Below are 72,089 nucleotides of genomic sequence, written 5' to 3' on the forward strand. Positions count from 1 at the left end.
ACTTGACTATTTTCTTAAGACAAAAGCTAAATGGGATAGATTCCTTTGCCTTAAACCTAAATAAAAAAAGTTAAATAATCATTCAGTCAAAATAAAACGAAATAAAGTGTAGTTTTTGTTGTTTTTGCGGATTTTAGCCACAAAATACAGATTGGATTGATTTGCCGAAAAGGTATGTAAAAACTATTGTGTTTTCAAGCTTAATGAATTGTTGATGTGATAAGTACCTATATAAGATCGTAAATTTTCGTGTAGATTATAATAATTTAGAGTCGGTTATATGTTTCTATTAATATGTCCCTTATTTACGAGCTTACTTACTTACCTTCTCCAACAAAAAAAATGACTCGTATGTATTCAATATTAAAATAGAAACAATTATAGTGATAAAAGGCTTGTAAAATGGTTTGTTTCTGCACATAAATTAAAAAATAATTATTTGGATATATATCAGATATATATCTGATTTATACAAAAAAAACGATTTTTGATTTTTATAGTAAGAATCGGATTTTTTTCGCACCCTGGGGTCAGTGCAAAAAGATGTATTCAAACTTATTCGACACGGTATGTTATTCCATTGTCACTAAGTGTGTTAATATGAACAGAACCACAAAAACATACTACACTGTTATACTGTTGTATGTCACTAAAGAAGGTGCCGGACATGTATATTTATTAACCCAGTTGGCTAAACAAACCTTAGTCAACTTCAACTTCAACTTTTTGTTTAATGGCAACTGGTCGCTTTAGGTTAGCAACCTTAGTCATATTATTGTAATGCAGGACTTTAAAGAAAAGTTTGTCTATGTTAGCTGATATTGTATTCACTTTTCTTATCCACACCCTGTAAAATTTAATAAACTTTATTTTATATCAATCTTAACTTGTCAGAAAGAAATGTTTGTAACTGTGATGTTGAAACATTAATTAGTTTGGTGGTTCAACAATGTACAGTTACGTTTGAAGTTAATAATGTAGACAGGTATGGCAATGACCTGCATTTTATAGTATAGTTTAGAGTAGGTTCTGTGAAATAATTATTTTTCTAATATATATCTTTAGATTGGACAAGTAAAGGACCTGGTGTGTAAATGAGAATATTGTAACATTTTTGATGAAAGATTAAGTATGTACCCATGAAAAATATTTTTGCGAGAAAATTAAGACAAATTGGTTGCAGTACGTAAAATAAACAAAAACTAACCTTCAAGGATCTTTAGACAACAAAACAGTTGGTCACTTAATGTCATTAATTACCTACGTTACTTTTACCCTGACAATTTTCAATGTTATAAAAAGAATGAAGTCAGTGAAAAAACCGTCTGCATTCAATTCTATTCTGTCTGAAAATCGTGTTTCATGCTATTTCAATAGATTTCTCATCTTTTCAAAACGTCTTTTGTGACATTCTATTACGAATCAGAGAATTTGGCAATCAACAAGCATGACATTCATTTTCCAACACTAGATCGTTCACAGTTATATTATAATTACTGATGTCTACTGCCTAGGTACCAGAAAGTTAATAATAATTAGTGCAGGTGTCTGATTACAGACAGCGATACAATCAATGAAATGACAGCTGATTTTCATGATGTCATACAATAATTTTAACTCAACCATTCGTAATCATATGTTAAATTTAATTGAACTCATTCTTTATCAATAACCGAATACAAAACCAACAATTTTTTTCATAATCGTTCCCAATGAGAAAAACTTATCAACAAAAATGTTAACAGGTGAATTGCTGTGGGCGGCGTAAAAACACTAACCTTTGTATGACGGAATATTTCTGTGTTTGCTGAAGTCTCGTCAATTGTCTGCGAAACTTATTATGCCCAGTCACAGAATCTTTTCACTCCACGACACTAAACTTAAACATACATAGCACAAATTTAAAAATAGTTACTCTCACTGGGTACATTGTTCAGCCATTTTCAATAAACATATACACATACACAGTACAGTACTGGCAAAATAGAAAACTATGCTGTGACGTTTTATAGATGTGGCAACATTACGTCTGGTGACCGATTAATTCGAAAATACGTCTTGATAGATTACTTCTATTTAAAATATTACTTGCGTTAATTCTAAAAATTGTGCTAGTTGAAAGTTTATTTGAAGTATAGTTTTAGTAGCAGTAAGGTAGCAGTATAAAGATTTAATGCTACATTTACACCCTTACCGAAGCTTGCCAAGAGTCTACAAACTCCAAGCCTATACAAACGCTTGAATGCCATTTACACGCTTGCAAGCGCGTCAGTGTATTCCGGACGATTCTTATAATCTGTGTTCCGGACACCGGAACCGGACAGGCAAGCATGGCAGACAAATGGCAGAATTGGCAGACGTGGATCTCGAAGTTGCTTCGGCTCTTGTGTTGAGCTTGACATATTTTTATTTAAAGAAAAAGGATGAAATTTCTTCCATAGAGTACATTGTCTGTTGTGTTTCTTCGATAGTCCAAGCACTCATGATAGTCACTAAATATCAAAATATGGACATCTGTACGGCGTGAGCGTGAGCTCCCGACTGAGCGACACTAACTAAACACGAGCCAACGTGTATATAAACACGTCACGTCACAAGCGCTTGCCGCAAGTTCCTTTGATCTGTGTTGAAAAACCGACACCGGCCCGGGTCGGTGGCAAGTGCTGGCAAGGTCACGCAAGCCTATCCAAGTGGGCCGTTTACACACTTGTGCTTGTGAGAGCTTGCCAAAGCGTGGCAAGTGTAAGTGTAGCATAACAAGCTTCGACCATAGACAACGCAATACGTATGCCACCACCCACCACTCTTCGCTACTTTAAGCTTAAGCTACTGTTACACATGCAGTAGTACTAGCATGCTTATGAGCATGCCACTAATGAGCATGCTCATGGACTGTTTACATTTGGGTCATTTTCACATTGCTCGTTTTCACGTGCTCCCTAAGCTAAAATAAGTAATAGCAAGTATTTTACGAAACTTTTTATTTTAATGGTCAATAGTTTATCTCGAAACAAATACACAATGAAAAGGTCACCCTAACTGGGTGGAAGAAAAAGTTGCTAATTTCTCATCCGTATCACAGGTTCCACGCCCAATTTAAAGATTGTATTTTAAGTATGTTTAGTTGTGTTGAATGAAACACCCTAATTGATTGTATAGAAGTAGAAGAAATTTATTTACAGAAAAATTGTATATATAAAAAAACAAAGCGCAACTTTGAGAGCGTCTGCCGAGCACTTCCGGCAAGAAAAATACTGACATATTTCGCTTTCCTGTATCTACCAGTAAATTCCTAACTGATGCCATGACTATTATTTGAGTATCAGATGGTTAAATGACGCCCCTTTTTTCGCACCGGAAGTGACTATTTTTTTGGTACTTTCGGCAAGTTTCACCGTGGCAGACTATCAAATTCGGACTCAGCATCAGTTTTATGGGAAACCATTGTGCGCTTCATCGCGGTATCAAGTAGGTACGAAATTTTGCAGTCCGCTCTCCGTGTACAAATAAGTGGTCTATCAATTTTTAAACAAGTTCCTATCAAACGAACATATCGCTAAAGTCAAACTTTCAAGTTGACAGACACGTCTATTGGCTGGCATCTTTGATTGGCAAACGATTATCAACTTCAGGGTGGTAGGTAGACCACATATTTGGCTGATGGTACAAAGGCGAACTTATCCCTTTAAGGGAACTCTACCAGTCAACCTTTGAGTGGATGAGAGGAGCATTCAGTTAGGGACAGACAAATGTTAATTTATTAGGAAACAGTTCTCTTATTGTTTATTCAAGTTTTAAATGTATAAACACATTTTTTCAGTAAAATCTTGTTTTTTTTAACTGCAAAAGTAATCGAAACTTAAGAAACCCTAATCTAATAGAAGCTGTCAGATGGCATACAGTGACAAGGTACTAAAATGTAATGACCTACAACGGTCGAGCTTCAACCCAGACGTTAAAAAAAATACAAACATTGGAACATAGAACCTCCTCTTTTGAAGCCGGTTAAGTAGAGAATCTCTACAGAAATATACCTATTATTGTTATAGCTACGTGTCCTTAAATTCCTGTGAGAATTGCGCTCATTTTTTTCTCCAATAATAAAGAGGAATGTCTGGCGGTTACGTCTTTTTGTGTCAGCTGTTGCAGACTATTAACTCGTATGGCGTCGTAGGGTAGGTTGGGTGAGCTGTTGACGTCGTGCTATAGTAGGGTGAAATATTGAATGTGATACAAAATTAGTGTTTCAAGCTCAGTTAATGCTCGTCAGTATAATGTGTTAACTCATTTGTTAAAATGAGTCTGATAAAATTTGCGGTTTCTATGCCTACATTGAGTTCGTGATTTAGGTACTTTCAACAATTAATTAAAAATCACATATAATGCATCAAACATTTGTTATGTATCCGTTCACAGACTATCATGTGTCAATAAAACATAGTTTAGTTTTCATTACATTATATTTTTTTAATATGCACATAACTTCCGTGTGTCAGTTCTGTAACATAATCATTGAAAATTAATAAATAAGTAAGACAAAATCTGAAGATATAATTTATCAGAAACATGCCTACATAGTATAAATAAATAAATTTAAAAATAACAATATGTAAACCACCTTAAAAATGTAAAATTGATTTGCAAGGAAAAACTGTAAATTTATTATACGTTTCAGAATAAAGATCCAACTATATTCAATATGAAGTTCATTAAAATCGAAAATAGTGAAAATCTTAATACCTAATATAGCCTTTACCTTAATTAAATCTTCGCAACAATAAAAGAACAAACAAATTAACATTCAAGTTTCTGCTAGTTCCAATCCAATACTAGAACAAATATGAATTATACAAGATATTTAGGCAAAAACTTGGCAATATTTAGGATTAGAGATGGGCCGAACATGGGTTTCACCGAATACGAATGTTCGGCCGAATGTTCGGTAAGAGTTTTACCGAACCGAATATTCGGCATCATAAGTGGAAACTAGGAATGTGATTAATTTTTGTTGAAATGTATAAACATGCAACTCATGATTAAAACAAAAAACTTGCTTAATTTCTCACAATAAATACTTCATTGATTATGTTAACACGTTATTTTATTATAAAAATCACTGCAGCTTAATCTAAGAACAGCTACATACTTATATTTTGTTTTAAATTAATAACCCATCTTTTTTATCTGCTGTGATTGGAAATAAAGCTATAGTGTCAACAAAAACATAAAGCCTCACTGTACCTCATAAATAGTAGATTGATAAACAAGGGTGGAAAGTGACCCATTTCACCTGAGATATTTCTGGCGCTCGAACGAAGAGAGAGCGCCAATAGTTCCAGGGGAAATGGGTAATTTCACGCGAGTTAGACACTACTTTTCATTTCGACTGTGAGGAAAGTAAAATAGGTAGAACAAAAAAAATGAGAATAATAAGAAATTGAACTTCAGTATTCAGTAAATTGAATTTACTTATATCGAACCTCCAACGGTACCTTTTCGATCTGGCTACTTGCCACGGCCGACTATAAAAAAAAATCGAGTTGGTCACGACCAAGGAGCTTATATTTATATACCTACAAAACTGGAGGTTGAACGCCGAACGAAGAAATTTGACCTTTATTACTTATTTATATATTCCATCTCTTTCTTAACGGAACTAAAGAAAGAGATGGAATATTTTCGTGACGTAATAAAGATCAAATTTCTTGATTCAAACGGATGCGGCGGCGTTCAACCTCCAGTGTTGTATATAAGCTCCTTGGTCACGACGTGCATCTAGATGGCCATGCCGAAACGTGAAAAAAAAGTTTCATTGATGTAACTCAATTATCTTCGACCCCGTGGCTAATCGAAAAATTAAAAAAAAAAAAAAAAAAACTTTCCACCCTAGAGATGAAAACGCAATTTTCCACCCGGCTATTTACCAATGAAAATTAAACTTTTCGAACAGAAGAGATGAAAAAGAAATTTTTTAACAAAAAAGTCACACCGACTACAAAAAAAAATTAAAAAATAACAAAAAATGGAACCGCCCACAAAACTAGCGCTAGACCTACCTAGAAAAATATTTTAAGTTTTGTAGTCGGTTCCATTTTTTGTTATTTTTTTTGGAGTCAGTTTCACTTTGTTGTTAAAAAATTTCTTTATTTCTCACTTTTTAGTGATTTGTAGCCAAAGTACATCTCACAACGATTTCATTAAGCCCAAACACGGCTTAGTTACGTTACGTTACGTACAATGAGTAATCGGTGAACATACATTAAAAAAAAAAATACAAACATTGGAACATAGAACCTCCTCCTTTTTTGAAGTCGGTTAAAAATATCACATTTAACACACATCTCATACATGATTGAATACAGTAAGAAGAAGAATACCACTTTGCCGACCCATTCGGTGATTTAGCCGAATGATCGGCCGAATACGAATATTCGGTAAACCTGCCGAATATGCCGAATACCGAATATAAAACAAATATTCGGCCCATCCCTATTTAAGATTACTTTTAAAATTAAATATTTAGGCGGGCAAACACTGGAATTCGAAGTAGTAATTATAAATATTGTACAGTTAAGTATTGCTTTTAAAAATTAGTTCCAATTGAGGAATTACATTTTTACTAATAATAGTATACACATACGAATCAACTTTAAATTTTACCAAAACCAGAAGCTGTATATTCCAGGCTCCTAGCTTAAGTTTTCAGATTCGCAATTCAAGATCAATAAATGAAACAACGGACTAACGCTTCAAATTCTAAGTTTTGAGCGAGTGAGTGAGCACCCATGGCGCTCTGGCTCAAAAACATACGAGCATTGTTTACATAAAATCTTTATTCTAGTCTGAATTAAAAGTTTCGTCTTTCATATTTCACTACTTGAGACAGGTTGGGTATGTGACTGAAATTATCAATCAGGTTGTTAACTCCGTGCAGTACTTAAGCCCCATCCCAAAACTACAAATAACGATAAGTTTTAATAAGCGATGCTATTTGTCTAATAACCTTTAAGCAGAATACATTTGTTTAACGTTTAAAAAAAAGAACAAATTTAACGATCTCCTATGCGCTTAACAAATTATGGCTTTAAAAAGCCTTAGGCATTGCTAAAAACAAATTTGACAACTTTGGTTATTGTGGTTTTATTTGCACAAAAATTTGCAATTAAATAAAGTCATATTTTCTCTATATATCATAATATTTTTGGTAACAATGACTTGTCTGTGGATTGCTTTAGCTAGCGGGCTCTACGCACGTTCCATTTTGCTTGAGGTGTTCCTTCTGTATGGCTTTCATAACAGCGATCTCGTTCTGTTCTTTGCGCCTATTTCTCACTTCAAACTCGAGTCGATGACGTATAATTCGTTGCACAATGTCTTCGGTTGTCATGGTATTGCCAGAATCCAGGATCTGTATAAGAAATTTTGCGTTAAATAAATATGCGTATGTACACAACGTGAGAATATCTATATTATTTAGTTCGATAAGTAAATTAATATATTTTTATAATATATTTTATAAAAAATATCAAATAAACACTGTGTTTGTAATCCATTCACTCTCGTGGCACAATCTATACCACCACGCGTAAGCGTCGTCCAGTCGCTTGCCTTTTCATCATCAATATCATCATCGTCAGCCAGAAGACGTCCATTGCTGAACAAAGGTCATTGGAACGCCACTATGAACGAAAACTCGGCACTTGCATCTACCAGTTGCCGGTAAGTCTCATCTAGTGGGAGGCCAGCTAACGCTTCGTCTTCCAGTTCGTGGTCGCCACTCGAGAACGCGAGAACTGGTCGCTTGCCTTTAAGCCATCAACAAAGTTGAACATACCTTGAAACACCCCCGCTGCTTCGGCACCTGGTAAGGGTCGGAGCCGTCGGAGTCTCGCGAAATGGTCGTCGCGCCGTGACATACCACTTGCACCTTGAAATGGTCCATGAGCTCCGCCGTTACACTATATGGCGCACCGATCACTACTTCGTGCACGTACTGTAATAGAAATACAGATAAATCAGCGGATATCGAGCATTACGAGGCACCAGGCCAACCCCTACGGCTAGCTAGACTCATGGCTTTAGCAGACAGACCAACAAGGTTAGAGATGTATCTTAATTCTTATAGTTTATATTTTTTTAAAAGCCATAAACCTTCCGGTAATGGTTTTCATCTTTGTTAAAAAAAAAAACAATTTTAATCCCACTAATATTATAAATGCGAAAGCTTGTAAGTCTGTTTGTTTGTTTGTTACCTCTAAACCGCTAAACCGACTTAGATAGGATAGTTTTTATCCCGGAAGATTGCATAGTTCCCGCGGGATAGCGATAAATAAAACTCAATATCGGAATGACTCTGGCTAATTTTTTCTTTGATGTTTGTAATTATCAAGATTAGGTCAGTATAAAAAAATCAAAACAATAATGTCACTCACTCACATAACTCTCTTCGTACCTTGGCAGTAGAGTCGTATGTAGATCCATTTGAGCACTGTAACCGCTTATCCACTTCTGCTACTGTATCAACTAGTTTAAAAATTACACAAATCGACTCCAATTACCTTGCACGCGAGCACAGATAGCACGCGTTCGTGCAGATTCATGATGGGATAATTGGAGCCTTTATAGCGGTTGACTTCAAGGTCAGTGTGGAGGCCTACGATGAGGAAGTCCCCTTGCTTGTGTGCAGCCTCTAAGAAGTCCAGAAGTCCCACGTGGAACAGATCAAAGGCTCCTGCGACGTACACGACCTGTGAATAAACGTGATACTTATTTAATAGTGCTAAATAATATCTTGGAACAAATTACGCCAATTCACCTAGCCCCAAACTAAGCAAAGCTTGTACTATGGATGCTAGACAACGGATAGACATACATATACATATAGATAAATATATATTAAATACATACAAATATCCAAGCCTCATGTACAAACTTTCGTATTCACTATACAAACATTTGCCCGTCACGGGGACCGAACCCGCAACAACCGCTAGCGTCGTAGTAAGTTATTGGCTATTAGTAATGCTCAAATCATCGAATTTAGCCTACTTCCAGTGGTCGGATAAACTTGAAATTTGTTGTCATCTAGGTGGAACGATAATGCGAGTAGATCCAGCAAAAAGCTTGTATTATTAAATAAAAACTAGTTTTATAGGTAGCCGTAAACGCAAGCGCTACACAATCAACGAGTCAATGGGATATAATTTCTCTCGTGTCGTCCCAGCCTTAACGATTTTATGTACCTGCTTCTTATTTGTGAGAACAGTTACCTTATCAGTGGGTTTTGGTGAGAGACCACTGCTGAACTGTATGATCTTCTGTGTAGTAGGGAGGAACTGCGAGCAGCCAGTGTAAGGTGACCTCGCTGTGTGATCGGTGCCCAGGTTTGACGAGTGCTCCAGTGCCACTGAGTATTCTTTGTCACCTCTCCTGGAATTGAGAGCAGGCCTTAAGTGCAACATTTTACATACTAATGAAGTCACTATTAGAGGCGATAAAATTACATAGATAAAATGTGATAAGATAAATACAGTGAGATTATAGCAAATCTGTGGGTGGACCCTAGTTATGGAAATTGACTACGAGAGTCACGATCGGTTTCCCAATAAACAACCGTAAGGTGAGCTTTGCTATGAAACTATGTAGTTAGATGTTTATAATCTTAATATACCTACACCATACTTTTCTTGATTTTTGTAAACTTCGACCGACGGCTCAATTCATTAATAATAAATAATAAATATCACGGGACAATTCACACCAATTGACCTAGTCCCAAAGTAAGCTTAGCAAAGCTTGTGTTATGGGTACTAAGCAACGGATAAATATAATTATATAGATATAGATACATACTTAAATACATATTAAACACCCAAGACCCGAGAACAAACATTCGTATTTTTCATACAAATATCTGCCCCGACACGGGAATCGAACCCGGGACCTCAAGCTTCGTAGTCAGGTTCTCTAACCACTAGGCCATCTGGTCGTCTAAGTCATTGATAGAAACTACCTGGTAATTAACTTGTTTTCCAAAAAGAAATAAATACACATATAGGTACAAATCATGTATGTAATGTACCGATTTTATGATTACTTATATAAAACAGTTTGTGATGTTATATTATAATATAATATAACATCACAGTAACTAAGATTGGTTTTTTGGAATCTTTTTGTATTTTTTATTTCAATTCCAAATTGTTACTTTTACGGTCATCCCGTAAAACCTAAATTGAAAATACAAACTGAAATATAGATGCACAGAAAAACCAGAAAAATATGACCAGCACTGGGAATCGAACCCAGGTCCTCGGTATTCCGTACGTACCGCTACACCACTGCTGGTCAACGGTACAGACACGAATTTCCCCTATGCACCTCATATCTCAGCTTGTTTGTTTGTTATTTAGCCACTTAAGCAGTGACGCTAGCGACATCTATACCGTAGCCCTCATCGAGAAACTTTCGGCACTCCATTGGAACCAACCGCTCACCCGGACAAGAGATGTTGTTACTAAGCAATCAAATTAAGAAATTTTTTTTTTTTTTTTTGGGAAATTATTCTAGTTTGAAGCAAAATAATCATAAAAATTTAAAACTGTACATTAAAAATATATATAGCAATATCAGTGTCCATTAAATAGTCTCCATCGAATACGATAGAAAAATCTCTAAATGACGCAATGTGTGAAACGGAACAGAGTATTGACGTGACACAACATTATCGGCAAAACCGCCAATACGGTATTTGACTACTCCTGATTTTGCCATATCTTAATATTATTATGAAAATATAGATATACAGATAGTGTTTAGCGAAGAGAAAATTAAAATCGGTTGAAAATTGGATCTATAGTGATTTTTTGAAAAATCTATATACCTGTCTCTTTCTCAAGCGCTTTTCTCTATGCAGCAAGTATGGCGGTACTGGCGTGTGACGTCACATGCCAGTATGTCTTTCTCTGTCTAATCTTGAATTTCAAACCTTTATAACTTTGTTATTTGTAAAGGTAGCTAAAAAATTGTTTTTCTATTCGATAACAGGCATTGTGTAGTTTTAATTTATAAAACATATACAAAATAGTCAAATACCGTATTGCCGCGGTGCATTATTCAATAACAATGAACATTTATAGATATATTAAATTTTTAAACAAAACTTGCAAGATTTCTGCCACTGAGAGTCTGCCTTGTGTATACGAGTTGAGTCTCCATTGCATTTTCTTTGCATTGTATTTTGTTATTATTCATTTCTGTTATTATTGTTGTTGACTTTTGTTACTGTTTCTCGTTAGGTTTGTTGTTATTTTTTGGCAAAATGCCGAAACGGTCTAAAAAGACTGTTTTGAACTCCTAGAGTTGGGAGTTTGTAATTAGTTTGAGGGATTATTTTGAGCGAGAACGAGAAAACGGTGTCCCGGTGGGCATAAACTGTTTTTTTTTAAATATAATGCAATTTCTCCAAAAATAGGCACCAATAACTCGTAGAAAAATCGATAGGTCACTCGATAATTGGTAGGTACATCTCTAAAACTCTCAAACTCGAAACGTCACAGAACTCATCATAGGTGAAAAATATTATAGACTGCACATAATTTACGCATAGTTTTTTTTTATATTATAATGGATATGTCATTATAGTTGTAATACGTTTAATAATGGGTAATTACATTAATTACATGGTTACAACAAGCTACAATTACAACAGAAGCCATTTCGCTATTATGGAACTAGATAAAATGACAAAACCCTTTTTTCTACAGAAATGATTATAAAATCTCTATTCTTTTAGGAATTTAAAAGATAACAAACCAAATCATGCGATCAAATAAAGCAGCCATTTCAACAGACCTCTCTTCTCTCAATCTGAAAATATAGATGTGAAAGATCTACATGTAGTAGTGATACTGATATCCTTTGCCTTTCTGTTAAATTTATACCTACAAGAAAAAACTTTTGGACGTAATTGTTGCACGAGAGCGCATGGCACTAATGTTTCGCAACTAACGTTTGGCAACCTGATTCATTTCGCACCTTTAATTTCGCAACTGTTCAATTTTTCTGAAACTGTAAATATTTCAGGATTTTTATAAAACTAACCTAAAGGACACGAACACTATGGCCCTAAAATAAATACTGAAATATACTCAGCGGCACAAAATTTGGCCCACTCTGCGTACAAAATTACCTCAGTATATTTACAGTTTTAGTGTTTGCGAAATGAATCAGGTTGCCAAACGTTAGTTGCGAAATGAACGGATACCATCATAACTACAAACGCGAGCGTCTTTTTTTTAAGTAGGTACTCATTATTCTATGTATTCTCTTTATTGTGTTAGAACCTTAAAGGGGTGTACAGAGCAATTCCCTCTCATTCTAGAAGTCTGAAAAGTGATCAGTCGCTTTCCAGCTCCATGTATAACATACATTGCGCAATATACAAACAGATATTCCATAATATCTATGTCCTCAACGCAATCTAGGTTCTAGGACAATATGATTTGAAACTGAAACAGACAGCTTGCAGGGACTAAGCAAATCTTACGTGATAAAACAAAATTAAAAATGGTATTACTTGAAATGCTCTCTGGTTAGCAGTAACATTCTTCCTACGAGATCTGTTGTCGAAACACCAGCAGTTCTTTGCACCTCTCTGTAACAAATATTTAATTTTAAATGTGAGCAATAAAATTTATTGAAATAGCACCGATTTCTCACAACACCTACCAGCACTACTAATTGACGATGTTTTAATCATAGAATTCCTCATACACATACATATACCAAGGTCAAGATCGTTAATTCGCCGATTTGTATTGATTACCTTTATTAACCGATGAAAAAAAACCGGAGGAGGTTCTCAAGTCGACGCGTATTTTTTTATGTATGACCACGCATAACTTTTTACAGAGTAGTCCGATTTTGATAATTCTTTTCTTATTGAAAAGCGTATACTCCGAGGGTGGTCCCATTTAAATTTGGGAAAAATATTCCTACCCTAAGAGTAGGAAAACAGGAGACAATTGATTGTTCAGTCACTGATTGTAATGTATGACCAGGCATAACTTTTTACAGAGTAGTCCGATTTTCATAATTATTTCTTTATTGAATAGGGTATACCTTGAAGTTGGTATTATACAAATTTAGAAAAAAAATACCCCAAGGGTGGGAAAAAAGTATTAAATAAAACTTTTTAACAAAAAAATTAAACCGCCGAAAAAACAGAAAAGCAAAAATGATAAACCTTTTTCTCCATTTTCTCCTATTTAACCTTAATCTAGGTACTAGTTTGAAGTCGGTGCCTCAGCACTTGCCATCAGGAGTGGACCTATAGTCGTCTACCTGATGGGCTTCTATCACTCCTGATGGCTCGTGCTGAGGCACCGACTTCAAATAGTACCTAGATTAAATAGGCGAAAATGGAGAAAAAGGTTTATTATTTTTTGCTTTTCTGTTTTTTCGGCGGTTTAATTTTTTTGTTAATAAGTTTTTGGGTCTGACTTTTTACTACACCATGGACCAATTGCAAAACAAATTACAAGCTATTAGTATTAGCGATTTTGTATTGAAATTTCATTAATAATACTTTTTGCTTGTAATTTGTTATGCAATTAGGTCCATGTCAGCTTGTTTAAAATTCAATGCATATTATTTTGTTACTTTCCAGCTTTGATTTAAAAAGCTACATTCCGTACTGTACAGAACTTGGCAGCCATATCTGTTGTATGAAGGCATATTTTGCTAAAGTCGACGTAGAGACATTACACATGTGAGGAGACAGTTTTGAAATTTTGATTTTGGGGGAGGATCAGACAGGAGACCTAAACAAATGGACGGCATACTAACCTGTATCTGCCAGCACTTTTCACTAAGTGATATGTATCAATCCCATCAGCTGTTACTGTGATGTCATCTGCAGAAAAACAAGAACTAAGTTATTGTATTGTATAACTCTTTATTGTACACTAGCTTTCCACTTCGTCCGCGTTGAATAAATTTTTCGCGTGAAACACTAACAATAATTCCAGCATAAAAGTAGCGTATACATGTCATTTTGACCAAAATCAGCCAAGCGGATTAGGTTGCATTTCCTCCAGAGATATGCAAAGATGTGTTGCGAGGAATGTGTTTGTCATGATCATCTATACCTAAACTTGAATATCATATAATATGACTGATATGTGTCATCCATTCACAGTTGTGTTCACAGGTAGTACTCATTTGATAACATCAGTTCTTGATAGTAGACAAAATCATGATTCATTGTGTTGTTTTCCTAAAGTGAAAGCATGACAGAGATGAACTCGCAACTAATCTGATAAAAATAATGGCTCTTATCCATTTAGAGATGAGATCTCTTACTGATCGTCTCTGACCACTAGTTTTTAGAATTCTGTACCAGAAAGTTGACAAATGGAACCCTATTACTGTCTCCATGCTGTCTGTCTGTGCGTCACGGAGCTTTATTTCGAGAACCATAATAGATAGACTGCTGAGAGTTATACGTGTTTATTTCTATTGCCGGTACAACAACAAATAACAAAAAAAAAATTAAACATTAACAGGGGTTGATGATGATTTATTTAGTAATGATGATAAGAGGTTCCCATGCAAGAAACATATTATTTTTGTTGTTCCTTTATACCAGGGGTCGCCAAACTACGGCCCGCGAGCCCCCCTAATCCGGCCCGCGGAAAGAAAGCGTTATGCATTACTCGTACCTCTAACTAGTACCTTGTACCTAAGTACCCCCTGAAGACTAAGTCCACTTAACTAATATACTCGTATTACCCCCATGACCAGTCACGAATTTACATTAAGTGCAGTGTGGCCCTCGAGTCAAAAAGTTTGAAGACCCCTGCTCTATCCTATAACATTTAAAGATACACAATTTAAACACAGAATAAAAATAAGTATAAACCTGGTCAAATTGATTCTGTATTAAGGATAAAAAAAACTTTTTAATTAATCATGATTAAGTTTATAAAAGTACAGCTGCAGCCAGACAAATTTAAAAGATTTACAATTTAAAAGATACCTACATGTAACTACCGAGACCTAGTCAGTTTGATATTTACCGATGTATGGAACCCTCCAAGCAGGAGGAGTCCAAATAAAATCTGATCATGCATGATCTGGTGTATCTTTGTAATGAATGCTAATTGTCAAGCAGCACTTTTTTTAAGTAATTAGTAGTTATGAAACTACATAATAAAAATATACTTAATCATAAATAAAAAGTCAGGGCATCTGTGAGTTTAGCTTTGTAATGCAAAGGAATAAAAGCAACCATTTATAATATATGATTTTTCTTTACATGTATTTGTCACCTAACTTCTCCTTTCTCCTAAACGGCTGGACCGATTTTTATGTTTTTTTTTTGTGTATATTTAGTAAGGTCTGAGAATAGGATGTAAACTATTTTTCATACTTCTACGCAGACGGAGTCACGGGAAACAGCTAGTATTCAATAAAATAAATCATGAGTAATCTAGCAAGTACTTTGGTTACTAATACTGATCCCTGAACCCAGGCCCGCCGCGGCGCCGCTAGCTGTTTGAACGCCCGCGTCCAAAACCCATTAAGCCGCTCCATGTTCAACCTTATGCAAATTATCGAGGGTTCCCTGGTCAAACCCAATAACTCGATCTAGTAATTCAATAAAATAATCGAATTCAAACTTCTACATAGTGTTTTTTTTTACCGGACTGCCCAAATGAGGGTTATGTTTTTCGAGCGTATGTATGTATGCATGTATGTATGTGGGTATATGTATGTCCATTTCTTTGGTCCTCGCTGCAGCCTAAACGGCTGGACGGATTGTAACATATGAGGTATCATTAGATTCGTCATAACTGTCGGAGTGACATAGGCTATATAAATTTTAAATACGGCGTCTGCGAAAAAAAATATGGCGGAAGAATGAAAAAAAATATTTTGTATTGTAACAATATGGGTATCAAATGAAAGCTAATAATTAGCCCTTTCTAAATATATAGGGGTTTTAATTACTTTTAATCTACTATTTTCACAGAAATATCAAAAAAGTATATAAAATAAAAAACATTAAATTTAAAAAATCAAAAAACCCGACTGCCTTAAAAACTAAAAGGACGAAAATAAGTAGTGGTCTAGAACTCTGTCAAGAAGCTCATTTAAGGTTCAACAGTCGGGACCCTTCAAATCGTAACCAGCTCAAAAAATCTTGGTAATGGGTCCCGACCCGACTGTTGAACCTTAAATGAGCTTCTTGACAGAGTTCTAGACCACAAGACTTATTTTCTTCCTTTTAGTTTTTAAGGCAGTCGGGTTTTTTGATTTTTTAAATTTAATGTTTTTTATTTTTTCAATAGTCAATTATTTTGACTTATTGGTTTTGACCATGCAACCCTTGTTATGAGAATTATCAAAATGTCTTGGTTTCCGTTTCGACATCTGGTTTTGCCACCCCCTTGACAATGCCGCCTTTGTACGGTACACGCCCTGCACGTCCATACGCGGCGGGCCTACCTGAACCATCTGTTAAGAACCACTGTCACGAGTTTAAGGCAACTAGAGGCGTAAGTATTTAAAGAATTGGCGCCGCGGTCCAGTTAGCTTTGCTGTCCTATTACTTAGATATGATAAAATATTACATTAAAAAAAACCGGGCAAGTGCGAGTCGGACTCGCGCACCGAGGGTTTCGTACACATTTACAGGTATGTAAGTAAACGGAAATCGTGTCTTGAAGATATTTCTCGCTTTTTCTGAATGAACCCTACTCTTAAGCAAAATGTACGCAGTGTGGGGTCAGATTATTATTGGTCATTGATATTTACAGACAGACATAAAAAATCAAGATTTTCAGGCTTAAGTAATTCCTTTTGAGGTACGAAACCCTAAAAAACCTGCAATACGTGGCTTCACAGCCCCTCGCAGCCTGCCGCCCAGGGCCGCGGCCGTGGCCCCCTTGGTAAGTACGCCTCTGAAGGCGACCCAATAGCTTAGTTATTGAGACCGTAATAGTACATTGTATCTTAAGGGTGGTAAACAAGGAATTACGAACGAGTCTTTAATGAGTCGATATTCGTAATTCTAGTACCTACCGCCCGTGCGACATACAATGTTTTTCATCACATTTGCGAGTAAAATTGTATATTCGTAAAAGAAAAACTAATATTCTTTCAAAAATTGCCGATACCGCTGATTGCGCTCTTGGCAGCGCCAGCTTCCTGCCGCCCTCCCCCCGCAGCATGGGCATGGCGTGCGTGTGCAGCGCGCGCACGGAGCAGCAGCACACCATGCAGTAACAAACTCATTTACCGACCTTGGGCTTCATGACATGAAAACTATAATGGGCAATCACTCATTTACCAACCACGGGCTTCATGAGAAGCACATTAAGGTCGAGGGTTTTATATGGGGGGTTGCAACCAAGGTAGCCTGCATGTTACAACAATGTTTACGAGCAAGTGTGATGAAAAAAATATTTTGCAATTGCTTTGCTATCAATATTCTCAATCTCAATCACAATTTGGGTGATGAAACCATCGAAATTATGATGGAGTCATACATGCACATATAATACAGATGAATCATCAATTAGGCCAATGATGATGATGCAATTTTAGGGAAGGAAAATATTGTGACAGAGATATACACACCATACTTTATCTTCTTCCTTTTATATCTCATCCGGGATACAGGACTTGAACTTTAATTTTGTCAATTATCTATTCAATCCCATACAATATAATCTATATAACCACTATCAGGCCTATTTCACATGAACCATGACATAAATATTTTATTTTTAAATTATCTTTTATTCTGCTACACAATTAATGGATTTATCAAACGAGACGAGAGATTAAATAAGATGTTTAATTTTTTCATCTGTTTTTTTTTTCTTTTTTATTCAACTAATAAAGTAAGCAAGCAAGTGGGTCTCCTGATGGCAAGAGATCACCACCGCCCATAAACATCTGCAACACCAGGGGTATTGCAGATGCGTTGCCAACCTAAAGGCCTAAGACAGGATACCTCAAGTGCCAGTAATGTCACCAGCTGTCTTACTCTCCATGCCGAAACAACAGTGCAAGCAATGCTGCTTCACGGCAGGATTAGCGAGCAAGATAGTAGAAGCAATCCGGGCGGACCTTGACTAAGGTCTTATCACCTGCACTACATTAAGTACACTTATAACCAGTAGCAGATTTTTTCTGGTTTGTAGCGAAAACTGTCTGCTAACAGAGAACCCAACTGTTGGATTCTTGGCACTGAATGTGTTAAGGAAAGTGGCCAAAGAAAAAAGAAATTACATACCTCCATGTACACAAAAGTCGCACTGGTATTTGTCGAGGGTCTCGAGGGTTGTGACGTAGGGTGCACCTTCAACCACCTGGTCCACCCATTTGATGGCTTTCACCATCTTGTAGCGCTCCTCCTGTGTGAACACCGGAGGGCCTTTGTGCTTTGCAATCTCCTCATCTGTGTGGACTCCAACTATCAGCACGTCACCGAGGGCTTTTGCTTGCCTTAAGGAATTTGCATGTCCGAAATGCACCATATCATAGCTGAAAAACAATGAACCATTTATGAAGTAACACCATTTTGTAATAAAAATGTAAAATCGGGTGCGATTTATTGCTCGCATTGCGCTGATAGGCAGCGGATGTTTGGTTTTGTAACTACACCACTGTAACCTGAAATACAGCGTTGTGCTGGCTGAATGTCTGATACTACACCCGAAAAAAATATTAAATTTCAAAACGCAATTAAGACATGTTTGAAGTCGTAAATATGTCAGTACGTCGAATTATTGTTTTGTGATATTAATAGACGTGATCAACGCAAAAAATGAATTTATTCATTTATAACTTACCACCCATCACACCACACACGAATCTGTTTTTTTTCTCCATTTAAGCCGTTCATTTTTAAACACAAATAATAAATATGACTAATAAGCTACGAGAGAAAACTATCCTTAACAGGGCTATTGATTTGAGTAATTTAATTAAAATAAATCGAAATAATTTGCTCCCAACCACAATTTTCACACCTTCCTCTTGACAACTTCCTAATTCGACTGGCTTTTTTTTCGCTCACGCTGTCAAATTGTCAATTCAAACGAACCGATGACGTCAAAGCATGATAACTTGACAAGCCAGCGAGCCTAACTCGTGTTTTCAAACGTCATTATGTTGGCAGACATGGCAGGCGTATATAATTGGTAACAAATGACGTTAAAACATGAAAACATCGAATTACCTTGTATTTTCTTTTATAACACTTCTCTTCTATGAATTTCCTCTAAAGACGCAGGGATTCCTAAACTATGTGCCTTGGGGCTTCAGTTCAGGTGAAGGGAGACATGTGTACTGTACCGCCGGCCGGGAGAGGCAATAGTTATCTGTGCAATAAGAGAGCAAAGATGTTTTTTGCTCCCGGAGCCCGAGTAAGCGAAGGACAGCGAGTGATTCTAGATTAGAATCCTGAGATCAGCGAGGGATTCAAACACACGAAATGCAAAAAAAACTTGGTTTCGCACACACTTCACCTCAGCAGCGAGAACATAATTTAAAGGTTAGAATTTTTATTCAAATCCACATAATATACCTTTTTACAAAACAAACACAAAAAATAAAAATATAACCAGATTATTAAGAAACGTAATAATCACAATTTCAAACCTTTACCAAAAAAATTATACGTCCAGCACCATACATCTTTAAAAGTCACCAGAAAGTTAAGAATGCCAGACAATGATCAAAGTCTCCGGTAAGTAAGTACTTACTTAGAGAGGTTTTGAATTCAGTAGATACAAATACAAATCTCGTACTCATAACCAACGTAACATAAAACGTAGTGGTTATATTCTCTTTGATCATAACATGCATTGTAATTTGAACTTAGGACTCCTTGTAAAATATGGCATATTTTTTAATACTGCAAAAACCTTATCTTTGGGTCTTTAAAAAGGTTCAACAATAAACTTTTCATTTATAATAAATTTTGAACCTTTAAATATGATTTTACTAGCGTTTACCCGCGGCTTCGAACGCGTAAATCATTAGATACAGCAATTTAATTGAAATTCCGGGATTTTATTAAATTCTCGCGGGAATTCCCTTAAATTACATTGTGGTTTTCATTGACGTTATATTATAACAACAATTTAATGCCAATTTTCGTTACTCTAAACCCAGCGGTTGTTATTTCGAGATTTTATCCCTATCCCGTGGTAATATCGGGATAAAAAGTATCCTATGTTTTAATTCAGGTTATAAACTAACTTTTTGCCAAATTTCATCGAAATCCGTGCAGCCGTTTCAGCGTGAAGAAGTAACAAGCATACTCACTCACTCACAAACATCCACATTTATAATATTAGTAAGTAAGATAAGTTAAAATTAGGATTTCTATTGTTTGAAACATAATTATAAATAGATTGGTTGCAAATTCATTCAATTTGAAAAATAGGTATTCATTCGAACCACATTCGAACTCTAAAAGGTGGACACGTAGGCAGTATTCGGATTTCGGATTCGGAGCGCTTTTATAAAAAAAAACAAGAGCAGCGGCTTTTGTGCAACGAGAATACTTGCATACCTACTTTATTAAAAGAGTGGGATATATAATATATGTAGCTTGTATTATGTCCCACTGAAGGGCAAAGGCCTCCCCTTTTCTCCGCCACTCTTCCCTGTCCTGGGCATGCACCTGCCAACCGAGCTGAAAAGCGCTCAGGTCGTCCCGCCATCTCCTCTTGGGTCTGCCTCTGCTCCTATGCCCATCCCTCGGATCCCATTCGGTTACGATTCATGCCCATCGGTCCGGGTGCATGCGGCAGACATGTCCGGCCCAGTCCCACTTCAGCTTCATTAATTAAAATTAAATTTAAGATTTAAATTTAATTTAAGATTGTAATGCACAGTACTTTTTTATTAGGTTGGTACTTGCATAATTAAAAAGTAAAACAAAAATTTTGAAAAAAGTTAAGTTGAGCGGAAATTACGTTCATTTACTTACGTTAGTTTTGATAATTTGTTAGTTTTGTTAGTTTTGATAGTTACTTTGCCTCGCTGATTTCTAATAGTAAAACCTGCCTGTTTGAGCTGTTGAGGCGAAATAGTACATTACTGCAGAGACCGCGAAATAGGAGATTGCCGGCCGAGTAGTTTTAGATGACCGAGTGTTAACGAGGCGATCTAGGGATACAAGGTCGACAATGCCTATAGGGCTACTACGAAATTCGAAAATCGAAGTTCGTATCGTACCGTCCGTCTCACTCTCGTGTGAAATAATATTACGGTAGGATATGAACTTCGATTTTCGAATTTCGTAGTAGCCCTATTAGTGTTCGCGGACGAGGCTTATATCATAGTAAAAATTTACTATGCTTGTATAGTGCTTTTCTCAAATAAATCAAAGGAAATTACCATGTCATGATGATGAACTCATATCGGAAACAATAACACTTACTTTAATTAAAAAGCACTCGTTTCAGGTATAAATCGTTGAAGTATTTGTTTTTTTTTTTCTATTCCCGCCAATATACTCTTTTTCAACAATTTTTTTTGTAAGCTGTTTGGGTTAATGTTTTTGCCACCAAATCTTATTTTATTTATTAAATAATCACGATACCTTATTAATTTGTTATTTTAATTAATAATAAATGTCAGTCCTGGTTTATTATATTGAATACCTGATTTAATGTAATTACGAGTCAAATAAGCCCTCTTGTTCTGAGAGGGGGCCTGTGCTCAGCAGTGGGACGTATATAGGCTGGGATGTTGATGCCATAGATCAGAGAGATAGAGAGAGAGAGTCAATGAAAAAATAAAACCCAGTAAAACAAAACAAAAGAATCTCTTTGCTGGCCATGGCCGGCAATGTTGTATGAATATGATAGTATTACATTACTATCCTCTAAATTAGAACAAATCTTCAAAGAGTGCTATACAATGACGTACCTGGCGTTCTACGATCACGAAGACAAGGACATTTTCTTAGATGTTTGAGAAATATACTGCAAAAAGCCTCATCTTGGGGTCATTAAAAAGATTGAACAATAAACGTATAATTTATTATGAATGTTATTAAACCCTTAAATATGATTTTATTAAGATTTCTATTACAGATTTGTTACAAATTCATTCAATTTAACAAATATTTATTCCAACTGTAGAGGCAGTATGGTATTTTTAATACCATAAATTTAATTTAAGATTGTAATCAACACATTTGATCCTATCTTTCGCTTCTTTCGTGTTGAATTGAAATGACAGATCAAAGTATAGTTCAACTATTTGGAATTTAGTGAGTAGATCTAACACTGTACGTAGCATTTAAAAAAACCGGCCAAGAGCGTGTCGCGACACGCCCAAAATAGGGTTCCGTAGCCATTACGAAATAATTAAGTAATATTTTTCTAAGGATTTCGTATTTTATACGAAATCTTCCAAGTTTAGGTATGTTTTATACCTTAGGCTGCTATTTACTTATAAACTACTACAAATTCTCAAGCAAACTTAGCCGTTATAGTTTTCCTTGAAAGTTTGATATACTTACTCTTACTACATTCTGAATTTTTTCAAATTTTCCACCCACCGGTTTAGATTTTAGAGGGGAGGGACGCTCGAAAAACACACACACTCTAAACAAACACGCGCGTACACTAAAAAATTTTTTTTTGAGTTTTTAATTGTACAATTTTGTCGGCATAGTTAACTTATATATCCGTGCAAAATTACAGCTTGCTAGCATTGATCGTCCCTGAGCAAAGCCGCGGACGGACAGACAGACAGACATGGCCAAATTATAAGGGTTCCGTTTTTGCCATTTTGGCTCCGGAACCCTAAAAAGAATTAAAAAGTTACTTTGTCTCACGGAGTGAGCAAAATGCGATTTTGCTCACTGATTTTTCACAGCAAAACCTGCCTAATTGAGCTGCTGAGGTGAAAATTTTATTTTTGCCCTTCCTTTAAGTTTAGAACACACGCGGACAATACTTTTAAATAGCCTTCTAGACTAGAGTTAGTCAAATTACAACGGAGGCTTTGAGTATTAACGGAGGCTGTAACTTATTCGTAGCTGTAACAATAACGGATTTTTTTGTTCTACAAGGTATATTTATTTTACGTTCAAATTAAAAAGTTCTTGCTGTCTAAAATTACAAAATAAATAAGATGTTAAATCTGGTATACCTATTTAATAAGAATTGCAGGAGTTACCGCCTACGTTTACATTTTACTTTTAGGAAGTATAATAATCAATAGGTACATTTCTTATTTAATATAAAGTTCCCTAGTAAATTAAAATACAAAAGCGTAAATTATCTAATCGTAACAAATTACACATCCTATGCTATTGGTTCAGTCAAATCACGCCACCACATACGCGACGAATGCGAGACGCCTCCGGTCGTCTTTTGTGGACTTTGGTGCCTATAGGTACATTGGTAGGGGTTACTGAGTTATCTTCCGATACTGTGTTTTGTAGGTCAATAACTTACCACACCAGTCCCGGCAACGAAACCAAATTTTACAGTGGGACTAGGTATCTGATTTAGCAAAGGGCGGGACGGTACATAGTAAAAGGGCAAAGTTTTAAGTTAGGTAATTTATTATTATTTCAGAAAATTTTATTAATAAAATATATCTACTTATGTTACATTTTATTCAGTCTTTGGCGTCAGCGACGCCACCACTCGTGATAGCAAAGGTAGCCTCACTTTCAGGCAAATCGGGAGAGTCATAAATTTTTGCAATTCTGTTTTCACCTCTGCCCTTTCTGAGGGAGATCCTTGTCGTAGACGCATGCGCAAGAATATTCCCTCCAATTGGCTTCTTTGGATCTACTTGGAAAGAAAGCGTGGCTCCAGGGTCCGAGGTCATTTGGTTTGTAATGAACACTGCCACGTTATATTCTTCAGAGATCTGAAAAAGTACTGAGCGTAAATATTACGTGTATGTAGTGTAAGTATCTACTAGTGATCTACGTACTAGTTATAAGTTTCGTGAGAGTTGTGAGAGATTTAATTTAATCGTGTTTTTAACATCATGGAGTTGTTATAGGTTTTGCTATCCTTACTAATATTATACATATGTAAATGCGAAAGTAACTCTGTCTGGTTGTCTGTCTGTTACCTCTTCACGCTTAAAAATGTTGAACCAATTTTGTTGAAATTTAGTATGGAGATAGTTGGAGACCCTGGAATAGAGATAGGATAGTTATTATACATACATACAGGAAAACTGCATAGTTCCCGCCCCGGTAAAAGTGGTAAAAGCTGGTAACTAATATACAAATGAAGGAAAGAAAGACATATTCAGTGTTTTTCTAAGGCTCCGCGTAGTCGTGGTCTTGGGAAAAGGGAAAAACGGTCAATATCCTTAAATAACTTAAACCTTCATGTTGAAAGTTTTAGTTATTTAAATAATATAATGTAACAATAGACACATTGCTCAAATTATCACGGAACCCTGAAAAATGCAATTTATTTATTCTCTTGCACTACCCACTGTTATCGAAAATGTATGGATATCATGTAAAGATATCATTTAAAAATGTATAGATATTATTGTAATTCTGTTTAAAAAAATATACCTCTACCCTTAGTGTAAGTTTTCTGTTACAAAATACGTCTCGATCGCGTTCGCGTTAAAATCTCAATTTGTATGGAAACACGAACATCACAAACGCTCCGCTAGAGGCGCTGTTCGTGTTTGCATACAAATTGAGATTTTAACGCCAACGCGATCGAGACGTATTTTGTAACCGAAAACTTACACTAAGTGTACTCGTTGAGTTTCTTGCCGGATTCTTCTCAACAGAGGTTTTTCCGAACCGGTGGTAGAATTTTTTTGACATTAATAAGTGCTTGTTTTAGCCTAAATTGATTAAAGATATTTTTTTTTACTTTGACTTTGAATGACTGTGCACATTACAGATGGGCAGCACATTTTACCTTTATCTAAATAACGCAATTTTAATAGAGTCAAAGACCTCAAATAGTCCGCCAAGCCGGATGAAGTTTTATCTGCCACCTTATGATATAATGATCTTGAACTCATTAAAAACATGAAGTTTATTTTGAGATTCTCTACCAATAGGAACTCGTGTTTTAAATAATAAATCAAGTGGTCGGCACATGTTAGTTATAAGTATAGTGCATGTAGTGAACAATTTTATCTTGATTGCAATCACTCTCAGAGGCCTTGATTCCAGCGACACCTAAATACGTAGGTTATTATTCGACATTGGGCTGTCAATTCCATAAGTAATGCTATTCTTTGAGCACACTCGTGACCAAAAAATCTATCACATAAAACGCAAATTTTGACAAACACAAGGATAATTACTTATTATTCGGTACTTTAGTCCGATAGGGCAGCGCCAACGCCAATGTGTAACAAAGGATGTTAAGTATTGTGCCATTATACTTAATTGCGATAAGGTTCTATTCTTCCGTTCCGTGTGAGTATCGCCCATCAAGGGACCGATTTTTGGAATTACATGACTCGAAAATACTATTCGAAAGTAGTACATAGTATAAATCTGTATGCAAAGTTGTCCTGTTAGTTTGATTGAACACATCTCAAATTATTTCAAGATATTTTTTAGGGTTCCGTACCTCGAAAGGAAAAAACGGAACCCTTATAGGATCACTTTGTTGTCCGTCCGTCTGTCCAGACCCTTTTTCTCAGGAACTCGTGGAGGTATCAAGCTGAAATACTCAGATCTACTGTCCCTTGGAGCTGTGAAAAAATCAAACTTCTAAGCCAACGCAATCAATAGATACAGCCGTTTATAGGATAATTCTTGGGGTAGTTTTGCGTATTTGGCTCACGGAACGGCCTTAACGCGTTTCAAAGTTAACCAACACATCTTCAGTTCAGAGCAACACAACCGTTCACCATGCTACCAGATGTTAGACAACACCTAGACTTATTAGACCGCATGAACACACATTTCTTGCATAAACGTAGCTACTTATCATAAGGTCGCGGGTGAGCAAAGTAATTGTTTCAGTTCATTGATATGGATGGACCTCCGCAAAGTAACGCCTGATTCAATAAATTACATATTACGCTTCCCTCATTTCCCAGAATGTCTAATGAAAATGTTTAATCCATGCCACTAGTATATCTACTCTACTCTACATACAGTGCCCTTAGAGTAAGTTTTCGGTTAAAAAATACGTCTCGATCGCGTTCGCGTTAAAATCTCAATTTGTATGGAAACACGAACATCGCAAACGTTCCGCTAGAGGCGCTGTTCATGTTTTCTATAATTTGCGATTTTAACGCGAACGCGATCGAGACGTATTTTGTAACCGAAAACTTACACTAAGGTATACTTGGTAAAGGCGCTCGAACTCGATCGATGCAACCTCAGTTAGTTCACAATTTTGTTTGGAGTGAAGACTTAGGGGCTGTTTCACCACTCATTGATTAGTGTTATCTGACGGTTAAATCTGATGCGATCTCCGTCTATTCGAACAAAACAAATAGAGACGGTGTCATATTTAACCGTCAGTTGGGTCGTGAAACAGCCCCTTACATACATAAAGATTAATCAGCAATCTTAAGTTAAGATAAAAATAATAATTCATCCCTCGTCATTCATCATTACTTTGCAAACGCTTTCTTCACACGTGCTATGTCGTGGTATGTATTTGTTTTCCTCGTCTGTCTGTCGTTTCTGTAAATGTATGTAAATGCCAATGTCTCGAATAAATGTATTTTCTTTCTTTCTTTCTTTTCTAACTTGACGACTTACGAGTTACCTTCTTATCAGCATTTACAGTGTAAAATCGATCAATATTAATTAATTAATTTACAATCGTCGTGGCAGTTTGGTATAAATTAATTAGATCGTACAGGTAAACTTAAGCATGCGATATTTTATATGGTGCTTTAAAGTAGTTTCACACGATTAATTAACATTGATAACGGGGCGTTTGTATTACAACTTGTCAAGGTTTTATTTCATGCTTACAATTAGTAAGACCACAAAAAATTGGTGCATCACGCTGCGGATAGGATAAATCTTTGAGTTCGAAACCCAGAATTCATACTGTTACAAGAGCGTCTGTCTGTCTGTCTGTCCGTCCGGGCTTTGCTCAGGGACTCAATGATAGAAAGCAATTTTGCACGAATATTATATGTAAATTATGCCGACAAAATGGAACAATAAAAAATAAAAAATACATTTTTTTAGAGTACCTCCCATAGACGTAAAGTGGGGGTGTTTATTTTTTCTCATCCTACCTTGAAGTGTGGGGTATTGTTGGTTAGGTCTTTACAACCATTAGGCGGTTGCTAAAACGATTTTTCGATTCAGTGATTTGTTTGCAAAATATTCAACTTTGCCAATTTTCAATAAAATCGAGCGCCCCCCCCCCCATAAAATCTAAACCGTGGGTGGAAAAATTTGAAGAAATTCAGGATGGTAGTAAAGTATATCAAACTTCCACGGGAAACTAGAACGGTTAAGTTTCCTTGAGAATTATTAGTAACTTAAGAAGTAAGTAAATTTACTAAGGTATAAAATATACCTAAACTTGGAATATTCCGTACAAAATACGAAATCCTTTGAAAATTTTTTTCGTAATGGCTACGGAATCTTATTTCGGGCGTGTCCGACACGCTCTTGGCTGGTTTTTAAATAATCATAACGGAAAATATCACAAGTGAGTATCCTCCTCGTACAAGATCTAGAAGGGAATCACAGCACTCAAAAATATCTGTCACTTTAACCCTTGCTTATCCCAAGCTGATAGAACGACATGACATACGAGTATGACTTGTTTGGTTTGTTTGATGTATTTAATCCAGTCAAATTTTAAGTAAGTAAGTTGTTGTAAGTAGCTTTAAATGGACCACAGCGGGCCGCACCGCAAATTATTGTCAACAGCTTACAGTCAAAATGGTTGAAACAACCAATGGTTGAATTGGTTTTATTTTAATGTATGATAAACAGATGGTCCCAAAGGAAGAACAGCGCCGTTCGCAAGACCGGCAATTTTTGCTGATTTGGGACAATTTCGTGACAACTTTCTTAATTTTTAATATATTTTTTTTTTATACGACTGGATGGCAAACGAGCAAGTGGGTCTCCTGATGGTAAGAGATCACCACCGCCCATAAACATCTGCAACACCAGGGGTATTGCAGACGCGTTGCCAACCTAGAGGCCTAAGATGGGATACCTCACGTGCCAGTAATTTGTTATGCTACGTTACTTTGTCACGAATAAATGATTTCTATTCTATTTTTCTTTTCTATTAAACAGAGTACCATTTTTATGACAGGCCATAGTAGCTTCACCTGCCTCAGGTTGAGTAGGTATAACTCATCCTAATCAATTGTTTACCTTTTGCAGTCTCGAAAGAACTTGAGCCAGTTTCTGCTGACGATCTGCGAGTTCACCACGACCGGAGAAGTCCACCCGGAATAGTGCCATCACAGAGTCTATTATCAGTAGCTTGAATACTCCAGCCTCCTCGTGAAACTTGGCTGCTACGTAGTCTAGAAGTTCCGCCTGTTGATTGAAATAATACTTACCTACAGCACGCTAATGTAAAGCATTTAATCCTATTACATTTTAATGAACTAAACCTTCCACCTTATTTAATTCTTTATTTGAGTTGAGCTTAGGACACATAACAGAAAACAATTAAGGGTTTATAGCAACGGTGGTGTTTGGCCTGTGGGATATGATTGATGTAAATCTATGTTGAAGTGGTCGTGACCGTGGAAGCAGGGGCAGAGAACCGTAGTTTAAAATCGAACCCACACTAGAATTGGTATAACAATGTAGAAGAAAACATCGCGAGGAAATGATGTGTCACCCGATCCGCACTAAGCCTATGTAGGTAGGTACTACAGCGCAGTTAGCCCCTTCATTCTTAGAGGTCTGTACGCAGTGCGTGCGTGCGACGTATAAGTATACTTTAGGCCGGAAATGATGTCGGCTCTAGTCGACTAACTGCTCACTCTAATGGTGATTTTCCACCGGCGAGGCGAGACGAGAATTCAAATGAAAATAGCCTGAATGGCTTCGAGAAACGTATGGTACGGCCGTGCTTGTGTTTTTGTTTGGCTCGACTTGGCGGGGGCACTGCCGTGCCCCCAGATGCATTCTCGCGCGCCCGCCGCCCGCCGCGTGCTGCCGCGGGCCGGCCATACAAATTTCAATTCTCGTCTCTCCGCGCCGGTGGAAAATCACCATAAATTGGTAGCGTGAGGATTTTACCTTTAAATGCTTGAAGGAGTCTTGTACTTGTTCTGTATGAATGTCTTTGTTTTACCTGATGTTCCGATGTGTACGCTCTGGCGTAGAGAACGTTGTCTAGAACACCGCTTTGATCCAAATTGAAGCGATCAGCAATTGGCCGAAGTCTGTCGGGACGACTGAACAGCTTGTTAAGGATAACCAAGAAAAAAAAAAACAATCCGCAGAAAACTTTTTTGAGACAATAAAATGACTTATTGAAAGTGAGCCAGAATCGTAGGAGTCAGCTGACCAAAAATAAAAGGCAAATAAAAGTACCTAGTTGTAAACATTTAAAACCAAACCAAGCGAACCGGTCGGACACACTGCACAACTTGCAGAAGGGTCGTCTAGGTACCGTACCGTCAACCGTTTTTCAGTTTTCTGTTGTACCAGGTCCATTATCATCTACCTGTATTCCTCTATATAAATTATACTAATATGATTTTACTCTTTATGTGTAAGTTTTTATTAGGTACCTACTGAAGGTTGTTGATCAAAAAATATGAATAAAAATCGTAATAATTATTGACTTCGTGAGCAATCGAGGCCAAGGTCGCGACCTTTCGTCCACTGCGCCAACCGTTCGTAATTTACTCGTACTTACTTGCAAACCCGGAATTAGTTCTATATTTTTTAATAATATTAACATATAAGTATGTATATTATTTTATTTCTTGTAATGTACCTTTTAAATTATTATATCAATAAATCATTTAGTAGGGATATTACTTATATGGTGAAAGATGAGTATTAACGTGTAAATCAATAATAATGAGAACAAAATATTTAAAGCTAATCTCTCGCTTTTAGCGGTGTTCCAGCGATTTACGCACGTACCTATTGCACGTACGAGTGAGATAAAGATAAAATATTATACTTATGACGTGGGAGATGGGTGTGTTGCAGGGAGATCTGTTTTAAAGTTTTAAAGGATACAAAGTATGTTCAGTATCCAAGAACATCACTTTCCCTCCTTGGTAGCCGCTCGGAGTCGGTATTTGCGTGGTCACGCACAGAGTGTGAGATAGCTGGGTCTTGCCTGTTCGAAACTCACCAAAAACTTCTGTTATGGCCATGGACTCTATACCACCGGCTAAAAGTTTACTGCGAAACAATATTATAAGTCAACGCACGTAAAAAGAGCTCTGGGTGGCTAGTGGAGTGTAACAAGATTTCAGATTTCAGAATAATGTCCTGTTCTTGGAAAATTGCAATTTCTATGTAGCCTAATAACAGGAACAGGTATCAAAACTGTTCCGTTTACAGCCCGTGGATATCATAGTTGGCGCCATTTAACAATTTAATTTTGCCTATAATTTACCTCTAAGAATTTACCTTAATCTTGTGGTGAAAATGTCATGTAATGACCATTATACTAATTCCATATAAGATTATATATAGGTATTTAGTGTATAAAGGTTACTCACTCCAATTCAGCACTTCCTGTGCTGATTTTGAAAACTTGCTTTCGTCGGTCGCTAACTTCTAATGCAGTCATGAAACCAAGAGTAACAACTTTTTGACACGCTTCTTTAATTTTATCTACTTTTGCATCTGAGAAACCTTTTATGTTACACAATTTTTTCTTTGTTGACATTTGAATACCTTTGATGGTGCATATGCCGGCGGTTTTTAATTTTTTAATATCTGCTACGTTAATTCCATGCTTTTGTAATATATCCACATCCTGAAAGAAAGTTTCTTCTTCGTTGTCGGAAATATTATCTTCCAATGCTTGATCAATCATTATTTTTATCAAAAATTAATAAAGTTTACAACCACAAATTGAACAAATTTCGCGCGTAAATATTTTTTTTTTGTATAATCAGGTGGGATGACGGCAAAGGCGTTGCAAATAATTCCACCTATCCCAGAATAAATATTCTCATTTAAAATAAAATCTTCTCATATAGAATAATTAGGTTAGTAATATGCATATAATAAAACGGTTATAAAACTAATGTAACTAAGATGTATTTATTAATTTAACAAAATTCCAACGTGGCGAAATCCCGGTGCCATCAAACCTGATTTGATTATACAATATCCGAAAATTTTTCAGCTGCCCGGATGATTCAGTTACTTTTCTTGTTAGTTCTAAATGTAGATAATTAGGTTTTAGTCAATAAACATTTTATCAAAGTATGCTTATTGATTATTATAATCGATTTTGAAATCGAATCAAAATAATCGTAATTAATATCAGCTGTGGCAACTCCATTCCATCCATCCAACATTGAAGAAAAAAAAAAGTTAGTCTTTGGTTTGACTTCGTCGAGAGAGCTTGTTGCGGCGCATTTTAGAGGATTTATAATTATAAATTTATAATTACATCAAGAAATTTACCGTCTAATCCATCTAGTTAAGGTAAGGGGGTAAGTTGACCCTACGGAACTACTGAAAAGTGATTATTTATATTATGTTCATATATTTCCTCCTGTATCACAGCCATGTTGAAGTAGTGTTGATTTTACTAAGTTTTCATCAGTTTATCGTCTTAAAAAGTTAAAGTTGTTCACAAGTACATGTGAAAGACCCAAGTTGCGTTTGTGTTGTGAAAATAAAAGTTAAAAGTCTAGTAATATGGAAAGTGTTATAAAGTGCCACCGAATCTTGCGTCGAGGCGTCATCTGCAAGGTAAGGCTGGATGTGTCTTCAATATACATCAGAACGTAGCATTTAAAACTGCTGACATCAGCCAACAACGTTTTTGTTACAAACCATTTGAATAGTAAAAAATCTTTATTAATTTCATTCATTTTGTAGGTTGTTTTGTACACTAGTACAGACAATAGATCTATTTATGAAATAAAATCAATAAATTCAGTCTAATAACGAATTGCAGTAAATTAAGCCTGGTTTCGATTTCATATTATTCAGAATATTGTTATCAACAAAATTGTTTTTGTTTACATATCACTTGCTTGTTTATTTAAGAAAGTGTGTACTAACAGTACAATATTGAATTTTTTGAACCGCTAGTAATTATTTAACAGTAACCATGAACTCGTGGAATGCTTTTGGGTTGGGCTTAATTAGATAAGATATCAATCTTCATATGAGTCAAAATCTGTTCTCAGGGATGGACTCTGAAGATTCCCGTGATGGAACCGGAGATGCTCATTCATCCTCAAGTAGTAGCAGCTCTAGCTCCAGGAGTCGAAGGAGCTCATCATCAAGTGCATCATCTAAAAAAGATGCTAAATCACCACCTCAGTCTCCACGGAAGTCACCACCTTCCCCACAATCTGAAGGTCCAAGGTCACCTTCACCAGAAAGTCGTTCGCAGTCCCCCTCACTCCGATCACAATCACCTAATAAAGCTCGATCCCCAGATAACCTGAGCGGTGTGCACTCTGACATAAACTCACCTGAAAACTCTATACCAGCTTCACCAATTGGTCCAAAATCACCAGATGCTCCTAAATCCCCTAGTGAAACTGGCTCTCAAGATAACAATGAACAGTATTCCACCCCACATGCAGGAGGTGAGGGTCCGAAGACTCCTCAAAGTCCTAGTGGTTCTCGCAAGTCGGATCCAGGCTCACCAGACACCCATTCTCGGCCGCCATCTCCTGACTCTGCATCACAACCGGCATCTCCTTCTAGAAATCTTGATCGCAGCTCCCGTCCCTCAAGTCCATCCCCTGATAGGAATTCATCAAGGTCCTCTGTAGCAATGTCCCCAAAAAAACGAGAATGGAGTCCTAAAGAGAAGTGGAGGAGGCACACTAAAGCCGAGCAAAAAATGGTCCCACGGTCACGAGAACGCAGCAGGTCTGAGTCTAGTCAGTCTAGTAGGAGTTCTTCTTATAATAAGAGAACAAGTGCAAAAGATCCTGCTACTGAAGAAATTTCAGAAGGTAAAAATGACTAGTAGGCGAAATTTACATGTTTGTTAAATTGAACTTTGAAAAGCTAACATGCCAGCTAATTATTTCAGGTGAAATGGAGTCTGACCAAGAGGATAGAAAATCTAGAAGTAAGTCTACAACTAGTGAAATACCTGATGCAAAAGATCTCAATATCAGTCATGAGGACCTTTCAGATGTATCAGATTTAGATTCCATTGGACCAGAAGATAGTGCAAAAGAAGCCAAGGTACATAAGGTAAATACAAATTTTATAAATAAATAGTAAATATCATGGATCAATTATTGGCACATTGGGTGAATATTGAATATTAGCTTCTTTTTTCTTGGTTCTTTTGGGTTGGCTCATGTGAGCTATTAAAAATTCTGAATTGTATTTTTTTTCAACACAACTTTAATGTGATTTTCAGCCTAAATCAACTCCAATCTCCCCTGAGAATACTGAAATTAATGTTAATGGTAAGAATGGTAAAAGTGCACAGTCGTCTCCAAAATCAGATAGTGCAAAGTTAGATACACCTAAACTGGACAAAGTGAGTGTTTGTACTGTTTGAAAAAAAAAATATTCAAGCATTGTGAATTAAACACTAACATTTAATCATGTTTAAGGTTCCACAAGAAAAGACTAGCAATACAGAAGATGGTGAGGAGCAATTAGATTTTGAAGCAGAAGAAGGAGAATGTGTAGAACCTAAGACAGTAGAACAGGCAAATGGGGATGGGGAAATAATAGAAAAAGGTAATGTTCAATATTACTATTGTGTCTGATTATAATAATTAATAACTAATAACCCAAAGAAATAAGACAGAATTGTGTCTACAGCAGGCAGCATAGGACTGTAGTTGTGACAGTCCATCATGCCCATCGGTGCCTATGCTTACCACATATGTGGCACAATACCTTATTTTGTATATTAACTAACAGACAGCTGAAGTTCTGTGCCGCCGTCTGTACTCTACCTCATTATCAGATGATGCTGTGCATTCTGTAGGTTCATCACACACAAATGTTAAATTAAGGGTATATTTAAATTGCCTCAGTACAAAGCCCAAACATCCATTATGTTAATAAATCTTCTTTCAAAAATATATTTATTTATTTGTAACAGAAGAGGTAAAGCCTCGGCGAGTGTCCCGTGGCTCGTCGTTAGAGGAAGGCGAAGTGTCTGACGAAGCAGAGCGTAGGCCTGAGGAGACGGAACCTCGGCCGGTCTGCCGGTTTTTCTCGCGGGGCGCTTGCACGTGGGGCGTCAGCTGCAGGTAACAATACAAAAAGGGGACCAAATCGATGTTGGCGACGACGACTGCGACCTGCGACTGCGACACACGACCGCGACCAGGTCACACGATAAAAGAATAATCAAATCATATATCCAAAATTATAGACAAAAATACTTTAAAACGAAAAGAATTTAAAATGTGGTGCAATCTTCCACAAACGTCTTTCTCTATAATTAAAATAGTGAATTTATTTAAATTGATGCCTAATTTGACTCATTTGTAAATTTAGCGTAATTACCTAAAGAACGAATATTTAATAATCACCATAATAATGTTTATAAATTAATTAAATACGCAGATGCACTGCTGTGTCCCTGAGAGAGTAAGACAGCCGGTAAAGTTACTTACACATGACATGACATGAGGTATTCTTATCTTTATTTTCGAGAGAGAACGTTAAATACGAACTATCTATACTATGAAAAATCATTATGTACTATACCTGTACTAATTTATTCCCAGATTTCTGCACCCGGGTGTGACGGACAAAGGGAACTATAACATGTTCGACGTGGTCCGGGGCGTGCCTTCCGGCGGGCAGTACGCTGCGCCGCCCCGCGACGCCGCCCCGCCCGAGTCCGCCTGGGAACGCGGCCTACGTACCGCTAAAGAGGTAACGCTTAAAATAAACTATTTAAAAGAAAGTAAACAGCTAGTCGGATATTATTTAAAATATGAGGTATCATTTGATTCATCATAATAACTGTCTAGGTATCTGGCAATAATATTCAAAACAAAAAAAAATCAATAAGTAGTGGTCTAGAATTTGCTAACTTTAAATTTAGGTCAGGATGCATTACCTAGAATTGGGATGCACCAAAAAAAATAACCTATAGATTTTATTTTATTTTTGGAAAGAATAGGATATTTTAATTAATACAATTGTTTTTAATTACCTTATTATTTCGAATTAAATTGCATGAAGTCGTGCCGTGTACTTTAAAAAATAAACAAGTATCGCGGGAAGTATCAACAACAACTCACACAACAACAACCAACTTTTTAAACAACTTTTAAAGCATTTAATTTAATATTTTTAACAATTTTGCTTTATGTCCTCGCATTAAATATTATTGGAGTAAAGCACTATAAATACCTCAGCGGAAATGGTAATTCGTGGATTTGTATTTATTGACGGCCTGAGCTACGCTTCCTGCGCCAAACTCTACTCATCGACGAATTGCTTTTTCCCGGCCTCGGCAGTAATGTACTATTACATGCCTATTGAGGCACTAATTTGCAGCAAGACTTAACGGTTATAATTCCTTCCGTTTTGTTCTTGATTGTTAAGATAAACTATGGTATCCAAAGGTAAAACCGTCCGTAGGTACAACACTTTTAGTAATTGACAAGATTTAATTTTTTTAACATCTGTTAATTACTACAGGAATCGAAAGAGTTTTGCCTCCTGAACAGGGAAAAATATTAATTGTAATTGATTTCTCCATATTAAAAAAAATACAAAAAATTGAAAAAATATGTCTGAATTTGCCAACACTACAACAGAATAGATAATATGTTTCCTTTGCCTTTATCATCAGAAAAAGGAGCTGTCAAAATTTTGATATTGTCTCTATGCAACGTCTACGTCAGATTTACGTGATCTTTTTTTTAAGAGACTAGACAAAAGTAATGGATCTATTGTGTCGTAGTTTTGGAGTTATGCCCTTTTAGAATAAGCACATCTTAATAGTTGTAGCGAAATTTTAAAAATGTCAGCGTTTTTCTCTTTCCAAACAGAATACAGAGAACGAATCAAATTATAGTCTTAGAAATATGAAATCTTGTCAATTAAGTGAGAATTCACCTATTGAATTCAATTTAGGTTGCGCCGATACACGGAGCGGGCGTACGCCTCCGGGTACAGGTAAAATCTGTCGCACGCGATGCGTCCAGTTAGCGCCGCTCCTACTACTAGTGCTAGCGTAGGCCCTTGGTATTTGTCAACTCCTGAACACCGTTAAAAATCTACTGAACATTCCAGATGCTTCGTATAGCCAACAAGCGCAAAGAGCAAGACATGGACTTCGAGGAGAAAAAGCTCCATCTATCGGTCGGCGGCGTCGTGCACGACCCCGACGCAGAGCTGGCGTACGCGGCTGCGGCGGTGGGCGCGTCGCCGCCGCCGCCGCACCACCACGACGCGCCCGTGCATCGCGACCCGGAGCTCTTCCGGCCTGGGTAAGATAGAGTTTTTGAACATGATTTTGTTGTATAGTTTTCCACATCCGCTTGCTCCTTTGCCTCCCTCTCACAATAATAAAATGTTGTATTTTTTAAAGTATTAACCTTAGCGGTCCCCCGACACCGACGACGCTTAGATAAAAAAAAATGTACTAGGTACCATCAGCCAAATATGTGGTATACCACCCTAGAGTTGATAATCGTTTGCATGTCATAAAACAATAATGCCTAAAGACTTGCCTGTCAACTTGAAAGTTCGGCTTTAGCGACATATTAATTTGATAGGAACTTGTTTTAAAATTGGTAGACCACTTATTTCACTGATGGTACCATCAGCCAAATATGTGGTCTACCACCCTAAAGTTGATAAACGTTTGTATGTCATAAAACAATAATGCCAATAGACGTGTCTGTCAACTTGAAAGTTCGACTTTAGCGACATATTAATTTGAAAGGAACTTGTTTAAAAATTGGTAGACCACTTATTTGGCTGATGGTACTTATACTAAATTAACTTAGGCTAATTTTGCGGGAGATCAGCATAGTCCCCGCGGGATAGGGATAAACGAATTCTTCACAGATGAAGTCGCGGGCAACAGCTAGGTGTGCATATATATATTTTTTTTTTTTTTTTTATATTATGGGACACTTTGACACCAATTGACCTAGTCCCAAACTAAGCAAAGCTTGTACTATGGATACTAGGCAACGGATAAACATACTTATATAGATAAATACATACGTATATACATATTAAACATCCAAGACCCGAGAACAAACATTCGTGTTATTCACACAAATATCTGCCCGGCCGGGATTCGAACCCAGGACCTCAAGCTTCGTAGTCAGGTTCTCTAACCACTTAGCCATCCGGTCGTCTTACTTTGTAGTTGTCTTTTTTGGCGGCGTTTTTTTTCGGGCGTTTTTAGGGTTCCGGAGCCAAAATGGCAAAAACGGAACCCTTATAGTTTCGCCATGTCTGTCTATCTGTCTGTCTGTCATTTCGTCCGTCCGCGGCTTTGCTCAGGGACTATCAATCAATGCTAGAAAGCTGTAATTTTGCACGAATATGTATGTAAACTATGCCGACAAATTGGTACAATAAAAATAAAAATACTTTTTTTTAGTGTACCACCCCTAGACGTAAAGTGGGGGTGTTTTTTTTTCTCATCCAATCTTGTAGTGTGGGGTATCGTTGGATAGGTCTTTTAAAATCATTAGGGGGTTTCTAAAACGATTTTTCGATGCAGTGATTTGTTTGCAAAATATTAAACTTTAAAGTGCAAATTTTCATTAAAATGCGAAATCCTCAGAAAAATATTACTTATTTTTTTCCTAATGGCTACGGAACCCTATTTTGGGTGGGTCCGACACGCTCTTGGCCGGTTTTTTATTTTTGCTGGCGTTTTTTTTTGTGTCGGGGGTTTTAAATTTTTATTTTTTTTAATTAATTTTATTGATTCTCATTAGAAAAGTATCTTAGGACAGCCGGAAACTGATCCCACTTGTTTAAACCTTAGTCCTACTGACTATAAATAACACAAAAGGGGTGTTCTTTGTTAAAATAATTAATATGGATGCATGTATGTAGTGTAGTGGAACCTTTGAACTTTATTTTCATGCAGTTCTTATTTTATAAAGTAACTGTTTTTTTTATTTATAATTATGATTAATGTTTTATTTTTGTTCTTATTTTAGTATGGTAGGTAACATCGAGCTGATATGATCATGAAAAAGCCGTAAGCTAGCCCACTTTAACTCCAAGACAGAACAACGTAACCTAGCCATATTTGGGCCTGTTAGAATAGTATTTTATGAGTATTTCTCAAAAAGTTGTCCTGTCACGAAATTGACATGAAACCAGTTGTGTCAAGTCAAAGTCAAAATATCTTTATTCAATCTAGGCTATAACAAGCACTTATGAATGTCAAAAAAAAAAAACCACGGGTTTGGAAAAAACCTCTGTTGAGAAGAAACCGGCAAGAAACTCAACGAGGTATATATTTTTAAACAGATTTACAAGAAATTATTAACACTAAGTACTAGATCATAAAGCATAAACCGCATAAAACATCCAAAATTTCTTGGCGTCAGGAAAACGGCACGAAATCTTGTCAGGAAAAAATCTTAATTTTGTAACTACATCGAAACTTTCTATTAGATCCAACAACAATTATTCAAGATTGTCGAGCCCTGGCCACAAGGTAACCTGTGGCCATAATATTAATTGTTTAACGCACTTGAAATCGCAATCGTTTTCACCACTTCTTTCTCTCAAACGTTATGGAATGTGGGTAGAATGAGACGGTGAATACGACCGCTACCGCCCACACGTTAGATAATATGGCCTCAGTTTTGATAATTGTAATTTCTTTTTATAGACCATACGGCGCAATGTACCGCGGTCGCTTTCCGCGGCCGGCTTTGGATGAGCGCGAGCGTTTCTTCGAACGCGAGCGCGCATTTGAGCGAGAACGACTGTACGATCGTCCGCCGCACTACGACGAACGGGCCCCAATGCCCGACGAACCGTCCTTCCACAAGGTAACACTCCCAAGAGTCTAAAGGTAAGCGTCCACTGATCCATATCGTACGCTTCGGACGTATCGCATCAAACGGATTGTATTATTCTTTGTATAGAGAGTCATACAAGTGCGTCCACTGATCCGCATTGTACGGATCGCACATTTCTATACAATGCAACAAATCCGATACGTCCGAAGCGTATGATGCGGATCATTAGACGCTTACCTTAAGCCTTAAGGCGCGTCCACTGCATCGGAATCGAGTCTTACGGAGCGTACGATTTTGTTGCTTTGTATAGATTTCTATGGCACAGAAATGCCGATCCAGTGCACGCAGTACCATAGAAAGCAACAAATCTGTCCGCTCCGTACGCTCCGATTCCGATACAGTGGACGCGCAGCTTTAGACTCTTCAAGTGTAGCTGGCACTGAAGCAGTGCAGCAAACGACAGATATTGTTTCATTTGTAAGGTTGGCGGGCCGGATTTAGGGCAGGGCATCCGGGGCTATAGCCCCCCGGGGCCTTCACAAGGGAGTGCCCTCATAATAAAAGTTTAAAAATAATCCAAATTCGACGAGATGGCAACTTTTTCGTTATTTAGATTTACGGGTTTTTCATATTCATTGCCCCAAAACTTACATAACTCTAAATCAGGCCCCATATCCCGTATCCAACGTTTCAAAAATATGTACCGCGGACTCTTATTCTGATCTGACGTAATAAGTCTATGGTACTTTTCTCTTATACTTAGGCAACTGCCTGAACACCTCAAGAAAATGTACTATTTGGTAATGAAATTACTATTACTGTAACTATTTGCCAATACAGCGGCGCGTACGTTCGTCGCGGGAAGTCATAGTGCAGCGCGCAGAAGTGGAGCGGCGCGAAGGGCGCACGCGCGAAGTGCGGGAGGGCCGGGAGGGCCGGGACCCGCGTGACGGCCGCGGCGACGAGTGGGCCGACCCCTGGATGCGCGCCGAGCCCGCGGCCCGCCGCCGCCGACCCCCATCCTCCGATGAATCATACTCATCCTCCAGGTACGACATTACACTACCCACGATAACTTACAGATCCTAAGTTAACTCGCGACTTGTGAGAGGCGTTTAAGAGGTACCTAAAGTTTTAATACAGTTTTTTTAGTGCTTTAATGCGGGTGACCACATGTTTATGACACAGCCCTAATTGTGAAATATTAGTTTGTAAACAATTTAATTATTATCGGTTGGTTGTCACTTCATAAGTGCGAAATGGTAACAATGAATGTTGCATAATCAACATCGGTTTGATTGAAAGTGGTAATAAGCCAAAGGGATCCTCTCTATTGGGGCGTCTTCCACGCTATACATGTTATTTACTGCTTTAACTCATTGAGGGTTGCGTTACGGGCATAACATCGTGTAACGTCTTATTTTTGGTAACGTTGGTCACCTGTGTTACGAGTATCGTTTCATTGTAGTGTAGCATCAGATGATGAAATGTGAATGTCAATATTGAAATGGTACCATTATTTTTTGTGACAAGCACAGCTTTGTATCAAGTCGGTCGTGGTATGGTCACAATTGCACATGCTGTGATTATCGAATACACATTATATCCAAGAAAAATTTACATTGAGTTTATTTACTAAAGTTTTTAAGACATCCAACATCCATCGTATCTATTATCTTAATTCAAGATGTTAATTTCTAGTGTTTCGTTAATTATTATTAATTAAAAACTTCCACCCTCCGCTTTGTCCTCTTCCCCCTGCTAATGGGTTTCATTTTCATAACTGTAACGACGGTGTTTTGGTGTCCACCTACAAATCTCACCTTGAAACTCGTGATTTTTCATCTCTATTAACATAAAACATGCATGTATCCATCGGACTCGCTTCTCGGCGTGAATGTGTGAATGGCCGTCGTCGGCGGCCGCGCATGTGTGCGTGTGTCGGTGTGTGTGTGCCCCCCGTCCCGTTGACTCCGCAGCTCTTCAAATTCCAGCTCTCGCAGCTCGCGGTCGCCCGGCGCGCGGCGCAAGCGCAGAGCATCCTCGTCTTCTAGACAACGGTTAGTATCACTTATAGAGCTGACAAGTAAACTATGGGGATGTTTAGTTACCAACTAGTTGACACCATGTCCGATCCATGTAGACTTATGCTGTCAGACTGTGTCAGATATATCTGTGCGGACAAGAAATGCAAAATACTTGACGTGGTTTACCTGGGTGCCCTTCAATCTTCATACGAACTTTTCGCATAATTTCATTTTACGACGTTCAAAAATCATTTTACGACGTTCAAAAATCATAATACTCATTTAGCATAAAAACGGATTTCATATTTTTACCGAGCATAAGCTTTAAATAATATAACATTCATTAGTCATAAAATATAATGCTTATATTAAATAATTTCGTTTTAAATATTCAGTTACTCATATAAATATTATAATGTATAATAACATTGAATAATAATTAGACGGTATAACATCATGCGTGCCAAATGCAAAAAAAAAACATTTGATTTGTGCGAACGAGCGAAGCGAGCGAGCAATACGGTTCGGAGCAGAAGCGACTCGGATAAGTTAGGTTCAGAAGGCCTTAGCCTTCGATGCTAGGTTTTTTAGGGTTCCGTACCTCGAAAGGAAAAAACGGAACCCTTATAGGATCACTTTGTTGTCCGTCCGTCTATCAAGACCCTTTTTCTCAGAAACGCGTGGAGGTATCAAGCTCAAATTTATATCATATACTCAGATCTACTGTCCCTTGGAGCTGAACAAAATCAAACTGCTAAGCCAACGCAATCAAAGAAACAGCCGTTTATGCCGCAAATCTTCGAAACTCGCAAGGGAATCAAAACCTACAGAGTACTTCCCGTGAACTCAGAATCTTGAAATTTGGTACGCAGCAACGAAGCACAGATAAAGGAAAAATTGCGAAAACCGTAAATTTTTAGTTACATCATACAAAAAAAATCTTTTTAATAATTTTAAAGTTACTACCTACAGGTTTGTACGGAACCCTCGGTGCGCGAGTCCGACTCGCACTTGGCCGGTTTTTTTTTATAGCAGCGTATATAATATTGCTTCACAAATGATCTTTGCGGTGGGATTTTGCCAGGTGTTTATACTTTTCGATCATTATCCTCGATGTTTGTATCAAAATTGTTTATTATGAACTTTGATTATTATTTATTATGATGCATGATTATTATACAGTACTTTAATGTCTTTAATATGATTTGAGAAATTCTGCAATTTGTATGACCCCAATACTGGCTGAATAGCTGGCTATTTTTCTTTCCTTCGACTTTCCAATAGATGGCACCAGTGAGAACACAAATAACACGATACGTATTGCCATCTAGTGAGACACTAAGGATACGGTACACTGACAACAACCAACAAGCTCACCAACTGAGCCTAGACGAGTAGAGAAACGCAAGATGTCTCTGTCTTATTTACGTCGCTAGAAGAGAATGGCATGTTTCTCTTAAATAGTTTTGACGAATGTGTGCAAGCGCGGGGCAAGCCCAGCAAGCGCATTCGGGTTATTCGCAATCTAGCGTTACAATTGCAAAACACTGAAAGCCTCATAGCTGAAATGTAGCCACATGTAGCCTATACTTTCGTATTCTCAATCAATTATTTGTGGTGTTTCTTATCTTCAAATCAAGGAGTTGAATTAAGGTTGATGTGAAGTTGTGTTTATAAAATATGCTAGTCTTTATTTTAATCTCAATATTTCTACTTAATTCGGCTTACTCACATTTTATAATTTACAAATGTTAATGGTAGTGCCATCTATTGCTGCTTTTTAGTATTAAATATAGTTTGTAGAGGTTGGTAGGCCATGATATGCATATTGTTTTTATACGTTCTCAATATTTCGACAGATTGAAAGTCTGATATTTGTGTTATGGGAAATGAAAATTCGCTAATCGTTCTTATGACAAACATTACACACCCGGTTTCCCCGACTTATAAGCGTGTTCGCATATTCTTGACGCCTTTTCCGATACGATAAATCTGATGCTAAATGCACTTAGCCAAATCACAGGTGAGGACAGTCTAAACATCTTCATTAGAAAGACCGATTGTTTTTTTTTTGTTTGGTTATTAAATCATATTTCTTATTAAGACTACGCATGCTTGCTTACTTCGGTCGATTACTTTTCAGCTTCATAATTATAAAAAATAAAAACTTGGTTGCCAATTTAAGAACAGTTGCAATAAGTTCTAGTATTGATTGGGATATCAGATTACACTCGAAGTTATCAAATAGGTACTGGTGGTTTTGCCGAACACGGCTTTTGGACGCTGTGATAAAACTGGTTTTACACTTAACTAGCTCCTAAGCTTAGGGCTAAGATATATATAAGCGTTACAGCAACCAAAAAACTAAAGAATTTTTGATAGCAGTGGTTGAAGCGATGGATTTAAAAATAAACGTAAATTGCGAAACTTTCTGTCTGTAAATTTAATAATTAAAATTTTTTGTTCACATTATCTAAGCCCACGGGCTAGTTATTAAGTCGAAACCTTGCATCAATGAATTTTTGATTTAGATCTCTCGTCTCGTGCGGTGAACATGACATGGTAGCGCAGAAGAAATTAATTTCCTTAGCGTTAATATACTACCTACCTTTTGTACTCTTAGATCTAACAGATCGGGTTGTCTGTCACACTTAGCATAAGGAGTGTCGATTATTTTATTACACTGCGAGTACTGCGACTAGACTCGGGTGTTACTTCGATCAGATTTCACACTCGCGTTTGAAATCCTCTATATTCACCTATCTTCTACCAACCGGCCCATCGCCGACTGCCAAAGAGCAATTGAATCAGATATTGCTAGCGACCACAGAACTAATCATAAGAGGAATAGAAATATCACGCGAGTAAAAAGCACGTGGTGCTTAGGCTAAAAAAACTCTGTAAAAAAAAGTCTGTAACGATGTTAATTGCTCAAAAATGTGTTATTGCTGAGATTCTGCTTCAAAAAGGATTATATTTCACTGGCAAAGAGAAATATACATATGATAACATTTCTGTTTAGGTACTTTTATTACTAGTTCTGTGCTAGCGACCGAACAGGACAGGAGTTGATATTATGGTTAGGGCTGTTTCAGACTAGCGTTTTATTTGCGTTTATAAGCTCGTTTTTGGAAGCGCCGTACGTACATGTGCAGTTTTGAAGAAAACAAAACTGCACATGTACGTACGCGCGTACACGCGCGTTCAGTTTAACCCAGCGCGCGTGTAAGCGCGTATGCCAAAAACGACCGGCTACGCGCAGAAAAAACGCTAGTCTGAAACCGGGCTTAATATTGTTGTGTCGGGCAGGCTGTCTCCGTCGGTGATAGTGCGCGAGCGGCGCATGGCGTCGGCGCGCGCGACGGCCATGAACCCCCCCGCGCCGCGCCGCCGCGCGCCCTCCCCCGCCGCCGCCAGGCAGCTCGCCGTCAATCCGCCGCCGCCCGCCTCGCACAGGCACAAGGTATCATCAATATCATCATCATCAGCCTATATACGTCCCACTGCTGGGCACAGGCCTCCTCTTAGAAGGAGAGTGCATGGGCCGCAGTTCCCACGCGTGCCTAGTGCGAATTGGGAACTTCACCCACACCATTGAATTGCTTCGCAGGTTTCCTCACGATGTTTTGCTTCACCGTAAAGCTCGTGGTATTTTTTTTAATGTATTTCGAACAACTGAGGTGCGAGCCGAGGTTTAAACCCATGATCCTCTGCTTGAGACGCCATAGGTCAAACCACTAGGCCACACGGCTACACGGCATAAGGTATAATCTTACCTTAACCATTAAATAGTAGCGATATTCCACATGTCAGAAATTCTTTACTACCGCTAGCTGAGGGTTTCTGTGAGGGGCTAAACTCAGTCTATTTAACAGAGCTAGTACTAGAAAACAGAGAATGCACGTAATTGGTCAGCGATAAGCACGATGCACAGGCACAAGATAGGTTTACATTTCTGTCAAAATTTAGTCAACATCTGTCTCTCGTACGGTGCGGACGCTTTCAAGTGCTTATCTTTGGTTAATATTTTTTACCTGGCTCGTAAATTGCATAATTATGATTAATATAAACATGAAATGTCAATGTTATGCTCTGATGTATTAAACTTACATCAGTGATGTCATGTTATCAATAAGTTAATTATTTGAGGTGCCTCTAACTACAAACAAAAATCACGAGAAATATTACGAATATTCCAACAACCGGCATGTAAGCCGAGCCCGCCTCGACGTGCGATTGTTGACGCCCACTGACAGTTTCTTGTCCCTTTCATTTGCATATAAAAGTGCAACAGAGAGAACGCTTTGCTAGTTAGCAAAGCGAGTTCGAGTGCGAGTTCGGTTAAATAGACTGGGTGTAGTTGGCAGTTCTAACTTTGACATTTGCGTCATGTCTGTGATTGGTTATTTACTAAATAAGCCAATCACAAGCCAGACTGTAACGTCAACCAGACGGTCGATACTAATGCAATCTAGCGATATTTCGCCAGTCGAATCCTCACCGGCCAGTCCGAAATAACAGCATTTTCAGAGGTGAACTTTCAGAGTAAAACGGCATGTAAAGTCACCATCAGATGTATCATAGCGAGAGAGGGTGTTTAAATATACGGAGCGGCAAAAAATCTGGCCCTCAAATGTATGCAAAAATAGGTAATTTTGTATATAGTGGGCCAAATTTTGTGCCGCTGAGTATATTTCGGAGCAGCATTACATTTTAATAAATACCTCACACTAGGATAATGTTAATAATATCACAACATGCAATTTGTTATATATACATATAAGGGCAACGACTTTTCTACAAATTATTCTTTATCTCTATTGTAACGAATTTATTCAAAATTAAAATGCTGCTCTGTAATATTTGAGTATCTCGCGCACTACGATATATCTGATAGCGACTGTACGCCAGGGAGATGGAGAGTTAGCTTTGACTGGCCTTAAGTACCCTAACGGTGCTCTCACATCGGCTGTTATAAATGTTATATAACGTAATAAAACACGATAAGATTCTCTAATGCTTTATAACTTTTGTTACAACTTGTTAGATGTTTTAAACGCTTCCAAATTGGTATTAAAATGTTATATAACACCATAGAATAAATTACATGTTCTAATTTGTTATACAATGTTATAAAAGAAATGTTTTAACACTTCAGGATGAAGTGGATCCCTACGGGCGCACTAAAGCATCTAGCCGCAATAGAGATAGGAAAAGATATTCCAGATCGTCGTCATCTGGTTCTGGTAAGTTCTATGGAAATGGAAATTTAGTGTCAATCATCTGAACTGAACTTGGTACAGAACAGATTATTTTGACTGGCTTCACCTATACTACATTTATTTTAACATTTGCAATTTAACGGTAAATTTTGCACACGTTTTTAAATGAAACAATGAAACTATTTAAAATTGAGTTAACTTCTATAGTAAAAATAAAAGCATAATAAATACTTCTAGTAAATGTACATGTAGGTTTTTAGTCCATTTGTGTTCGTAATACCGAGAAACGCGTGTTGCAGTTTGCTAGTGAACTGTCACCCATTTGTAATGCTCAGATCGAACTTGAATTTTAGTATACGTATTGAAAAAGTTTTTACAAAGGCCAAGTAAAATCAATCTTATGTCAATATGTTATAATATAAATACTTTGACATGGATATAAATACATCAAAAATGTTTTATTAGAAAATCTTTGTTTGGCATTAGGTCAATTCTAGTTGTTCATCTTATTTTAATTTGTTTGTACAGAATCATCTTCGTCGTCCAGTGACTCGGAGAGCGAGTCCCACTCATCGTCGTCATCGGGCAGTTCGGGCGCACGGCGCGCGCGCCATGCACGGCTTCTCAACGCGGCTGCGCGGCCCAGGTTAATAAAAAACAACATATTTGATTCAAATTTTTGCTGACTGTACTTGCTTTGTCATCCAAACTACATTTCCGTACCAAGTTTCAAAATCGAGGAGTCTGTTGAAGAGTTCGATCGTGCGGAGACGATCCTGGCCAGACGGCCACAATTTCACTACCTGTTGTTACCGGATTTTACATAAGTTGTACTAAACAGCTCAAGCGGTTAAGCGCCGATAAGGGCCAGTGCGCTCTGAGAAGGTTAATGATAGAAGCCATTTTGCTTGCCCGCTTAATAAACTAAATACAAATCGATGTTTTATATTTCAGGCTGAATGCAAAGTCTACCGCCGGTTTAGCGGCGGCGGTGTCAACCACAGTTGCTAGTAAAAAAGAATCAACGAGTGATAAAGGTAAGCAATTCTTGACTTAAGTAACGCCAATAAAATGTAAATTAATGGTAATAATCCTCTAATGACATTATTTCGTTATTTCAATAGAATCCGGAGGCAAAAAGCGAGCAGCTACGTCGCCGGTAAATTCGGGTCCAGCTAAGAAAACAGTATCTAGGAGAGAGGAGCTTCTCAAACAACTTAAAGCAGTCGAGGATGCTATAGCTAGGAAGAGATCTAAAATATAAGACTGTCTAGTGTGAGGATTCCACCGCCCAGTGGCCAGCGTGTGCGCCAAGCGGCCGCCTGGCGAGCAGTACAAACACTCGCGACGCAACAGTAAATAAAACGGTCCGTCAAACCAGTGTGGTTTTAAAATCAGACATGCGAATAACTAAAACGTTAGTTGATTAAGCATTTAAGAATTTGTGATGTTCATTGACTTAACCAAAATGATATATCAATTATAGGTCTTATAATGTAGTTACGTAAATACATTATTTTATTATGTATTGTATACGAAATAAGGTCTCAAATCTGACATGTACATTATCAGTATATTAAAAAGTGGAAATATATATTTTGGTGTTGTTTGTTCGTCACAACGGAGAATTGAGGAACCTAGTATATAGTAGGTTTAAAGCTGACTACGTAAGGACATTATGAGCTGAAGAATAAATTGATTATTTTGTATCATTATGTTTTTATTTATGTTTTACCCATGCTTACAAATGTTGTGGTCAATGATGATTCGTGTCAAAAGAATCTAAACCTTTGTCAGATAATTTGTAGTTTTAATATCAAAGCTATCATTGCGAGCGTATCACATCAAATCATTTACGTCGAAATAACATTCAAAGATGCTAGTCTAAACTTTCTCGACGTCGTGTTCCTGATTAAAACCTCGTTCAGGCCGCTTTTCAGTAGCGTATTTAACGCGTTATAGGCAACAAAACCAACGCCGCAACTCCGTGCTTCAGAAAAACTGAAAGTTCCCTGGGATAAGTAGCCTATGACTTCTCTTGAGCTCGAGAAGCGTACATTGTCTATGCCGGACGGCACCCACAGTTCCTGCATACTCTTGACGTAATCTGAAAGACCCTTGCTTGATTTCGAATGAACAACACCATTCTGGAAGAATAAACAAGTAAAGCATAAAATAAACCTGAAATTTTAATTGAGCCTCTCATTGTTTAAAAGGAGTCTTATTTACTTTTGTTGCCTTATGCTTCCTTTGTTTGATTTTTCTTCTTCTCAATCTTCTAATATTTTTAATGTGCTCCAAACGTTTCTGTTTCCTCAATTTCTCATTAGGATCTTCATGATGGGGTTCAAATAATCCCTTAATGGCGGCAATTTCACCAGGTTGGGGCAGACATATCAAAGAGTGTTTTTTAAGGTTTCCTTTATCCTTCAGTTTGATATACACAGCAACTAAGCAGCATTCTGATCTTGCTAATTGAGGGAGGTCTTTCTTTTTGGAGAGACACACCTGAATGAAAATACAATCTATACTAATATTATAAACAAGTGAATAATGATATGCACGCATCAGCTATAAGCTGCCAGCGCATTATTTATAATAATAATAAAAGTTTGAAAGTATGCCGCAGATAGCAGCGCCCCCCTCCCTATTCTTGCAGCAATGAAAGTGTAACAATTTACTTGACGAAAATAAAAGCGTGATCATACATGTATGCGTCTCTGTGTATGCGCGCGCGCGTGTACAGTCAAGTGCAAAGATATCGACACGGCCAAAGTTACAAAAATATGTATACACGACCTTAATGTTAAATTGATGTATACAAATTGTTGTAACTTTAGCTGTGTCAGTATCTTTGCACTTGACTGTATGATTTTCGGATTTTTTTCTATTACTAGTAATTATACAGTAAGGAATTAAATGAATGCAATAAATAGAATGAATGCACCCTTAAAGCCTTACCTGCATTTGTTCCAAAAGTTTCCTATCACGCAATACAAACAAATCATTCACAGAACTTGAGCACCAGTCTTGTAGCAATAACTCCCACTGGCAAATAAAAGGACTATTGATTCCTAGCTTATTATAATTTACTCTTTTACTTGGAGGCAGCCTGAAATATCTCTCTTTTAACTCTGTTTCTATTCTTTTTTCTTCATCCTTACCAGCTTGAGAATCTGGTGCGAAGTGATATTCACCCATTTCAAAAGCTAAGCTCTCTGTTTCTCGTAAGCCTCCAGATCGTGCTCCATACATTATGAATGTTTGCCAGAATTGGATACCATAGCCAGAGGGTATAATTATGTCCCAGCCGCATCCATAACCTGGAAAATAATTGTCAAAAACCATTTAATTTAAAAACAAGTATTTACATAATAATTATTCTAGGCCCTTATCATAATTCTTCTATTCTAAAACTACATACAATCTTAAACTCAATCAAAACATTTAAAACATGATATGATGGCGCTTATGAGGAAACTTTTGTAATTAGAACCGTTTTCAACTTCCTATGGTTGAGTTTTCTTTACCTACTGTTTTATGTTTTATAGACTTACCAATTCTTTTTATATTAGGGTCTTGTGACCCTGGCCGTTGTACAATTACAATAGGAACACTTTGCAGTACAGGGTCATTTTCATTCACTTCTCCTGGAACTAGCTGTGTTTTAGAAACATGTGCTATGTATTGACCATTAGTTAATCTGTTTTTTTTTATAAGTTCATGCAAACTTGTGTCCCATAAGGGAGAAACTGCTGCATAATTTGGTATATCCAGCAAGGATTGTGTTGTTATTTGGTCACCATTCTCAAATTTTGCTTTAGTCCGAAGTGAAGGTCTGCTAAGCCGAGGGTCTTTCACAATCAAACCGACAATTTGCCTTGGTGATAGTTGTGATGGTGAAGATGCTTTACTGATATCCTGCCAGTAGTGTTGTTTTTCTTTTAAATACCAATTTTGACCTTTCTCAGTTAAGCAGGTTTGCCATCCTGTTGCACTATCTGTGTCACTAAGACTTTTAAGGCTGCGGGTTAAGATTGCATGGCTATTGGGTCCTGTCAAACGGAATCTGTTAAATGTACCTGCTAATACTTTAAATTTAACATTGTCTTTATATTTATTATCTGTCCTCCGTTTCTTGGAAGGAACAATATGATCTTCTGAATTGGGGTCAGTACACAAGTCTGTTAAAACAGATTCTAGCTGTTTTATTTGAGACGGATGTACAAACAACCATAAAGTAGGATTTCCGCTGTCATTGGGGGCCCATATAAAGCTCACTTTTCCAATATAACCAAAAGGGAAAGAGTTCACTCTATACATATGTACTGATCCTTCTCTTTTGCCTGTGATATAAGCTTTAGCACAAACACCGAGTCCGCAGTCACAATTGGTGATTGAACTAAACATTTCTTTGACAAGTTCAATTGATCCTGTGATTTGTACTGCAGTATAGTAAGAAATGTCCTGCAGTAAGCAGTGTGCTGAGCTGGCTCTATAGCACATTCTAAATGCTTTATCGCAAGGTGCGTAAGCGAGTCTGTGCCCCCAACGCTCAATCATATGGAATCTCTTTGCATGCCAGATATGAGTCTCTAACCAAACATTACGCTTTTGTCTTCTATTATACTCCTCCAATAGATTTGCAGGTCGCCTGCGGTACTTCCTGGGCGGCCTCTTTTGTTTAGGAGGTAAACCGCTTTTTTTCAACTGTTCCAAATGCCCCTCACGTAATTTTCTAGGCAGTCTTTTACTGTTGTGGCTCATCACACGGCGTCGCATATGAACTGGCAATGTTTGAAATATAAGTTTAGTCTTACTGGGACAAAGAATGCTTTCAGTCATTGCCGCTATTTCTATACTTCTAGAAGCAGCAAATTTCAAACTATTAGCTGAGAACGGTAACTCCTCTGAGCCGCCCAAAGCGGCATCAAATTCTGGTGCTGCCATAGTTCGTTTCGATTCCGAAATGCAGTAGAAAAAAAAAGGGAATTAGTCAAACCCTACATTAATTTTCCGACATTTTCTTTTGCAATAGTAATAAAATTTATTCGTGCAGATATTTCATATAACCTCCAAATCCCATGCACTTCGCACTCACAACAGACAGAAAGAACAGTCGGGTCTCGGGTCGTCTCGGCTGTCACTGTCACTGTCACGGGTCTGTCAAAGTGACATTATTTATTTAATAATCCTTTCATGGATAGGCAAAAGGAATTCAGCCTATGCAGCCGCAAGTCTAATGTAATTATTTTTTAAAACCAAGAAAGTCATGTGAGTCATTTAACTTCAAACTCGGGTAAATCCAATTCTGTTTTTTTTTTTTAAGATTTTAGTAAAAGGGTACAAAACTAGTTTTGTTACAATTTTATCGGTTAAGTAAAAAAATACAGTTAAAATCATAGTATTTTATCAAAATCAAGTATCTCCATAAGACAGTTTTTTTCAAATCTAGGGAAGTCCCTCCAAGCCAATCAGCGAAAGAAATTTGTTTTTGTTGCCATATTCAGGGAATGTTAATTTGTTTTTTTTTTATTTTTTTTTATTGACAGTTTGTTTTTCAAATGTAGAATCCAAAATCCAGGTTTGCTAAATCAAAGTTATACAAATCCACGCTGAGTTTTTTCAATCGATTATAGGTATCAAATAAAAATAAAGTAAATCAAATCAACATTTTATTTTTTGTAAAGAATGGATGGTTTTAATGCTGAATTTGCCGAACAGGATCACTTTCTTTAATGCTTTAGCCATAATAAAAAAATACTGCCTTTCAAATCACCGAATCAACGTTATTATCACTTTTTTTCAATAATCTCCCAAATGGTTAGAGTGGATTTATCTGAGTTTGAAGTTAAGCGACTCATGTAGAGTAAGCTGTTACTTACTTAAAGTTGAATTGGTCTGTCCTATTTATGTCCTGTGTCAGCTTTTCATGCCTCTCGTAAAGTGATAATTATTCTTAACGCCGTAGCAGCCGGTGCACCGCGTTGGCTACAGAAGGTAATACGCGTTTTCACTTAAAGTAGGTACGTATTTGCTGAGCACTATCACGTTAATTTGTGCATTGGGGGGCTTGAATTATCCATAATTAAGCATTCGATTATATTTAATTTAATTTTGATTGAATAGTTTTACAACACCACAATAACAATACAATGACTCTTTATTGTGCACTAGATACCAGAAATAGTTTAAGTAGTAGTTTAATAGTTTTTAGTTTGAAAAATCTATAAAAATGTAAACAGCAAAATAGTCCACATACGTAATTATATCGGACTTGCTCACAAAATTTGGGGAGAATCGCTAGAGATATACAATACAATTATAACCCTTAATAAGGTATAGCCTATACCGTATAGGCGATTTAGCGACCACTTGCATTGAGTTGGAAACTACAGGGTTAGTCAAGAAAAAAAAACCGGCCAAGAGCGTGTCGGACACCCAAAATAGGGTTCCGTAGCCATTACGAAAAAATTAAGTAATATTTTTCTAAGGATTTCGTATTTTATACGGAATCTTCCAAGTTTAGGTATATTTTATACCTTAGGCTGCTATTTACTCATAAACTACTAATAATTCTCAAGCAAACTTAGCCGTTATAGTTTTCCTTGAAAGTTTGATATACTTACTACAATCCTGATTTTTTCAAATTTTTCCACTCACCGGTTTACATTTTAGAGGGGGGGGGGGACACTCGATTTTTATGAAAATTTGCACTTTAAATAAATAAATATCACGGGACAATTCACACCAATTGACCTAGTCCCAAAGTAAGCTTAGCAAAGCTTGTGTTATGGGTACTAAGCAACGGATAATAGTTATTTGTGCAACAAGAGAGCAAAGTTGTTTTTTGTTGCGAGTGTTGATTTTGAATCCCGAGTAAGCGAAGGATTCTATAATTGAATCACGAGCGTCAGCGAGTGATTCTAGGTTAGAATCCTGAGATCAGCAAGGGATTGAAATACACGAGATGCAAAAAAAACTTTGGTCTCGTGTGACACATACAATTTTTCACCTCAGCAGCGAGAACATAATTTAAATGTAACATAAGAATAAAACCACATATACCTACCTGTTTACAAAACAAACACATTTTTTTAAAATAGAATCCGATTATTATCAAATATAATAATTACATTTAAAACCATAAAAAGAGTCCAGTAGCTACAATACAAATCGCATACTCATAACATGCAATCTTAACTTCTTGTACTAATGTCACACTTATTTTTTAATACTGCAAAAAGCCTCATCTCGGGGTAATTGAAAAGGTTGAACAATTAAACCTTTAAATATGATTTTTATTAAGATTTCTATTACATAAACATAAATAGATTTGTTAAAAAATCATTCAATTTAACAAATAATAATTATACTGTAGAGGCAGTATACGGAATTCTTATATAAAAAAAAAACAAGAGAAGCGGCTTTCGTGCAATGAGGTTGCATACTTTATTAAAAGATCAGGAAAATTTACATTTTGGAAATATTTCGATATATTTTTAATACCAAAAATTTAATTTAAGTTTGTAATCGACAAATTTGGTCCTATCTCTTGCTTTTTTCGAGTTGAAGTGAAATGACAGATCAAAGTAAAGTTCAAATATTTGGAATTCAGTGAGTAGACCCAACACTGTAGGTACTCAGCATTTAAAAAAAATAATTAAAAAGTTACTTTGTCTCACGGAGTGAGCAAAATGCGATTTTGCTCACTGATTTCTCATAGCAAAACCTGCCTGTTTGAGGTGCTGAGGTGAAAATATAATTATATAGATAGATACATACTTAAATACATAGTAAACACCCAAGACCCGAGAACTAATATTCGTATCCGTATTCGTATTCGTACTTTAAAGTGGAATATTTCGCAAACATATCACTGAATCGAAAAATCGTCTTAGCAACCCCCTAATGGTTTTAAAAAACCTATCCAACGATACCCCACACTATAGGATTGGATGAGAAAAAAAAAATCACCCCCACTTTACGTCTATGGTACCCTAAAAAACATATTTTTGAATTTTTAATAGTACCATTTTGTCGGCATAGTTTACTTGTATATCCGTACAAAATTACAGCTTTCTAGCATTGATAGTCCCTGAGCAAAGCCGCGGACGGACAGACAGACAGACAGGCAGACAGACATGGCGAAACTATAAGGGTTCCGTTTTTGCCATTTTTGCTCCGGAACCGATTCAGTGATTTGTTTGCGAAATATTCAACTATAAAGTGCAAATTTTCATTAAAATCAAGCCTCTAAAATCTAAACCGGCGGGTGGAAATTTTAAAAAAAAATCAGTATGATAGTAAGTATATCAAACTTTCCCCTCCCTCTTGCCCTCTAGCCCTCTTGTTCTTAGAGGAGTCATGTGCCCAGCAGTGGGACGTATATAGGCTGGGATGATGATATCAAACTTTCAAGGAAAACTATAACGGCTAAGTTTGCTTGAGAATTATTAGTAGTTTATGAGTAAATAGCAGCCTAAGGTAACTAACTAAGACTAAGGTAAGATAACTTGGAAGATTCCGTATAAAATCTCTTAGCTTAGCCGCCGACAGACAGACGGACAGTTATGGCGATACTATAAGGGTAATTAATTAATTTAATAATAATAATAATATCATGGGACACTTGACGCCAATTGGCCTAGTCCCAAACTAAGCAAAGCTTGTACTATGGATACTAGGCAACGGATAAACATACTTATATAGATAAATACATACTTAGATACATATTAAACATCCAAGACCCGAGAACAAACATTCGTATTATTCATATAAATATCTGCCCCGACCGGGAATCGAACCCGGGACCTCAAGCTTCGTAGTCAGGTTCTTTAACCACTTGGCCATCCGGTCGTCAATTGCAATTTGATTGCTTAATAACGATATCTCTTGTCCGGGTGAGCGGTTAGTTCCAATGGAATGCCGAAAGTTTCTCGATAAGGGCTACGGTATAGATGTCGCTAGCGCCACTGCTTAAGTGGCTAAATAAGAAACAAACAAGGTGAGATATGTGGTGCATAGGGGAAATTCGTGTCTGTACCGTTGACCAGCAGTGGTGTAGCGGTATAGCACGCCTTACAGAATACCGAGGACCTGGGTTCGATTCCCAGTGCTGGTCTTATTTTTCTGGTTATTCTGTGCATCTATATTTCAGTTTGTATTTTCAATTTATGTTTTACGGGATGACAGTAAAAGTAAAAATTTGGAATTGAAATAAAAAATACAAAAAGATTCCAAAAAACCAATCTTTACTATAAGGGTTCCTAGTTGACTACGGAACCCTAAAAAAGCAAGTGACAAATAAACCATAAAAAAGGTCACACCGCCCGCAGCCAGTCGCCAACATTTTCAAATGTAATTTCCTCATCGAAATAGTAAAGTACTTGCGTAGTACTTACTATGAATTTCCTTCATTAATTTCGAAAAACTCTGAGGTGCGAGCCTGGGCTCGCGCCCATAACCCTCTGCTTGAAAACACTACGCCAACACGGCTCTAAGACCAATTTTCGCTTATCCTATGGTTGTGTTTCGATATGGTTATGTTCAAACGGCTTCTATATGAACAAAAAAAAAACCATTTAAAATCGGTGATAGCTCTTGCTAGGATAGTTGTTAGCTGTCCTGATTAAATCTTAACGAATCCGGGTTCGAATCCACGATCTTCTGCTTGAGAGGCCATAGATCAAAATACTAGGCCACCACGGCACGGCTTTGTCTGGGTACTAAGCAGCATTATATTAGTACCTATTTTTCACTTTTGTTCTAAGATTCATAAAAAAGCCCGAGCAGCAGTGGACGTCTACCTGCTGATGGTGATGATGGTGAAATAAAACCCCTCAAGTGCCGGTCGGATTCGCGTATCTACAAATTCCTGAAAATCGAGAGTTAGCAGAGCTGATGCCTGCTGCTTCCAAACAAAATGAACGCAGTGTGGGGTTACTTTAGATTGGCTACTGATATGCTCGTAGACAGACTGACTCTTCTCATTGGTTGTGCTTGCAAATTTCAAGTTTCTAGGACAACTGGAAGTAGCTACTTTAGAGGTTTTGATTCGCCGCCAATTTGTATGGAAACAGCTTTTGATAACATTGACTTAGATTAGAAGTTATATTTTTTCCCCTCAGCACCTCAAACAGGCAGTTTTGCTCTTAAAAATCAGTGAGCAAAATCGCACAGCGATGTAACTCAACTTCGGCAACTCAGTGGTGTACCTACCTCACCAGCATCAGAGAGCAGAAGCAGAAGAGTGACTTGTTGTAGGCATTTTACAGGCGTCTTTTGTGGAGTGTGCATCGGAACTGCACAACTTTATTTCATCATCTCTTTTCTTTCACAGGTCTATTTAGCAGATAGATCAGATCTTCACCCGTTCGTCACCAAATTCGTTGCTTGTTTCATACTTTTCGTAAACGCTATGATCTTCACCCGTTCGTCACCAAATTCGTTGCTTGCTTCTACAGGTTTCTAAACGCTATATAGCATGGGCACCGGCAGGATTATTTTACAAGAGGTGCCTTGTATCTTGAACCTGCATCTAGTAGGGTGCATTTATAGGTTTTAATGCTATAATGGGTAGTCTATAATAGTCCTTACTTACTTCTTTTGAAAAAGTTTGCCTGGAAGAGATCGCTCCACAGCGATAGGGCCTATTGCTTACCTTGAAATTTTCTTTCTGTGTACCTGTTTTCTGTATATTGCTTACTATATGTGGTGTAGGTAATAAAGAGTTAGTATTGTATTGAATTGTACCTAGGTATGCTGAAATTTTTAACGTGATACCTACAACTTTAGTAATTCAAGCTCAGTTAATGCTGGACAATAGTGCTTTTGTACTAACATTGATCTTAATGAAGATTCACAACATTTATCTCGGTAAGCTTAGATGGATTAATATTGGTTATCTAAGTAAGTACCTAAGTTTCATAACCTCCCAAACAAATTAATGATGCAGGGTGCTTTAATTTTGAGATGGTACCTAAAAACGTTAAAATTGCTGAAATATATTTTGAAAGTACCTATGTTAATTGAGGACCGGTACAAAATTATACTTAATCACATTCGCGCCTGAAAAACAGGCATTATTTACACAAAGGGGCGACCAACTTTGATTGAGAAATAAACATTTGAAATACTTCTTTTTATAATCAAATTAGGTTTGTCGTAATAAGCGCAAACGGGGTGAGTGCAAAAATACCATGTTTAAAATCCTAGCTCCTTTCTCTATGTCAGTTATAAAATTTTAAAGTTTTCTGTCTTCGTTGCAAAATAATATTCTATGATCATTCGGCCATTATCTTAAAACAAAATAGGGATTATCTTATCATTGCTGGCACGTTGTTTGTTTCTTTTAATCAGAACTGCCGAACAAGTAACAAGAGCTAAATATTGGTGATTTTTAAATTATTGACGCGCTATGTAGATAAGTTTTCTCCACCGATTTTCTTTTAACCGATTGCAGATTTTTTGTCTTCTAAGTCTAGGTTAGTTGCTGCTCATTCTAATTAATTTAACTCCTAAATAAAGTAAAGAGCCCATGACCATAAATGCGAAAGTAACTCTGTCTGTCTGTTACGCTTTCAAGTCGAAACCACAGAACCGATTTTGATGAAATTTGGTATATAGGTATTTTGAACCCCAAGGATCAACATAGGATACCTTTTATTCCGGTAGAGGGCGCCACCGCGCGATAACCTAGATCCGCGCAGACGAAGTCGCGGGCTTAAGCTAGTTCAATTATATTCTTGCTTATTTATCTACATAAACCTTATGCAGGTGGTAGGACCTTGTACAAGGTCCGCCCGGATTGCTACCACCATCTTGCGCGCTAATCCTTCGTTGAAGCAGCAGTGCTTGCACTGTTGTGTTTCGGCGTGGAGAGTAAGACAGCCGGTGAAATTACTGACACTTGAGGTATTATTGGCAACGCATCTGCAATACCTCTGGTGTTGCAGATGTTTATGGGCGGTGGTGATCTCTTACCATCAGGAGACCCACTTGCACGTTTGCCATCCAGTCGAAAAAAAATATATATCGAAAAATCATCTGCCAACACTTACTTATCAGTAGGTGGGTTGTTACTTATAGATTGCAAATCTATCAGTAGGTATTTGGAAAGTTAGTGCGATGTTGTAGGTGTAGGTATTTATTATCTATGTGTACCATCCATCATTATTTACTCGTAGTAGTGAACATCGGCAGTAAGACTTAGGTATTAGTCATTTTGCGATAGGTATTTTACTTGCATGATATTTTGTAATGCTGACACGCCAAATACTTTTAAGGAAAAAAGTAGAAAATACATATAAATAGATTTGAAGTGAAATAATAAAATCTTATATATTACGAATCTATACAAGACAAAAGATTATACAATACCACTACTTGTAGTCGGATAAAAATTTAAGTCCATCTTTATGGATAATTGATTGGGTAATTTGAATAAAGAAACAGGGATTATTGTAAACGCTATTTTTTATTCGTATTTCTCTTGTAAACGAGGGTGTTTTAAATCCAATCGTTTCATCCAATTTAACTAAAGTAAACTCATTCAACTAAAAACAGGCTCCTATTTAATTTTTAAGGCAATAATGAATAACTTTTATTATTTAAACAACATAACATTAAGGACACACAGTTTTTATTATACTTTAATAACGTATCGCTGTTTGACCTATATTCTTTGTGTTCACTGAAACTAGTTTACGTCAATCAAATTATCAGACAAACGTTGTGGTCACTGTAATGACGCATTGCATGACAAGGTGCAGTGCGATTCATTCACTAACAATTATAAACAACAATATTACAATACTGACGGTCTATTTAAACTAGATATAAACTATAGAATACGTCGGAGTAGGTAGCCTGTAGGTTTTTCTTTTTCTAAGCAAAATTAAGACTTAACAAAAGGGTTAAATTCCGTCAGAAATATTGCTTGTAAAATCGGTTATGAGACTCACAAGCTCATAACGCTCTCATTGTTAAAAAAATAATCTCATTAAAAGCTGAGCCCTGAAATATTCTGAATGTTGCCAGATCTGGTGGTGGTGGTCCATTTAAAAAAAATGTAAGTTATTAAATACTTTTTTCTTATTATTAAAAATACAAGTTATCAACTGACTCGTTATAGGTATGTATAAAAGATTGTACAAATTGGATATTATCACGAAATTAGTTTTTAAAATGTTCCAAAAGCATTTTTTAATCCATTTAAATGATGTTTTAAGGGATAGGGTATAAAAAAATGGACCACCAGATCTCCTGGCAACATTCAGAATCATAATATGCAAGCTTTTCTGAGTTCACAGAATGCGGTTCTCATATTTACAAGTTTTTACTTAACTTGCCCTATTTGTTTATTAATTTGGGTTAAACTTGCAAAAGTTAAATTTGACCCACTTCCAGTAGTCCGATCGACTTGAAATTTGGTAAACTTATAAATTTGGTGACAATACAATAAGTAATCAGAGAGTGACATCCTGGTAGTTCGGTCAGGATCGACTCCACAGGACAGAACTCTTCAACGGTTAATGGCATCGAGTTGAAATTTGGTGTTCAAATAAAAGTACAGTCAGCAAAAAAAAGATTTTATTAAAAATATTTTTTTATCAAAAACTTATTTGCATACTCAACTTTCCTTGGCGCCTGCTCTAAGCTACAAATTTCTTAATTTTTATAAATGTAGTTCTTTTTATAAATCTAAGATCAAATAAAAAAAAAAACAGTTTTCTAGTAATACGGATACGTACCATGTAGGTTTTGATGAATGAGGGAGTTAATGAGTGAATGGTAAAATTACCGTATTTTTATGCTTTTAAGAAACCTAAAATATAGGAGCATTTAGCATGTTTCATAAATTTAATCACTGCATCTTATCTGGAGAATTTCGGCGATTTAGTAGAGTCGAGTGTAAAAATATAGTTGCCCAACGCATCAAAAATATGTACCCACCACCGACTCTTATTCCGACGTAAATATATAAGGTCATGGGAACATAGTTTTGAGTGGTTTTTAAAGATAAGTACATATTTTCGCACTCTACTGTACTTGTTATTCAGGCTAAATCTATGAGGGTTTGAAAACGACCAAACGCTTTCAGAAAAGGTATGAGTTTTTTCTCGTTTTAGTAAAGGGCAAAGGGTTTGAGGATTTTTATACAGAACAGATTAACAAAGGGATCTCAATCTTTTTTAGATAGCGACACACAGACTTATTTCGTCGTATTTCGTCACAGCGGCGTAATGAGGGCTATCGTTTTTTGTCTTTCTAGATGGCGCGACTGTTGCGTGAGGTTTTTAAGTGTGGCTTTCAAAGTCTGTTATTACGGGCGTGAAAACAAAGTAGATTAAAATCATATTTAATACACCTTAAAAATATCGAGCAAACACATTATTGCAAAAAAAGTTCAGAGACACTGGTCCCAACCGGTCCGAGATATCGTCACATAATATATAATAGTACTAACGTACAGAATGGCCACGCTCCGCCCCGCACCGGTTCGAGTTACCCCAACCTTCAAGCGCAGATTGCAGGAAAACCGCAGGAAAGCAGTCGGACGGAGTCGGGTGCGCAACGCGATGTAAGTCGGCCGGCACGTACCCTCCCTACTTCCTTCTATAAACAAATAATGATTTCTGAAATTATGGCGATTAATACATGAAATAACTATCTACCGAATAATTCATTTAAGTTTGTAGTCGTATATCTCATCATCATCATCATCAGCCTACAGCAGTCCACTGCTGGACATAGGCCTCTTCCATGGCGCGCCACAACACTCTGCAGCACTCTCTGTCGTATATCTATTGGAATTGAAAATAATAATGCTGAAATACAGAGACAGACACATTTTAAGTAGGTTTAAATAAATAGGTAAGATTAACGATTACATTTATTTGCACATCTAAGCCATACCTACTCGTACATATCACCTTTAAACCTTTAAATGTCATTGGTAGTAGATAATTATAGTACTAGGGTTTTGCGATAGCTGACCCTGTGTATCTTACGCACACATTGACGCGTGTACAGACGTCGTCGTGCTTATGTAGATTCAAGAACGCGTATTTTGTACGTCGTGGCCGCCGTGTGATATCGTGTTCGTGAGCGTGTCTATGTGTGCGTTGCTCGAGTGCACTTGTATGGCGATTGTTTTCTGAACTATCTGTGTTTTGTGTCTAGACCTTAAAATCTGCCGTAATTGTTTTTAGTTTTCGGCGAGTTTATGGCTCTAGAAGAAGTAGCAATGTACACGCTAATCAGTCAAATAATGACAGACAAGAACAAGTCTACCCCACCTGTTCCATGAGCTACAATCGTCTGTATTTTCCCTATGACCATTTTAGGATTGGAAAACTGCGTGGTGTTCAAGTGATGTACGGTCGTCGTGGATTCATAATCATAATCTGGAAGAGTTGATGTAAACTTTCTGCATTGAAATCAGAATTAGGCAACGCTATCCTAAACCATTGGAGATAGGGGCTTGACATTCGGCAGATATATTCCTTGGGCTAATGCCATGGAGGTATATCAAGCAGCGTTTCCACCAGAGATGTGCGAGGTTGTTTTGCGTTTTTCATTAACCAATAGAAACGCTTCATTTAGGTAGGTATAGGCGAGGTCGCCTCGCTCCGCTCAGCTGTTTTCACCAGAGATGTGCTGTGCGAGGATGTGTAAATGAAGCGTTTCTATTGGTTAATGAAAAAAACTTCCCTCGCAACACATCCTCGCACATTATTGGTGGAAACGCTGCTTTAAAAAGCAGTTTTTAGAAATTTCCGCGGGAGAGCGAATAAACAGGATTTTGTTAAGATGAACTGGGTGTACCTGATATCGAGACTTGATACAATACAATACAATGACTCTTTATTGTACACCACAAATTGCAGGTAAGCAATACCAAAAACCGGTACACAGAAAGAAAATTCATATACGGACAAATTAAAAGACAAATGTTAGAGTTTTTGGGATGGCACAGCGTACGGGTGTGCTTGTGTGGATGTATAAAACATAATTCAAGTACGAAGTACCTGAATAATATTAGGATTACCTACAACATAGGAGCCAGCATGAAAGAAAATTAGTAGTACATTATACATAAATGGTGATAAAATCCGAGCTGTAATATCAATATCAGACATGAGCATGTTATAAAAAACAAATATGTATTAAACAAAACCATTGAAAGTTTTTCGCGTCGACGTGTGATGAATCCGATGAGTAGCTGGATGCTGGAATCGTCGACATAGGAACAAAATCAGCTTTCACAATGATCTCAGAATAAAGCACAATCTGTCAAATCATTATGAAAACCAGTTTCGTCTTTCCTTTTCTTGATAGTCTTCGTTCTTCGGCCTTTTCACGGCTCCCCGTTTAGCAAAGTTTAATTTATTAATTATGCTGTCATGCGTGGAATGTGATGTGAACACTTAGCTACAACGCAGGAATATGAATGGGTTTGTCATCGCTCGATTGGGCGAATGCTTCGGGATGGGAAGTGACGCGCGCCGGGACGCGACCATTAGCTGCCGCATGCCACGCGGCGCGCGCGCATGACATCATGCTGACTCATCTCCAACAACAATGCTTCTTTCCTTCTGCTAATTGTCCGTTGCTATCTGTAACACAAGTAACGGTTTGTTTCGATTTTTAACCATATTTGGACAATTGATATCAGAGGCCTGTTTTTTCTCTGTAGCTTTGTAGCAACTTATGGATTACGGGTTGACGGTTAAAATGCATGCATCTCAATAAGAAATATTTAAATGCTTTACAATATTTGAGTGACCCTTTAGAGCCTCTACGTGATTATGTCGCTACTGAGTGTCGGGCAGAATTGGCGCCTAATGAATGTGTGTTAATTTCTGATGGTCGCCTCAGAGTGGGAGTTGGAAGTCAGACTAAGGTCGGACGGTTACACATTCATTACAACTCATTTAGACATATTGCATTTACTTAACTGTATTGAGCGACTAAAATAGTAATAAACGAAGGCGGTGGTGCGGTGGTGGTATGATTGGTAAAGCAATGCGGGCTCACCCACACCGTGTGTCAGCATTAATTAGGCGCGACGAAGAGCGGCCACAAATGGCGCGCCGCCATGTTGGGGCGGCTGCGCGGGAGTCGCGGCGCCAACATTATTTCGCCAACTTGTACACTCTATTCGGAAGTGTCACTGAACAATTAGTGAATGCGCTCAATTGCTAAAAATGCGAAATAAATTAACTTCGGTATTTGGATGTAAACAAACTAGTTTTGCCCCTACCCGTGAGTGGTGGGAAGTAGTCCTCGGGCAGGGTGCAGGTGCGAAGTGGTGACGTCATATCCGGGCGGCGCGGGCGCTCAATGGGCGCACTATGTGGGCCACACGTGTCACCCTCCCCCGCCGCCCTCGCCTCCCACACACACCCGCACCAACAAACATTGCTCTAATTGCTGACAACTATGGGAAATAGCGCGAATGTGCTACTTTTTATCGCCCAGTCTGTTTACACTTTTGATAGTAGCAAATGGTCCTGTCACATGATACTCTTACATACTTATTCTTTATAAGAGCTTCATCGCCGGGAGAGTTGTTATTACATGCGTCAATCTAGTGGCTTGTACAATCAGAGTCAGATTATAGCGAAGTATCAAAATTAGCCAAACAAGTCCTTACGTCAAGAGTTTAAGAGCGTATTCCGAAATCTTGCCTTCTTTGACTGGTACGATATAACTGAAGCTGAATGTATAGATAGATAGGTACATAATGGCACCCCATTAAGCATGAGAAACGAGGCGATACTAAGTTGTTCTCGACAGAATTGGATCGTGTGAATAACAAATATGTGTCGAAGATTTGATGTAGAGTCGTGCGAGTGCGTGTGATACCACGGGCAGATATCGCAGATGGGGCGCGAGACGGAGCGAGCGGGCAGGTGCGCCTGGAGGCGCCGGCGCAGCGAACAATGCGCGGTACCCGGAATGTAGAGCGCGAGGTGACGAAACGACATCCCGGTGGCCGCGCAGCCGAGCGACAATATAGGCCGGGTGACGCTATGACTATTGATAGTGCTGCCGGCAGGGTTCCCACTGTGTACGAGCGAAGTCACTGCATTATCTAACCCACACAACTTGAATAATTCATAGTCTATCCGTAGTCAATATAAGGTCGGCAATTTGACAAGGTAATACACCTATTTGAAATGAGTCACCTGCCCATATAGTGACGAGCATCCGATAGAAATGATGTAAGTAGAACAGCTCTTATATGGCTCACAGGCGATCGCCTATCAACTTGGCTGTGAAAACACTCCTAATCGGGTTTGTAGGGAGTTAAGAGGTTCTACTTAATAAGAATTAGGTACTTTCATCACATTATTCGCAACAAACAGCAGTGAAATTACCGATGATGGGTTGATTGCATTTGTGACGGCTACCTTAATTTTCTTAGGGCATTTTATTGAAGCCAAAGATTTTGTTTCGGGATTCTATTTCGACGTTGTATTTGAAAACGCGACAAATGGCGTTACGACAGCCCTGCGGCCGCGGCGACGGGCCGCGGCGGCCGGCGACCACTCTCTACTCATTATTCGCCTAACAATCGGCTGCTCTAGAATGCAACGCGCTGTGCCTGCAAATGCGAATTCGTATAAGTATCATTTATTATGCACATGAGAGTGCAACGCTAATGTGTTATTGTTACTGAGCCTAAACACTGCTATTGTAGCCGACTAGGTCTGCGCTTTGCTGTAGCCATTACTTACAAGTATAATTAATGTGACACCATACAAAATATTCGCGTTAGGTACCTACCTATGTATGTTAAACAGTTAAGTAAGTCATCGGCTGTAACTTTGTAAGTAAAATGGCTATTGGGGACGCGAGTGTTTTGCATTGCAGGTCTGTGTCATTGTGAGCTTTCTATGCGGTGTTTATGCACGAGTTGGCAATTTCAACACTTCTTGTTTAACTTTAGAATTCTTGCTCGCAATTGTTTGTCAAAGTGTTAATACTTGAATGAAACCTTAAGCGTCTTATTTAAAGACCCGAATTTCTGACACTGTTATCATCAGCAATAAACACAACTAAGAGATAGTTAAGTAGTCTCGGATTGAGATCTCGTTCGTTATCAAGGCATCTCGTTTTCCAGTATCACCGGCACGGGGCGGGCGCGCGGGCGCAGGTAAGTGTAGAGATAGAGCGAGCATTCCGCGGCTCTAACGGTGAGTTATTTCGCCGACCACACAGCGGCAGCGGCGGCGCGGCGCGTGAATGGCCGCGCTGCAGCGGAGGTTGCAGCGCCCCCCCTCCCGGGCCGCGCGCATTCCGGCGAGCGCCGCTGTGCTAGGCGCTTGCGCAACCTCCGCCGCCACATTCCATTCATAGCGGCCGAAGCGCGATTCAATAAAAGGAGGGCTTTGTACCGCGAGCGGCGCCGCGCGGCGTCCTCGCGACTGCCGCGCGCCGCTCGCCACCCGGAATGGGTAAACGAGCATGGTTTTTGACATTTTAGAGCGTTACGCCACATTTCTTCGTAATCGTCACAGCGAACGGACGGTGTGAATTCCTCCGGACGTTGACCCACGCCACCACTGCTTTCTCCGACTCGATGTTTGCTATTGGAACGAATCTATTAATTGGAGAAACTTAGTTCACACATCAACATGGAAAGTAGACTGATGGAGCTTTACTTGTCGGCTTATGACTAGTCCCGAAAAAAAGATGAATGTCATTGTTGCATTATGTCATACCTACATAGTCGCGCGCGGAATATCCGTCGAAGAAGAGCAGGTGATTTAATTAATAGAGTCAATATTTTAGCCTGAGATGTCGTTTTAACATTGCGTGTCGTTGCATTTTTGTGCAAAATTGCATCAAAGGTTCCGCCAGCGCTTGCGCGCGTTGTACTCATAATGACACGCACACTGGGCTCGTTATCTCTCTCACGCCCGTACCTGACGTCAGTCGAATTGTCTTAATACATATTGCAGGCATGCATTCTAGTACGATGCAACAACAAAGGGCTTTTCTTGGGATACAACTATAACGGGACCGGATAGACTTCGATCATCGTGATCGTCAGAAGTATATTATGTATCTGCAAGTATGTAGAGATTGCATTTGGGCGCAGTGACGTCGAGGTGCAGTGGCAGTGTTGTCGACAGAATCAGGGCGCGGGTCGACGCGGCGCACTCGAGCGCCTCGTGTCGACTGCAGGCTGCATTCCCTCGCCGCCCGCACCGGTGAAATGTCACCAAACAGCATTCCGAAATATTTGAAACGACCTTTATGGCGCGAAAGAAAGTGGTCGGGGCAGGGTCGCGGGGCGAGCGGCGGGCGGGCGCGGGCGCGGGCGCGGGCGGCGGCGACCGTGGGACAGCGGCGCGCGCGCCAGTCGCACGGCGCCCCCCGCCCGCGCCGCGCGCCTCCCGCATTCCAGTGCGCCTCCCTCCGAATTTATTCACCGCGACTGTAGAGCCGCTCGCGGCTGCGAATGCAACCGCAGCGGCCCGCACCGCGCCCGAGCTCCGCTTGAATGACACCTCAGCTTGACAAACGATTGCGATGCCGGCACAAAAGCATCGTAAAAAAACTTTTTAACAGTAACTGTACATTAAAGGGACCGCCGAAAGCCATTAAATGGAATCACTACAAAGAATTTTGTCAAAGCCCCCGTTTTAAGATTTCAGCATTTCTGATTCATCAAACGGGATCTTGAGCAGATGCGACGGAAGCTTAACCTTGATCCACTTTTTGATAAGTAGATTAGTGAAGAAGTTGGTGTAGCGATGTGTGTCGCGGAGCCGGGCGCGGGGCAGGAGCGACGTCGCCCGCAAATAGCCCGTGACGCGGCGGCCGCTGCACTTTCGCGCGGTCACGAGCCCGGCGCCGACGAAGCCAGACGCTCGTAATCGTTTCTCTATTTAAAAACGTCGTCGACGCCGGCGGCGGCGGGGAATGCGCGGCGACAATGCACGCGGCTATTCGCGGCGGCTGACGTCCGCGTCAACGACCGCTCGCAGCGGAAACGACACACTTCCAGCCCGGAAATATGCGCCCGCGCCTTAAGGGACCGCCGCGCTATTTATAGCGACGCAGGGCGCGATGCACCGGCCACGCGGGCGCCACTCGCACCCGCGCCGCGGCGTGATGTAATGCATTTAAATTATTTCCGAATCTTGGTATCGAACTAACTCCGCGACTCGGCATTGGCGTAGCCTCGGCGGCTGAGTTCGGAGAGGTTCGGTTTCCGCTGCCTCCTGCCACTGACCATACGTTTGGAACCGAAAAGCACACGCGGCTGCCCGTGTCCAAGCATCGGTGGTTCGAATTTTGGCACTCGCCTTCAGGCGAACCTATTTCGAGAGCAGAACAATGTACTCACATTATTGAGAAAATTATTTTTAAACTGTGACTGTTCACTCTATTCGCCGCTCAAAAAGTAATGTTACTAACAGTCGAATTACGGACTCGTGATCGGTTTTATTCGGTCTCGCATATTAATAACATACCCCAATCAAGATTGTCGCTTCTTTGGTCTTCTTCTTCCGCTAATGCCTATTTTGTAGTTAATTTGAATTGTTGTACGGATTCGTCAAAAACATGAATCGACTGAGGCCCATCGTCAGATGAGTGATTGTCAGTAAATATTACAACTCCGTCACAATATCACATCAATCATGAAGTAGAATTAAGTAAAAATAAACGTCATCAACTACGTTTCATCACAGCCGGAGAACAGTTGGATTTTATGATTGAAGTACCGATTCCGAATGCTTCGAGTAGTTACGTAGGAAGGTAATGACTCAATCGCCGCATCACTGCTCGCCAGGGTTACCATTTATTGCTATCGACTTTTGCGACGCATTACGTAAGGCGAGATTTGATTTGGAATAAATAAAACCGCGTAGGTACAATTTTTCAAAGTAAGCTACCATCAAGCCATCAACGTGTCAATCGGATAAGTAGTTACTTTTATCTTTCAAAATCACAATGACGACGGTGGAAAATTTTCTACTCTGGCATAAAATTACCAGTATATAAAATCTCTAAAATAACCACAATTTTATTACAAGTTCGACACGTGCTTACTTATTGCCACTGTTTCTGCAAATAAATCGACCTTTACCTGATCAAATAAGATAAAGCAGTCAATATGAAAGCAGCAGCTGGCAACCCTAGCGGCGTGTACCCGCGTCCGTTCCGGTGCGCGCACGCAGCTCATTAACGGACGCGAAGAAAGCGCAAGGGCTCGCCGGAGATAAGGTCAATAAATGCTCGCCAACACTCCCAAACTTATACCGGACATATTATAACAATTACCGGAATACAACCTACGAGTTACAATGGATTTAGCGATTCTTGCTAAGGAGTAGGTACTTGTAATTATGACTCTATTGTAATTCGTAAAAAGGAGAGGCAGCCGTAGTTTAAAAAGCAAAGAAAGGTCTATCGAGTAAAAAAAAATGATTAGTTATAAAAGTCTAATCTACCAAAACAAAGTGGGGTACGTGGTGTTTTGCTAACATATACAAAATAATCTCTGCTACTATATTGCAAAATAGTCTAGCTGGAAACAGTGGCGTAGCGTGGGTAACAGCCGCCCGGGGCGGAAGAAAATTTTGCCGCCCTCTTATTTAGGGTACTCATTCTAATCGGTCCGTTTCGTAGGAGCGACATTTTTTGTTGTTGTGGAATTGTCATCATCATACCAGCCTATACACTGTCCTAACGCTGCGGCTGGTCCTCTCAGAATGAGAACACTTGGGCCGTAGTTCCCACGCGGGCCCAGTGCGGATTGGGAACTTCACACATACCATTAAATTTTTATGGTATTTTGCCGCCCCCTAAATGTGCCGCCCGGGGCGGACCGCCCCAACTACGCTACGCCACTGGTTGGAAATACATTGAGTGCTGAATGATGTAGTAAAGTTCGTTTTTCACTATAGCAGCACGCAACATTCTTGGTACTTGATTAAATTACATTCTTCTCTGAATAAACCTTTGATCACGAATGCAGATACATACTTTGAAGCACAAGCTTAGTGCCGAGCATTTGTTCCGATGTCGCTTGTCGCGTGTAGTGTAAGCGACAGTCCCTAATGGGTGCGACGTGTCGTACGCGACCTGCATATTAAAACGCGACAATTAACGCCCGGTTCATCAGAAACGTTTAATCACGACAATGAATACGGAAATAAGCATACATAAACAGACAATTTAGTTTAGATTGAACATCTTATAATTATAAATGAATTACTACTGGTGCACTGACCTACTATGATAAAGTCATTTTAGAACGATCCTTGTTATACCTATTTATACCAAAGCTTACGTCAAAAAACAATATATGTACATTTTTTAATATTACTTTACAAGAAGTCCCAAGAGGTCACCTTAAATTATCTAACATCTTTAGATAAAATTGCACTAAGAATAAAAATATTGAAGCGGAAAGAGAAAAAAAACGTATATATTAGTAGGATTATAGGTAAATGAGAAAGTTTGTAGGTTCATTGGCGACCTAATGGCCAAGTGGTTAGAGAACCTGACTACGAAGCTAGAGGTCCTGGGTTCGATTTCCGGCTGGGGCAGATATTTGTATGAATTATACAAATGTTTATTCTCGGGTCTTGGATGTTTAATATGTATTTATCTATATAAGTATGTTTATCCGTTGCCTAGTATCCATAGTACAAGCTATGCTTAGTTTGGGACTAGGTCAATCGGTGTCAAGTGACGCATGATATTTAATTATTATTTATTATTTGGTTTGTTTTTTCTTCAAATACAGATTTGGATGAAATTTTGTGTAGATGCATGTAGAAAATTCTTGACTCCGAAACAAACGAAATATGCGATACTTTTTATTCCAGAAAGCTGCAAAGTACTCTAAAGGTATAAAAAAAATTAATAATTTATCCACCTATCACCTGGTTTATGAGCATTACCGCAGGACCAAAATATGTGATAGGCTTGTTTGAATTCCCATCAAATCATAGGAAGAAAAGTTAGGTATAGAAAATTAAATAGTCTCTGAAACTTTCATATTGACTATGTGGCCTCGCGCTACGCGGGTGCTACGCCGCGCTACGGATTTGTCTACGAATGACATTCTCTTAGAAATTATGCCTCAAGATGTAGAAAGGAGAATCTAGTGATACAGTGATACACCACGCAATGCAAAATTTGAGTTTCGGTTAAGAAAACCAAAATTTGTTTTTTTCTATATACAGTCAAGTTTTTAAAATAGCTTGATCCTCTATTACTTTGTCGCAGTAAATGACAGAACAGAAACAGTTTGAAATATTTCTAATTAAGGACAGTGACAAAGTACTCGTACTAAAAGGGGTTCAGCTACTTTCGTGTTTGACTGCACCTAATTAATAAAATGAAAATTATTTTATGACAAAAGTCGCAAAAAAATTAGATTTTGTGTTGCCAGCTGCTGCTCAAACTGAGTATGAACCTTAAAGTTCAAATTTTACTTAAGAAGAAAGAAGTGATTGAATTAAATAACTATCGCAGTTAGTTAATTATTAGCCAGTGGAGTCTTAATTACATCATTCTCACATCGAATTATCGTAGTTATTTCCTATTTAATGTTAAACAAAATCTACGTGTAATTTTAACTAAGTAAATTATTTTTACAATCTTTTATTTAAGTTACGATGATTGTTTGTATGTTTATTGAGGGCAAAACTTGCTAGTCGAATGTCATCCACTTTTAAATTGGATTGACTTGACAAGACAACATATTATTATGTAGTAAAGTACAAGCTCGAACTAAATATTTTTTTTACAAACTTCTATATCTAAGTAGGTATCTACCTATATAAACTGATAGTCAACCGCCATTTTCAATAAAATGTTTCAACAAATGTTTCATTTATAAACAGGTACATACTTGAGTTTGCGTTAAAACAGTAAGTGCAGTGTGTGGTCTAGACATTCCTGAGCGATACTTGTAAGTCAACACTTGCCATAATTGCTGACAATGTAACCAATTAAGATAAGCTAAATAGTAAAACATCATTAAGAGCTCTGACTCAATCTCCCAACACGTAAATCTATTCTCAAAATTAAATTTTCTGATTAATTATTGCATCAAAGACTTGGTGAAAAAAAAATACGTGAATATTTAGGATCTATTGACTTCTTCGTTTTGCTACGCAGTCGTTATTGAAAACAATTGGTAAACACTGCGCACAGCGCTTTCACAAGGCGAATGTTGCCGACACTTCGCATTCCTGCCGATTGCGTACCTGCTTATAGAATTATGTACTAAGAAGACAAATTCCAGTGGCAGATCATATGACGGTGACGACGGTACTATCAGTTTCAAACGCGCCGTGTTTGCGACCCAGGCTTTGGGCACAGAGAAAGCGTTACTGCCGGGTACTAAAGGATTATGAATTAATCATATATAAATTCTTAAATTCGCTCTTTTTCTGCCGGTAATATTATTGCAATGTCATCAGATCCTACCTAAGTTTCATACCAAACTGATATTTTATCTAACTACCTACTGGAAGAGGGTAAAATGTACCATAGGTTCTCCTCTGTAAAATTGAAGCGCCTGATTCACGACGTTGTCACTATATCAAACGCTGGCAACAATCTAGGGCAACCTTGAGATATTGCCATAATAACAGAATAAACGTGCGCAGCGCCACCGTCGCGCCTCGCCGCGCTAGCGGTGTACCAAAGACTTAATGCATTATACGATTCCGTA

General features: G+C 38.0%; 4 protein-coding genes and 1 long non-coding RNA gene across 12 annotated transcripts in view; 1 reads left to right on the forward strand and 4 right to left on the reverse strand.

The window, feature by feature from the left end:
- Positions 1–3,854: 3,854 nt before the first annotated feature.
- LOC141430334 (ethanolamine-phosphate cytidylyltransferase-like) lies at positions 3,855–19,078 on the reverse strand. 3 transcript variants are annotated; one of them, XM_074090987.1, is made up of 9 exons: positions 18,867–19,078; positions 18,308–18,558; positions 13,849–13,915; positions 12,578–12,655; positions 11,815–11,868; positions 9,270–9,429; positions 8,559–8,747; positions 7,835–7,993; positions 3,855–7,408 (listed from the first exon to the last, which is right to left on the reverse strand). In XM_074090987.1, the coding sequence occupies exons 1-9, from the start codon at positions 18,917–18,919 to the stop codon at positions 7,232–7,234; spliced, it is 1,188 nt and encodes a 395-aa protein (XP_073947088.1). In that variant the 5' UTR covers positions 18,920–19,078; the 3' UTR covers positions 3,855–7,231. The 3 variants fall into 3 exon arrangements, with proteins under 3 accessions (XP_073947088.1, XP_073947090.1, XP_073947089.1); XM_074090989.1 differs by lacking the exon at positions 11,815–11,868 and having other exon boundaries at positions 9,270–9,426; XM_074090988.1 differs by lacking the exon at positions 11,815–11,868.
- Positions 19,079–23,667: 4,589 nt separating this feature from the next.
- On the reverse strand, positions 23,668–31,457 carry LOC141430337 (meiotic recombination protein DMC1/LIM15 homolog). The gene is made up of 5 exons (XM_074090997.1): positions 30,697–31,457; positions 30,206–30,373; positions 29,304–29,406; positions 28,367–28,534; positions 23,668–23,925 (listed from the first exon to the last, which is right to left on the reverse strand). The coding sequence occupies exons 1-5, from the start codon at positions 31,014–31,016 to the stop codon at positions 23,668–23,670; spliced, it is 1,017 nt and encodes a 338-aa protein (XP_073947098.1). The 5' UTR covers positions 31,017–31,457.
- Positions 31,458–31,542: 85 nt separating this feature from the next.
- On the forward strand, positions 31,543–48,078 carry LOC141430335 (uncharacterized). Of its 5 annotated transcripts, none has more exons than XM_074090991.1 (16): positions 31,543–31,636; positions 32,350–33,132; positions 33,213–33,379; positions 33,552–33,674; positions 33,751–33,880; positions 34,251–34,401; positions 34,885–35,035; positions 36,407–36,603; positions 38,988–39,150; positions 39,961–40,169; positions 41,100–41,180; positions 44,457–44,610; positions 46,306–46,393; positions 46,898–47,015; positions 47,324–47,406; positions 47,494–48,078. In XM_074090991.1, the coding sequence occupies exons 2-16, from the start codon at positions 32,352–32,354 to the stop codon at positions 47,631–47,633; spliced, it is 2,736 nt and encodes a 911-aa protein (XP_073947092.1). In that variant the 5' UTR covers positions 31,543–31,636; positions 32,350–32,351; the 3' UTR covers positions 47,634–48,078. The 5 variants fall into 5 exon arrangements, with proteins under 5 accessions (XP_073947092.1, XP_073947093.1, XP_073947091.1 ...); XM_074090992.1 differs by having other exon boundaries at positions 31,545–31,644; XM_074090990.1 differs by having other exon boundaries at positions 31,550–31,906.
- Pop1 (POP1 ribonuclease P/MRP subunit) lies at positions 48,069–51,494 on the reverse strand. Its single transcript, XM_074090996.1, has 4 exons — positions 49,927–51,494; positions 49,331–49,692; positions 48,599–48,877; positions 48,069–48,516 (listed from the first exon to the last, which is right to left on the reverse strand). The coding sequence occupies exons 1-4, from the start codon at positions 51,317–51,319 to the stop codon at positions 48,223–48,225; spliced, it is 2,328 nt and encodes a 775-aa protein (XP_073947097.1). The 5' UTR covers positions 51,320–51,494; the 3' UTR covers positions 48,069–48,222.
- Positions 51,495–62,788: 11,294 nt separating this feature from the next.
- LOC141430343 (uncharacterized) overlaps positions 62,789–72,089 on the reverse strand; it is an 18,360-nt gene continuing 9,059 nt past the window's right edge. For both annotated transcript variants that reach the window (XR_012451638.1, XR_012451637.1), the window contains exon 3: positions 62,789–62,991. This is a non-coding gene — a long non-coding RNA (uncharacterized lncRNA). The remainder of the gene's footprint in view (positions 62,992–72,089) is intronic.

Source organism: Choristoneura fumiferana, chromosome 8 (genome assembly GCF_025370935.1).
Source record: "Choristoneura fumiferana chromosome 8, NRCan_CFum_1, whole genome shotgun sequence".
Taxonomy (NCBI): Eukaryota; Metazoa; Arthropoda; class Insecta; order Lepidoptera; family Tortricidae; genus Choristoneura; species Choristoneura fumiferana.

Coding starts and splice junctions, on each gene's coding strand:
- LOC141430337 (XM_074090997.1), bottom strand. CDS start 31,016: ATGATTGATCAAGCATTGGAAGATAATATTTCCGACAACGAAGAAGAA. Junction 29,407..30,205: donor TTGGATACTGAACATACTTT/GTATCCTTTAAA, acceptor CAAGCTGTTCAG/TCGTCCCGACAGACTTCGGC. Junction 23,926..28,366: donor TTCTTTCGAGACTGCAAAAG/GTAAACAATTGA, acceptor GTACTTTTTCAG/ATCTCTGAAGAATATAACGT.
- Pop1 (XM_074090996.1), bottom strand. CDS start 51,319: ATGGCAGCACCAGAATTTGATGCCGCTTTGGGCGGCTCAGAGGAGTTA. Junction 49,693..49,926: donor CCCTAATATAAAAAGAATTG/GTAAGTCTATAA, acceptor ATTATTTTCCAG/GTTATGGATGCGGCTGGGAC. Junction 48,878..49,330: donor AACTTTTGGAACAAATGCAG/GTAAGGCTTTAA, acceptor ATTTTCATTCAG/GTGTGTCTCTCCAAAAAGAA.
- LOC141430334 (XM_074090987.1), bottom strand. CDS start 18,919: ATGAACGGCTTAAATGGAGAAAAAAAACAGATTCGTGTGTGGTGTGAT. Junction 11,869..12,577: donor CTAACCAGAGAGCATTTCAA/GTAATACCATTT, acceptor CTATATTTTCAG/ATTGAGAGAAGAGAGGTCTG. Junction 9,430..11,814: donor TTATTTGATCGCATGATTTG/GTTTGTTATCTT, acceptor TCTCAATTCCAG/GAGAGGTGACAAAGAATACT.
- LOC141430335 (XM_074090991.1), top strand. CDS start 32,352: ATGGACTCTGAAGATTCCCGTGATGGAACCGGAGATGCTCATTCATCC. Junction 33,675..33,750: donor ATACACCTAAACTGGACAAA/GTGAGTGTTTGT, acceptor ATCATGTTTAAG/GTTCCACAAGAAAAGACTAG. Junction 35,036..36,406: donor GCCTACGTACCGCTAAAGAG/GTAACGCTTAAA, acceptor TGAACATTCCAG/ATGCTTCGTATAGCCAACAA.